Source organism: Cervus elaphus, chromosome 20 (assembly GCF_910594005.1).
Source record: "Cervus elaphus chromosome 20, mCerEla1.1, whole genome shotgun sequence".
In the NCBI taxonomy this organism is placed as follows: Eukaryota; Metazoa; Chordata; class Mammalia; order Artiodactyla; family Cervidae; genus Cervus; species Cervus elaphus.
This window is the reverse complement of record NC_057834.1, coordinates 127,977,667-128,037,128: the sequence shown is the minus strand read 5'-3', so window position 1 is coordinate 128,037,128 and position 59,462 is coordinate 127,977,667. Positions and strand designations below refer to the sequence as shown.

The window sequence follows — 59,462 nt, the reverse complement described above, 5'->3', positions numbered from 1 at the left end:
GTCTGTCTGTCTCACTGGCCTCAGCCACTATGCCCATTGCTGACTCCACCACCCGGAGCAGGCAGGTGTGGGCAGACACTCACATTTTTGGGGGGAGTTGGAGGGGTGATGGTCACCAGGAGTGGAGTGGGAAGCGGTTGTCCTCTGGGATGGTCAGGTGGCCCAGGTCTGGGAGCAGAGCAGGGCTGCCTAGGGAAGTGCGGTGACACATCTGCTGGGGGACAGGTCCTCTTCGAAGTCCCCACCCCTGCCCCAAGGGGAAAGCATCCTGTGTGTGGATGTCACGACCTGAAACTGTCACATCTCTGCCACCTGGAGAGGCACAGGAACTGCTTTACAGTGGGATGGGGTGGGCCAGGGAGTTAGGGTTATGGGAAATCCTGAAGGGGAGGGTCATGAGGGAGGAGGGTAGACCTCAAAGCTAAAGGTCAGCCTGACAAGGTTGAGGGTTGGGGTGTTGATAGAGGTCGGGAAGGTTGGTGAAAACAGCTCAGCTTTGGAGGCCTGTCAAAGGGTGGGACTCAGAGCTGGGCATTAGTGAGTGGGCAAGGCTCAGGGCTAGGGGGCAGGTGGGACAGGGCTCTGAACTTATGGGGCCAACAGGAGGAAGGGCTCTGAGTTGAAGGAGCACAGAGGAGGGGTCCAGAGCTGCAGGTTGGGGGCCGCTGTCTCACCTGAGACGGACTGGCTGAGCGCCAGGCAGAGGGGCCACCGCTGCAGCCTTGCAGAGAGCAGGGTCGGGGCTGGAGTTTATTGGCCTGCAGGCAAGGGCTGGGACCAGTTTCATCTCTCCCCTCACAACAGGCTGTACTGAGTCATGTGGTGCAGTGTTGAGTAGGGTCAGTTGGGTGAAGAGAGAGCCTGCAAGTTCAGGAGCAGCCAGTTCAGGAGGGGCCAGCCGGTCCTGGACTGTAACTCAGCTTCTCAGGGCCATCCAAGCAGCGACTCCTCTCTCTCCGGCCTTTGTATCTCCCTCCCAGCACCTTACCGGAGGTACCTGGCTGTCAGCACCCCTCCAGCCCTGCAGCAGCTTCTCCTGGCAGCATCCTGCCTGGGCCCTATAGCAGCCCTGCCCCACACCTCACAGTAGTTCTCCCCTGGGCTGCACTCTTGCTGTTCCGTTGGAGAGCAATGCCTCCTGGTAGCATGCCTCTCGGAAGCAGTGGAAGCTATGGCATGTCTGTGGGAGGGTTTGAACGCTGTGGCCCTATTCCCGCAGGAGAAGGCATCCAGGAGGCTCTCTCCTCCTCTGTCCGCTGCTTTGTTGCTTACTTGGACAGAAGGCGGTGGGGTACGCGGGGTGGGGAGCTAGCTTCTCACCAGGTGGTGGTTCTGGGCTGCTAGTAAGACCTGCAGGAAGACTAGTGGGAAGAAAAGGAGAGAAGACCACTGCAGGAAGTAATCAACTCTAGAGTCAAGGTTAAGGGAGGGTCACTCCACGGTTAAGTCAAAAAGGTCATGACATAAGGGAAAAAAGAAGGGGCAGTGTCAGGGCACAAGAGTATTGACAGGTTAGGGTTGGTTACAGGGACCAAGAAAGGCTGGTGTCCCTGGGCTGTGGACAGTCACCTCTGAGCAAAGCAGCCTGATGGCTACTACTGGTCACAGACATCTCTGACTATGTACTCCAGGAGCCCGAGAGAGTGAAGAGTCCTGGGCAGCCCAGGGGAGGGCTGCAAACAGAGGTTCCCATATTGGACCATGCAGATGAGTAAACAAAGGCTGGGAGAGTGGGGGATTCTTATATGGAATAAAGGGTCCTGGGGGATGGGCTTTCACTTCCTGCAAGTCATATTATTGGTGATATTGAGGCTGGCACAAAGGGGCCTGCAGCCCAGTAACAGCCCCTCTGAGAGTGAATGTTGTTGTTGGCATGGCAACAGCAACATCCCAAGCCCAAGGGGACATAGAGCTGGAGCAGGTGCAGTGACAGGAAATAGACACCCAGTGCCTCTGATCTGGCCTCATTTGCCTCTGACATCAGAAGATGCTAGGGTGGGGAGTAGAGGGTGATAGGCTTCCTCAGAACCCAGGGCAGGAAAATGCTGGGTCACAGAGAGAGTTGAAAGTCAGGGTTCCTTTGTCCAGAATCTTCAGGGTTCTAATCAGAGCTGAGCCAAGGACAGGAGGTAGCTCTCAGACCCTGGGTAGCTGGATCCCAGCTCTGCCTCTCCCAGTATGAAGGGATCAGATCTGTAAGGGTCTGCTAAGCCCAGGTTCAAGTTTTTCCATGTGAGGCAGAGAACTGCTGGAGATGGTAGAGGAGGGCATTATTCTCATCTTCCCACCCAACCCTGGTAGGTGGAGTACAATCCTGCCCCCAAAGTTCCTGGAATTAACAGAGCATATTTCCCTGTCCTCATGGGTTGGTCCTCCATCAGCACTTGGGTCTCTTAGGTGATGGTTGCCATGGTGATGTGGTATGGAAGGGAGACTGGATCCTGTCTGGGCTAGGCCCCTTCTGGCAGTGGTCTTCAATGCATGAGTGGGGTGGTGCTCAGAATCCCAGAAACAAAGGTGAGGTAGGATAAGACCCCTTGGCAACAGGGGCCACTTCTTATCACCAGGAGCCTCAGCCTCTCTATGGCTCCCTCCCCTCCAAGGCTACACTCAAGAAGTGTTCTCATCTAGTCAACAGCTCTCAAGGGGAACTGCAGTCACCAAAGGCAGAGAGGTCAAGCGAAAGAAAGTGAAAGTGAAGTCGCTCAGTCGTGTCTGACTCTTTGCGACCCCGTGGACTGTAGCCCACCAGGCTCCTCGGTCCATGGGGATTCTCCAGGCAAGAGTACTGGAGTGGGTTGCCATTTCTTTCTCCAAGAGAGGTCAAGAGGGGATCCCAAAGTTCTCCCCAGCCCTTGTGTCCTTGTGAAAGGAAGGTGCTGTGGGCCTTCCTTCCTTCCTTCCCCTGTGGGCCCCAGGCCTCCCACACAGCCCCTTCCTTTGCCCCTCCTTGGTGGAAACAGCTGAGGCTGGAGGGACAGCTCAGGAGTGGGAGGGAAGCAGACCCCCGACCAAGATGGAAAGCTGGGCCAGGCCTAGATGGTTACAGCTGGTCTGTGTCAGTTCTGGCTCCTTGCCCATCTGCTTTAGTCTGTGCACTCCTTAATGACTGGAGTTCCAATATTCCCCGAGCCCCAGCTCATCCCAGCTGTAGATTTACCTGCGTGCCTGAACGTGTGGAGGGCAGCCAGCATGTGTCTCTGAGTCGGGAGGCTGCAAGTGCAGCCCTTGGAAGCTGGTGGCTGCCCCGCATCCCCTCCTGTCATCTGTCAGCTCTGGGAGTTCCCGCTGACACTGCTGCCACCACTGGGGACACAAGCGAAAGAAGGAAGCTGATGTTCAGACGGGAAGCAGAAGGAGAAAATAAAGCCAGTTGGCAGACAGACGGGCCCCACTGGACGTGTCTTATTTGTGTAGATGAGAAAGCTGGCAGGTGGAGCAGGCTCTCAGAAGGGAGGGGAGGTCAGGGCCCATTTGCAATGAAAGTCTGTCTGACTGATAGAGGGAAGGGGAGTGGGTGCGGAGAGGTCACAGGCCCATTCCTACCAAGAGAATTTTGAGGTGAGGCTGCTGCCAGGCAAGACTGGAAGAATGAAGGGAAAAGGATTTATCTCAAGGATAAAAAAAAATGTAAAAATAATGCAGAGGGAAGATGAAAAACTCACCTTTGTCTGCCCCTCACTTTCCCACACTTGGGTTACCTTTAGGGTGTTCTCTTCATGGAGCCTTCCAGCATAAGCTGACCCAGCGAGGGGACCAGAAGGGAAGTGGAAGAAAGAGATGATAGGTGAGGCTGGACATAGACTTTATTTATTGGCTTTCCTTTCAGAAGCAGGGACTTGCTTTCAGAAGTCCTCTTGCTTTTTCATCCCCAAGTCAGCCTCAGGGGTCAGCAGCGCCAATCCAGAGGTCAATCCTAGATTCCTGCCCAGGGCTGGAAGGGGCAGGTAGAGACCTGCAGCCTCTCTGATGGAGGAGCTTTCCTCCTTGAAGAGCAAGCTGAGTCATCTGTTCCTGGCAGGCAGTGCCCTGGCAGAGGCTCAGACTCCAGGTTTAAGGGAGAGATTCTCAAAAGACTCAGAAACCAAGGTTGCACTTACAGGGATTGACTATACAAGATGTTTATACAGGGACTTCCCTGGCGGTTCAGTTGTTAAGACTCCAAGCTTCCACTGCAGGGAGTGTGAGTTCAATCCCTGGTCAAGAAACTAAGATGCCATGTAACACACAGCATGGCAAAAAAAAAAAAAAAAAAAAGAAAAGAAAAACGTACATGCATGCGTAGTTTTCTAACGTTAACTTAAAAAAATGCGCAACATGTGAGTTGCAAGTTAAATTTTATTTGGGGCAAAATGAGGACTGTACCCTGGGAGACAGCACCTCAGATAGCTCTGAGAAACTGCTCCCAAGAGATTAGGGGTAAGGACAGTATATAGGTGATTTTGGTGAAGGGGGAATATATGCAATCAAGCACATATTTTTTTCAGGTTTCTGTTGGTCTCACGAGGCTTCTGCTAGTCATGAGAAACAATCGTCATCATGAAGGATTTTAGTGTTTTTCTAGATATGGGGAGATTGAAGAATTGGGCTCATAAAATCAGCCCCTGAAAACATCTTAAGACCTATTCTGCCAGTTTCCACCCCTCCTCTACCAAAGCATAAAGTGCCTCATTTCTGCAGGTGGTAGGGAAGGTCGGCAGCCACAGCAGCAGATGACTTAATCATTGTAGAGGTAGATAGGTAGATGACAAGTGCCCATGGCAAGTGCCAATTTGTAGTTGACACTACGGAGAAAGCTTCCCTGGTGGCTCAGATGGTAAAAAGTCTATCTGCAATGCAGGAGATCTGGGTTTGATCCCTGGGTTGGGAAGATCCCTGCAGGAGGGCATGGTAACCCACTCCAGTATTCTTGCCTGGAGAATCCCCACGGACAGAGGAGCCTGGCAGACTACAGCCCTTGGGGTCGCAGAGTCGGACACGACTGAGTGATAAGCGCAGCACAGCACTAAGGAGAACGTCTACAGGTGTCTTTATATTTCTGAAGAAACTATGATCCTAAAAAGGCTAAGAACGACTGATCTAAACCCAGAAAGAGCTCCTCTCCATTCTCCCCTGCCTGGTCAGGGGGTTCAGCTGAAACCCTGTTCTTCCTATAGCAAACCCCCAAGGACCAAAGAGGCAGACACGACTGAGCGACTGAACAACAAAAAAGACCAGGCTTCACAGAGTCACCCCTGGGGAGAATCACTTCTGATCCAAGTTTGCCGGTCCCACCCCAGTAGCTATGTGCCCACTCAGGGCTGGATAAGCTGGCCACACAGCAATTCCTGCTGGCCCAGGTGTGACTGGACCTCCTTACTTCTGGGCCTGCTCCCGCCCTCCCACCTCCACTCAATTCTCAAGATTTATAAACCTAGCTGTGCGTGGCACATGCAAGGCACTAACAGATAGATATTTGGATAAATGGAAGAGATAAACAAAAGAAACCTCTACCAAAAAAAAAAAAAAAAAAGGCAGTCTCTACAGTGGCAGAGAAGCCCTAGGTTTTCTAAGGCAGCTCATCAGATGCTCTCCTCAAAGTTCACAGGATCACTGCAGTCATCTGGGCAAGGCTGAGGGCAGGACTCCTTGGAATCTGGTCCCACTGCCCCTTCACACTGTAAAGCAAAAAAATGGGCTCTTGGGTTTGACCATGGAGTCCCATGTACCCACTCCTGAAGAGGGGGCTCGAGGACTCTGACAGCAGGAAAGCAGCAGGAGTGTTCCGGGGAGGCCCTGGCTGAAGGCTAGAGGGACATCTGTCCCCGTTTCCCATTTTCCAGGCTTTAAATGTCTTCCCAAATGGTTAACATCTCCTTGCACTTTAGGCCTGTTTTCAGTAATCAGTGCTTTTGGTTGGCTCAATTAGGTTTAATTATCCATTTTCTCTGCTTTAGAAGCTCAGCCTTGGAGAGGTTGTCCAACTGGGGTTTTAAGCAACTGGACGAGCCAAAGTGCACATGAAAGTGTGAAGAGTTGCCCAAGGGATAGGTTGAACCAGGAAGGAAAGTAATACAGAGGGAAGGACCACAGGGGCAAGCGTGTGGAAACCCTACTCATGGAGATGACTAGGGCAACAGATGAGTGTGAGGGAGAGGCCAGCTCTGGAGCTGGGATCTTCCCCAGTGGATATATGACAAGGGAACTTAAGATCTGGGTGCTAAGGGGCAAAAGGAGCCTCTGTGGGATCCTGTTGGACCAGGCCCTGCCATTCAGAGGACTGTGCCTGTGGGCAGATCAGGGACCCCTGACTACCCTAGTTCTCTCCACTTGGGATACCAGATTCAGATCCTGAGGCAGCTGCTCAAGTCCACCCAAACCATGGCTCTCGGGGCTTGGAGACCACTCTGGGCTTGGAGCCACTTCACCGTCAAGCAGGGATCTTGCAGAAGACAAAGGCCGATGGGATCACCAAACTCTCGTTCTGAAGCAGCAAACAGGTCACTGCTGCTCCTGGTTTCACTGTGTGCCAGGCTGCTGAGGTGTGGAGAGGGGCAGGGCTGCAGGCCCATTCCAAGCCCAAGTCCTCCCTTTATGCAAATTAAAAGGCAACCTTGGTGGCACGACTTTGTCCTCAGCAGAGGTCCTGGCTCACCCTCCCCATCTTTCCCTAGTACAGTATGTGCACGAATGGCTGACTCAACTAAGGGCAGGGCTTTCCTGGGATATTGCTCATTTGGGGAGGCGGCAGCAAATGGGGGTGGGGAACGAGGCCAGGTCAGAATCACCTAGCATAATATATGTAACATAATAGGTGCTCATCAATTTAGTTGCTTCTCAAGTCTGTGAGAAAGAAGTAAGGAGGTGTTATGAACTAGAGGACCGAATTGGTTCATGATTCTTGGCTTCACAAGACACATTCAGAACGAACATTATTTTCCAACAGAATCTTCTTTAATATAAAACAAAGATAAAACACATCTCAACCCTGCAATCTGCCAGCATGCCTTGTTTCTACAAGATGCATGCTAGTCCGTTAAGACTAAGTAGCAAAGAGTCTTTAGGAGCATTTGATTGGGAGAAATAGAAAAAGCAGATCTTAGGGAAGCCTGGGCAAGGCCCACAGCTGAGACACATCCCCAAACACTAGAGCAGTCCTTGTCTTTTCAGATCCTCGTATGTCTTCTTATTCACAACATTCCCACTGGAGTCTTCATACTCTTCCTAAAAGGGAAGAAGGATGCCATTAAGTACAACTCCTGGGAGAAATATTCAGACCAGCCTCTGGGTACCTGAGCTCATCCTGGCCTGATTCCATGCCATTCATCTAAAGCAGCCTTTCTCAACTGGGGTTCTGCTCTACTGCCCACAGCATCCACTAGACATCTAGAATGGTACCAATTATGACTGATCCTTGGGGATATCTGAGAAAATTGTGTATTCAATCACTTTCTGTGTGTAAGATGAGGAACTCTGGCTGAGAAAGGCTCATTTAAGACATGGTTTTCAAATGGGTCCCAAGAACCCTAGGTTTCTGCCTAAGAGGCCACTACAGTTGATAAAGGCCAAGAGGACTGAGCTTCTCCACATCCAGAGGAGTTCTGCTTTTTTCTATGAGAAGGGCTATGCTGCTAACAAAAGGAACACTGAACGCCACTGACCTAAGAGGAAGCAGCTATCATATCTCACATACCTACCACTCCTCATCTCTGAAATCTGCTGTTAGGGATGACCATCCTAAGGCCAACAAGACGCCTCCCCACCCCATGAGCAATCTCATCAGATGCTCTCCTCAAGGGAGATCTAACATATTACACAGATTTTCAACCTCTTAGCTTATGAATCCTGAGGGCAGGACAAGACACAGGGTACTCCTGCTTGCCACTTCAAAATTTCAATGGGAGAATATAACCTGTCTTAAGACACAGATTTGAAGTCTGACACATGTAATATCACAAATAAATTAGGCTTACAAGTCAAGAGCCGATTAGAGATATTGTCACACTACACTTCCTGCTACAGTGAACCAGGGGCTGTCTCTCACTCCCTTCTGCACCACAAGGGACTCTGTGGCTTGACGTTACACCCAATGCTACATAAGCACTCACCTCAGTGTCAGGCTGCCATCGTTCCGACGCCTTCTGCAGTTTCAGCTTGGCCCACACTGCAGGACGAGAAGTGATCAGCAATCAGATTCCACTGAGTATCCACTGGGTACAGGGTGTTACAACATATCCCTCATTAGGATCCCCCGAGTGCCTGTCCTCAAGACATCTGCCTACCCCAAATGGCAATTTTGGTTCTGGACTGCCTGTGGACAAACCTCTTTCATTGCAAAATTTACCATAATGTTTGCTTTGTTGTAAAATAAAAGTTGGATCATATATAACCAAACACCTCTTAGAATTGAGAACTGATACTCTCAAAGGAAAAGTTAGTATGGTACAAAATATAGGAATTACTGGAAAAAGTGACCTTACTGTTTTAAAGTTCATAATAGAAGAGAAAGAGAATGCTGTGCTTACTCACTTAGTCATGTCTGACTCCATGGACTGTAGCCTGCCAGGCTCCTCTATCCATGGGGATTTTCCAGGGAAGAATAATGGAGTGGGTTGTCATGCCCTCCTCCAGGGAAATGTCTCCTACCAGGAATGAAACCCAGGTCTCTCACATTGCAGGTGGATTCTTTACCATCTGAGCTACCAGGGAAACTCAACAATACTTGAGTGGGTAGCCTATCCCTTCTCCAGGGGAATCTTCCCAACCCAGGAATCGAACCAGGGTTTCCTGCATTGAAGGCGTATTCTTTACCAGCTGAGTTATCAGGAAGGTCCAAGAGAACACTAGACATTGTCAAATATGTCTACTTGGGGTCTGATGCATGTATTTCAAAAAATTCAGAGGAAAAAAAAACACTGAAATATCATGGCCAAAGAGTCTGAAAGATAAGATGGCTCAATAAACACTGAAGACATTAGAAGAATAATTCTGACAGTTCAAGTCTAATGAACACGAAGAGGGAAAGACATCTACAGACACTACCATAGCTCCAGAGGAAGGGATTAGACATGTGCAAAGACAGGACAGATACAAAACTAGGGAAAGAACAACTTAAACTTCTAAGAATGTTGTTTAGAAGGTGCACCCTTAGAACAAAGGGCGATGTATGACAGATGGGACAGGTCGCTGCTACGAAGGTTAAGATGACAGTGAAACGGAACAACCACTTGAGTCTTTTTTTTTTTTTTTTACAAGACCAAAATCCATGTTTAATGTACATATCATATCCTCCTCCCTGCCCACTTGAGTCTTATAAGCTTTCACATTTCTCATCAAGTAGAAGAATCTCTAAACGTGACAAGATTAGAAGAAATATCATAGAGAAAGCTGAAGTCTAAGATGGGTGAAGAAATATTAATAGTAAATCAGACAATATATAAGTGCTTAACTTTGCCTGGTGTACAGGCACTCAACTAATCATCTTTTCCTTCCTGGCTAATTGCCTTAAATTAGCTGAAATCTTTTTTTTTTTTTTTAAAGCATATTCATGTGGCATTGGGTCTTAGTTGTGCCACATGGGGTCTCAGACCTTCACTACACTGTGAGGAATCTTCAGTTGTAGCATGTGGGATCTAGTTCCCTGACCAGGGATCAAACCTGGGCCCCCTGCATTGGGAGCACAGATTCTGAGACAATGGATCACCAGGGAAGTCCCTGAATTTCCTATTCTTGATGGAATAGCCAATACGATACAAGCTATAGACACAGGATATCATGGTTTTAGAAAAGTGATTGCTCTCACAGGCAATGTCCCTTGAATCCATGAAAATGTATCTCTCATGATATTGTCATAAACAAGATGATGATATCTGAAGCTGAGGCCATTAGTTCATTAAGTTTAATAGACTTATACCTAGTGGTCAATTGTGACCAACCACCTAAATGAGAAATCTCTTGTGAGAAGTTCCACAGGGCTCTTTCTTAGCTGTCTTTTGTTCAACTTATGATTCATAAGTCTGGAACAATGGAATGATTAAAATAATGAATTGATACGTCAAATCCTTAAGTTAAAAAAAAAACAAAAATAAAAAACTACTGTACTGAATCCCTCCTGCTAAAAATGCCACAGAAAAACTTCAACAGAATGACCTAAAACAAAGCCAAGGACACCCGGTGTGACAGCTGTACCCATGGCCCGCTCCCTGCCACTCCCACTAGGGCACCTGTCTTCCCAAGGCGCTCTGGGAGCAGCGATCCTGATCTAACAAGGAGCCACTTCTGCTGCCAGTTACTGAAGTGACAGCTGACTGTGCAACAGATGGAACCTAACCCAGCTACATCTTCCTTCTGTCCTTCCCTGATATTAGAAATCGAGACATGAGAGAATGAACTGCATGAAGGCAGGCTCTGAACATTGAAAAAGGTCACCCAGCGCAAGGGCTAGAGTCGCCTTCGCTGTGAGCTAAGGCTTAGAGAGAAGACACAACGAAGTGGGGAAGGCGCACACGCAGACGAAAGCACAGCTGGAAAAGCACGCTCTCCCTCACAGGATGGAAGGGCACGGGGTTAGGTTTTTTTTTTTTTTTTTCCTCTACGGGGTTAGGTTTTAAGGGGCTCTCTTCCTCACAGCCAAAAATCCTTATGATGTCTAGTTTAGATGCTTAAAAAAAAACCCAAATCCAAAAACCACACATGAAATTTTAATAAAAAATAATTATTCTACCAATGGGAAATGAAGAAAAATTGCACACACTCTACAGAATAATAGAATTAAATTCAATTTAATAATTAATTGATTATACCCATAGCTGATTCATGTTCATGTGTGGCAGAAACCAATACAATATCGTAAAGTCATTATCCTTAAATTAAAAATAAATTTAATTTAAAAAATAATTAATTGATGCCTATTAGTAGTGAGATACCTGAGATAAAAATCTGTCATGATCCTGTGGGAGTCAAGATGTATGTAACTACCTGTTACTGAAAGTCTGAAAGGAAGCCAGAGAGTTAATCTAGATACTTAAAAAGGAGTAATCCCTGGGGAAAAAAAGGAGAGGGGAGGTGATGAAAAAAGAAAGTGATACTGAGATAGAAGTGAAACTATAAATGCTACACAAATGACCTACAAGTATCAAGGGAGGTCATTATGGGTGGAAACGATATACCGTATCAAAGATGTGGCAATAATAATATGAGAGAAACTGATAAACCTAGACATCTGAACAAGGAGATAAATATGGATAACATTTTGAATGGTGAGGCTGCCAATAATATTCTGGAAAAAAATTTTTTTTCTTTTCTAAAAATTTGTATCACTAAAGCGACAATTTATAAAGTTTCTTTATGAAATGCCCTTAATGATCAACTCAAAAACATCTACAGGGGTAATTTAAAAGAAGGCAGTATAGGATTATGGGAAGAGAAAAGACTGTGGTAAAACAGACATGCGATTGATCCCTGGCTTTCTTTTCTTATGCTACATGACCTTGAAAGACTGACCTCATTTTTCCTCCTCTGAAAATGTGCGTGATCTTCTACCTCACTGATTGCTCTGAAGATTAAATGAGTGTAAAAATCTCCCATTTGCCTGGCATATACCAAGCATCTGGCATATGGTAGCTAGCAATAGGAAGATTAAACTCCACATGAAAGATAAAGGTCACTTGATACCATGCCTCGGACTCTGTAGAGGAGCCCACAAGGGAAGCTGCTGATGATGGCAGCTCATGCTTTCTCACTGAATACATTCCACATTGTGGTCAGGCATGCTGTAGCACTTCACCTATATTATTTCATTTAATCTATATATTATTTCATTTGAGACAACTCTCTGAAGTAGGTATACTGTTAACAACTATAATTGATAGATAAAGGAAACCAAGGCACTAAAAGACGTAACTTGCCCTGTGTCCCCTAGCCAGGAAGTGGTGGAGGTACAATTTGGACCCTAACAGGTGGCTTCTCCAGAGTCTTCACTACTAGGAATGTGGTTCTGAACCAACCTTACCCTTGAAGCAGAACAGAATGAAACATAAAGAACTTGAGGGAACCCATCAACAAAGTCCTTGGGTAAAAACAACATGACAAGACATAATGGGGGTGAAAGCTACCATGTATAAAATGAGTAAGCTACAAGGAAACAACACAGGGAATTGAGCCAATATTTTAAAGTAACTATAAATGGAGTATAATCTTTAAAAATTTTGAGTCACTACATTGTATGCATGAAAATTATATAATATTTTAAGTCAACTACAATTTTTTAAAAGTGAAAAAAAGGAGATAATGGGAATCTGAAAGCAGAAAAACCACTTTTTGTAAACAAGGTGATAAGAATATTCATATAAGAATAAACACTTAGTCTACTGAATCATTATGAGTAAGATGTATAGAATTTACTGTTTCAGATCACCAATATAATCACCTCCTATAAATAACTCAACAGAATGACACATACTAATAATAGATAACAGAAATCAGTAGCAGAAATAAACTGTTAGATGAAACATTAAAGTTAGAAATGTTAGGAAAACACCTGTATGAAAGGAATAGATTCCAATTTACTATATAATCTTTGTGAGAAATCTAACAAGAAAACAAGGAGTTAAATAGAAATAGATAGATCAATTAATACACTGCGTGTAAAGAGCTTACCCCATACAAGGATGAATATTGACAACTAGGGTAAAAAAGAGCCCACATTTGCTGCCAATATTTTGATAACTGGGTAAATGGTCTATTACAGTAGAACAAACAAGCTATCAGATAACAGGAATTTCAGAAAGAAAATGGGAGTGATAAATAAGGTTACAATATAATATTGAGTTTATGTGGCTCAAATAACACAAAACTGGCAGAAATGCAAGACACAAAGTTTAATTACAACTGGAATCAACATGTCCATACCAGAATTCAAAACAAATAGACATTAAGTATGAAACCTACTGAATAGGAGAAAATATTTATAAATGATATAACAGATAAAGGGTTACTATTCAAAATACGTAAACAACTCATACAGCTTAATAGGGGAAAAAAAAAAAAAACTAAACAACAACAACAAAAAACACAACCTGGTTAAAAAGTGGGCAGATAATCTGAATAGGTATTTTTCCAAAGAAGACATACAGATGGCTAACAGGCACATGAAAAGATGCTCAATATCACTAACCGTCAGAGAAATGCAAATCAAAACCACAAAGAGGTGTTACCTCACACTTGTCAGAATAGCTGTCATCAAAAACACCACAGATAACAAATACTGATGAAAATGTAGAAAAATGGTACCCTTGCACTGTTAGTGGGAATGTAAACTGGTGCAGCCACTATGGAAAATAGTATGGAGGTTCCTCAAAAAGCTAAAAACAGAACTACCATATGATCCATCAATTCCACTCCTGGGTATATAACAGAAGAAAACGAAAACACTCATTTGAAAAGATACATGTACTCCCAACATTCATAGCAGCATTCTTTACGATAGCCAAGACAGGGAAGCAACCTTAATGTCCACCAACGAATGAACAGAGGAGATGGAGCGTGTGTTAGCTGCTCAGTCAGGTGCAACTCTTTGCGACCCCGTGGACTATAGCTGCCAGGCGCCTCTGTCCGTGGGATTCTCCAGGCAAGAATAGTGGAGTGGGTTGCCATTACCTTCTCCAAAGGATCTTCCCAACCCAGACATCGAAGCCAGATCTCCTGCATTGCAGGCAGATTCTTTACCATCTGTGCTACCAGGGAAGCCCAAAAGAGGATGTGCTGTATACAGATAGATACATAGATATACATGTGCACACACACACACACACACACACACACACACACACAATGGAATACTACTCAGGCATAAAAAAAGAATGAAATTGTGCTACATGCAACAACATGATGGACCTGGAGGGCATTAAGCTTAATGAAATAAGTGAGGCAGAAAAAGACAAATACTAAATATTATCCCTTATATGTGGAACCTAAAAAATAAAACCAACAAATGAATATAACAAAACAGAAACAGATTCACAGATAGAGAGAACTTGTGGTTACCAGCGGGGAAAGGCAAGGGCGGGGGAGATGGGAGTGGCAAGATAAGGGCAGGGGATTAAGAGATACAAACTACAATGTATAAAATAAATAAGCTACAAGGATATGTTGTACAGTACAAGCAATATTGCCAATATTTTATAAGTACACCCCCCCCCCCCCCCCGCCGCCGTGTGACTTGCAGGATCTTAGTTCCCAGACTAGGGGTCAAACCTGGGCCCTTCTGCAGTGAAAGCAGGGAGCCCCAGCCACTGGACCGCTAGGGAATTTCCTAGTATTTTATAACTTTAAATGGAGCACAATCTATAAAATTTTGAATCACTATTATACATCTGAAACTAATAGGATATCAATGTAGCTCCAAAAAAAGTAAGTTTTTGACTAAAGACTTAAAAAAAGGAACAAAATAACAGGATCAAAGAAAGTATTAATAGGAAAAAGGAAATAGTAAAATGCAGAATAAAAATATTGAGTTTTCTACTTTGTCATACTAACTCAAGGAATCATATGGGCTATTAACTAAAGAGTCTTCTCAGAGTACAGTCCCTTTCTATGAGGAAGTAATCTCCATCTAAAGTTTCAAATGACAGAAGAGAATGTAGCACGTAATCAGATCAACTTCATGACATAAATATGGTTTTGATTCCTAAATCTGACAAGCGTCTGAAAGCAAAGCAAAAAGCACACCTTTTATTTATGAATGTAAAAACAAAACTTCTAAACAGAATTCTAACAGGATAAATAACTACATTAAAAAAAACTACCACTCAGTATGAAATAATTCAGAAATGCTGTTTTATCCAAGGCCTGATCAAAAGTAGTAAAAATGTTGCCACCTTTCTTTCGTGGAATATGATAATAAAATCATACTGCTACTGCTAAGTCACTTCAGTCATGTCCGACTCTGTGCGACCCCATCCCTGGGATTCTCCAGGCAAGAACACTGGAGTGGGTTGCCATTTCCTTCTCCAATGCTGAAAAGTGAAAGTGAAGTCGCTCAGTCATGTCCGACTCTTCGCGACCCCATGGACTGCAGCCTACCAGGCTCCTCCGTCCATGGGATTTTCCAGGCAAGAGTACTAGAGTGGGGTGCCATTGCCTTCTCTGAATAAAATCATAAGTCAACCTTAAAATTTGTGAGGCTGCATTACATGGTCTTTAAAAACAGCATTCAGGCAAGGAAGACTTATTGCCTGCTTCTATTTAACATTTAATATTTGGGGGTAACACTTAGGAAAAATAAATACATGGAACAAAATTAATTAAATATGTTTTGCAGTTGAACTGGATTGCAAGCCTAAAATAACATTACATTACAACTTCAAGGTATCAAGTAATAAATCAACTCGGGCAATTTGCAGGATGTATTTAAGAAAATACACCCCCCACCCCAATCATGTTCTACTTATTAGCTATATGCAGCTAGAAAACGACAGCATTCAAAATGCAGCATTATGATTCTACGAAATTTCATTACTATTTTAATTTCCTCCGAACAGAGTGAAGGTCAAAAATGAAAAGAGGCTAACTGGATAATGATAATGGGATACATATTAATTCTGATCAGAGGAACTGTATGACCCTGACTTGTAAATGCGTACACAGACAAAACAGCAAAAAGGAGTCCCCAAAGCTTGCCGTGCACAAGAAACTCAATGGAAGAGTCCCTGGAACTCACGGGTTAAGTCAGGGATTGGGGAACTCATTAGAAGGTCACTTCTACTCGGCTTTACCATGGAGGATATGAACCCCAGAGGTGGAAGCCAAATCAGTTAGCTGACCAGGCAACAGCGTCGTGTGATATGCTAAGAGGCAGTGCATGCAACTTAGCAGAGCGGAGTGGTAAAATTCTTTTCCTAACAGTCTAACCCACTGACGGTGAAAACATGACCAAAAAAAAAAAAGAAAGAAAACTGTGAGGAAGATGGAAAAATCTATCCTGGCCAAGTAGCCAGGAAGCCTGAGGTTCCTGGGAGCTTCAACAACACATTTCTGGACACACGTTGAACTTGGCTTTTTCTCTGAGAGGTACTTTGCTGACATGTTGCTGTCACCTCAGAAATAAGCTTACCGAGATCACTTCTATTTCCTCCTTTGTATCTGCAGTTCTTAACACAGTAAAATCAACTCAGAAAATACACATACACTCATGCACTCAAAATCTCGCATATCCGGGAGTTCACAGGCCCCAGTTAAAAGCAGTTTTATACTCAGCACAGAGCTTTTCTCAAGGGGGAAAGAATCAGTACTCCTGGCTAATCCATCCCCTGAAAAAGCAACAAATCTAGGACTGTAGTAGTCTGTATGTACCCACAACCTGCTGCCCTTAGGCCTGGACACATGACAATACTGGACAGTGAACTGTAGCTCTGGCCTCGGGAACAATAAATAATTACTTACAGGAGACAGCGTCTTCAATCTGTGTCACATTAGCAAAGTGGGCAGTATTTGGGATGCCCAAACACCTCATGCCGTGAGCATGACGCCATTCCTGGGAGAAAAGCAGCAAGAAGACAACATGAAATAGGACTGACTGAACATTCAGCACTAATCCCATTTCCTAATCCTTTGCAAAAGGCTCCACCTAAAGACAGTGTTCCTTCTGACGCTCCTGTCTGCAGACAGCTGGCTATGACTGACAAGAGGCGGTCACTTCAAAGCAGCACTGTACTGTTTGCCTCACTGGCAGGTTTATAAAACTCAGATCCAGACAAAATCTGAGTCAAGGCCACAACTCTTAACTCATCACTTACCTCCTATGCAACCCCCACCACCAGCATGCGTAAGCATTACTGATGGCAAGTCAGTGTCATCTTTAGAAGTAAAGGAGAAGTGTTTCTCAGGTACAAGCAAGGATATGACAGAGACCAGGGAGGGATGCTGATGCAATGACAGTATGGCTCAGGAATGGCAGATGGCACGGGCCCTGGATGCCAATTCCAATTCACTGGAGGGGGTACTGAGAAAGATTTAGAGACTACTGGAGTTTGGCAGAAAGACCCCAGAATCAATAACACGCACATCTGAGGAAGAGAAAGAGGAATTCACATACATTCTCCATTCTTGGCTACATCTAGCATGCCTTCTATTCTGTAAAATTTCCCTCCAAGTACTAAGAACTGAAGGCAGAAACAAAACAAGCGTGAATTCACTTACTGGAATACCACCCAGATAATGCCTTCTCTCAAGAATAGCTTGATAAATGTCATCCTCTTCTTTTTTTTTTTTTTCAAGAGGCAAAGGCCCATTTAAGACCCAAAGAAGAAGGCGGTCAGCCCTTTCTTTGGTATTGAGTACTAGCAACAGGAGAAATGACCAAGGAGTCAGAAAGGCAGAGAGAAAAAGCAAGCAAGAGAAAACGGAAACGAGGTTCAAATAGTAGTGGTGGAATGCCTCCAGAAACTGTCTCAGGTGCTACCCGAGGCTGGCACCACTGCCAGAGGCCAAATGCCACATGCTGGACTTTATGTCCACTCCTCTGATTCTCTTTAGCTCTGGACACTAGTGATCCTCTCAGGCTGCTCCTATCCTCTTCTCTAAAAGACTCATGTTTCAAGCTTCCACGTCCAGGAGAAGCACCGAATTTCTTACAGCAAAGTGCCGCTGGAAGGCCTTAGGACCTCGGTAGGTATAGTTTCCACAAATCTCACAGTTATAGTTGATATTTAGGCCATGAAGCTTATACAACCAGTAAGGAATAGGCTAGAAGAAATCAGACAAAAAAACAGTATTAGACCAGTGTCTGCATCTGCTGCCAAAATGAGAAGGGGGAAAGATGGCAGTGGGAGACTTACTTTGCCGTCCCAGCCAAGGGGCAGGTTTTTGGGGTTGTAAATGATCTCGTTCTCTTCATCTTCACTTTCACTCTCACTGATCTGCTCTTCCTCTTCCTCTTCTCGCTCTTCTCCAGTTCTTGCCTGCTTGCGTTGTACGTTTTCATGGGTGAGATGTCGCTGTTCCTATGGCAGGTCCATGAATGAAAAGGGAGGTGAGAGAATAGTGCAGAAGAAGGGAAATTTCCTATTTTCCTATAACCCTTGTTGATCCCTCCCTTTTAAGGATCAAGTTTTCCTTCTTGCAGAACAAAAGGAAAGTCTTGCTTTCAAATAGAATTCCTCTTCAGCATACCTTTCCTGAAAAGAAAAAGTCAAAAAAAAAAGGAAAAGCTAAACCTAGCACTCGCCTAGGTTCCTCACTGAGGCCAGAGACAATCGCAGAACAGAAGTCTTCTCTCTTCTGCCCCTAAACCGTTCCCTGATCCAGTCTTCCTTTCTCTTTCCTACTGTTATCACCCTCACCAAGAGGACAACGTTCTAACTTGTCCGGAGTCTGTCCTCACTCCAGTCCAGCTTCCATGTTGTCCCCAGATTTATCAGCTGGAGAAAACCAATCCAAGGGCACACTTTGCTTAAAAAAACCTTACTCTGCTTTCTGCTACTTAAAGGACAAGGTCCAACCTCCCAACATATAATAACTTCCCAAATTTTTCTCTGATTACACCATCCCTCACCAGACACACCCAAGGACAACAGTTTGTTTTCTCATTATTTCCTTTGACAGTAATTTTACCTTCATGCTCGCTGTTTCCTCTACCTGGAACATCTTAATCTCCCTCTCTCTACTTAGACCACCCAATCTCAATGTATTATAGTAAACATCACATTATACTGCAGTTATCTGTAGCCCTCAATCACAAACTGGGCTTTTCAAGGGTAAGAGGCTGTCACATTCACGACTGTACTCAAAGATTTAGCATAATATCTGGAAACCAACAGGTGTCAGTAAATGGTGAAGAAACGGTAAAAATAATACCAATTCATGACAACATCAACTTTTGGAAATCACTTTGGCTGGAACTGGCTGGAATTCCAAGGAGAATACTGCCACCTCCTGGCAGGGAAAGCAAAATGCTCTCCAAGTTAGAAGTCGTGGGCACACTTCATGTCAGGGGCACAGAGAGCCTTGCGTTCGTTTCAAAGGACTGGCAACTCAGGCTGCTGCCCACACTAACACAGTCCTAGTTCACTGTGGAGAGTATAAGTATCCCATGTATCCAATGTCTGGCTAACCCCTTTTATCCAAAGTAGTTGTAACAGCGGGAGCCCATAATGACTCTAGTTTTATGAGTTATTATAAGCATGGTCATCAAACAAGGGCAAGAGACAAAGACATGTGGACCAGCTATCTGAACCAGAGCCACCTACTCACTCAAAGAACCATGTGGGCATCTGTAAGGAAAAGGCTCTGAGAGCAGTTGAAAACTACACAAAGCAGACACTCAGAAAGGCTGGTCCTCTCTGCAGGACTCCCAGAGACACTGACCATCTTCCATTTTCTCTTCCCTGAAAGAGAATCATTTTCTCCTGCTCCTCCCACTGCTTTCTCTAAGATAAGCATCTTGATAAGGTATGCCTTTTTCTACCTGTAACCCCCTTCAGCTTCTTCTTGAAAGAATACTCAAGGAGCAGCTCACAGCCAGTTCTGTACCACTAACCTCCAAACCTAATAAGTTCTGCACAACTTTGTCAACATGTAAGTTACGCCTTTTTAGAGTAAGTCATTCATGAAGAGTTGCTGTTGTGGGCACACCTTACATCAGGGGCAAAGGTTAGCCTCTCAGTTGTCCTCAGAGGACTGGCAACTCAGACTGCTGCCCACACTGGCACAGTCCTAGTTCACTGCGGAGAGTATATGTAACCCATGTACCCAACGTCTGGCTAACCTCCTTTTATCCAAAGCAGCTGTAACACAGGGAGCCAACGGATGACTCTTGTCACATCTTACTTGCCTTTTGAGTGTCCGTTTCCTAGGTTACCCCTGGCTATATTCTGGAGCTCAGGGAAAGAACCTGGATTCTATACTGAGAGGGGAGTCTACTCTCCCACCTAGCCTCAGGGGATTGGGCAAACTTAGGAACGTCACCTAACAACAGACCCCTAACAACAGAACAGGACCTCAGTGAAGGGCTAAGTACCCTGGGAGAACACCAATTTTCTGCTGAAGTAGTTTGATATGTACCTCTTTTCTTGCAATCCTAAAAAATATCCTACAAGTTCATATTTCTCTTACTTCCACAACTTGGAGCATTTATAACCCTCAGCAGAGTCACTTACCCCAAGAATCTCTACATATTCGTAGATCTGGGCTTCAAGGAAAGCAATGTCTTTGTTCCTCTCAGTGTCTCTGGAAATAAGAAACAAACCGTATCACTCAAGGGTTCTTTCACCCAACGCCATGTTCTCTATATCTGGGAACATTTATTCCATAGGTGCATTTAAAATTACAAGCACAAGAGAAATACCACGTTGTGAAAGCAAATGTTCTGGTCAGGACTTGCTGATATTTCCTTTTTTTTTTAATTTAAAAAATATTTTTGGCCATGCCATGTGGCTTGCAGGATCTTAGTTTCCCAAGCAAGGATCAAACCCAGGCCCCCTGTAGTGGAAGTGAGGAGTCTAAACTACTGGACTGTCAGGTAATTCCCCTGAGATTATTTCTTAGAATGCACAGAAGCTTCCTCTTCAATCTCATTCTAGAGAGTGAAAAGCATATCTGTGTATTTAAATTCCTATCAATTTTCTATACAAAGGAAATGTGGTACAGAAGGGGAAGCTCTGGAACGGGCAGACTTAGGCCCAAATCCTGACCTTGCTACTTAGTAACTGTGAGATAACAGGTATAACTTTTCTAAGTCCTTATCTGTCAAAGATGAGGATAACAAATACTTTTCAAGGTTGTTTTGAGAATTAGCAAAACCACATATAAAAAAAAATACACTGTACAAGCATGTCAGAGAAGGCAATGGCACTCCACTCCAGTTCTCTTGCCTGGAAAATCCCATGGATGGAGGAGCCTGGTAGGCTGCAGTCCATGGGGTCGCTAAGAGTCGGACACGACTGAGTGACTTCACTTTCACTTTTCACTTTCATGCATTGGAGAAGGAAATGGCAACCTACTCCAGCATTCTTGCCTGGAGAATCCCAGGGATGGGGGAGCCTGGTGGGCTGCCAGCTATGGGGTCGCAGAGTTGGACACGACTGAAGTGACTTAGCAGCAGCAGTACGAGCAAGTGGCTCAGGAAAAGATTCAACTGTTATTAGCAAAAATGCACTTAGATGAACATTTTTGAACCAACCTACCCTCTATAACCTACAGAGGTAACAAAAGGTAGCTGAGGCACAGTTCCAACTTTATGGAGATGTCACCTACTCTCAGACACCTGAGTACAGACTGCCCTTGGTTTATAATAACAATGAGAGAACTGTCTGCCATTAGCAGAGAAAAAGAGCAGACTGGAGCTTGATGGATCAATAGTGGTGATAAAATAGGCTTTAAAATTTCTGATGTGGTACGAATTCTGCACGAGAATAAAAAGTTTAAAGTGTAAGCAGTGTAACCCCTTCCCCCCACTCACCGCTTGGTGCCCTTTGTCTTGGGATTTTTGGCAAACAGGGAGGTGTCCAGTGACTCGAGGGACTTTCCTTTGGTGCTGAATAGCCTCTGGGCTCGCTCTTCTAGGGTCCTAAGGAGACACATGGGGAAAAGGATTTCAGGATTACTTTACCATCTAGGCTTGCTTCTCTTTGCAGTGTGCAGTGACAGAAAGAACTGGAGCCACTTAGATCGTGAAACACAAAGTACACGAGACAGTCCTGATAGAAAAAGCCTCTTACCCGCCACACTTCAGGCCTAAAGCCAGGAGGGCAGATTTCAATCTGTCCAGACCCAGGGAGGCCAATTCCTATATGAAAGAAACAAATTACAATTTTATATAAATAGACTTGGAGAAACAACAAATGCTCAAACTTAGGTTTGCAAGCTGGTGTGTGGGTGTTTCTAAAATAGCGGCAAGACCGCGCATTCCATAGCCAGTCTCCTAGCAGGATGCTCCAACTCTCCAAAGGACCGACTCTGCGGTTAAGTTCATACGTAACCATATTCACTGTGTTCCACTACTTCCACTGTAGCTTAAGATGGTTAATTTTTAGTTAACAGTTTTCAAAGAAATTGGATAAGCTTTTTTTTTTTCCCCTTTTCATCTTTCTACATTCTTCGTAGATGCTTGCCTCAAGGATTGATGTCTTACCATAATAAGTCTGTAGTGTTAGGAGATCAAGTGACCCCTCTGAGGCGTGAACAGGCAAGACCAGCACAGGCTAAAGAAAACATACCTCCCAGGAGGAGAATGCAGAGAGGTCAAGATGGGCTCCAGCATGGGTCAGGGCACTGCTTGTTTCTTTCTGGAAAAACAATATGATGTTTATTAAGACCCAAGATTAGAACAAAGGCAAGGGAGTCATCTAAATTACAGGCATACCTCAGAAATATTGCAGGTTCAGTTCCAGACCATTGCAGTAAAACAATTATCACAATGAAGTGAGTCCCATGATTCTTCCTGGTTTCCCAGTGCATACAAAAGTTATGTTTACACTATACTGTAGTCTATTAACTGCACAATCCCATTATGTCCAAAAAGAAATGTACATGTCTTAGTTAAAAAAAATTTTATTGCGAAAAAATGCTAACCCACTATCTGAGTCTTGGTAGTAATAAAAATCAAAGACCACCATAACAAAATGAAAAGTGGCAATAATAGACTTGTCTGATGGAGGGGGTTGCTGCATTTGTAAAAAAAAAAAATGCACCATCTGAGAAGTGTAAGAAAGCTAAGTGCAGTAAGATGAGGTGTGTGTGTACCAGGTGCTGGCTGGCCCCTTATAAACATGTATGAGTGAAAATCAAATGCCTATAAGAGCGGAGCAAAAAGAAGAAGAAGAAGAAAAAAAAAACCAACTAAAACTAGATGGTCCAACTCTCCCAGAGATTTCAGAAAAAATTCATGTTTGTCCCCAGGAATGAAAATATGTAGTAAAGATTTCTAGCACATAATTATATCAGCCTTTGGTCAGTAGGAACCACAGAGCAGTAATGATACGGTTGGTGAAAATGTTGGACCCAACCAATGGCAAGTGGGCCCTGACAAATCTCTTTCCAAAGTACACAGGGAAAACCCAGCATACTTGGCAGAGAATACCTCCTGGCTACAACTGATCCCAAGGGACCAGCATCCGAAGGCCTAAAGCAGAGGCTCAAGATTAAAGTAAAATAGTTCACTTCCCTGAAATGTCCTCCACCCAAACCCCCCACTGAAGCTCACCGGCCATCCAGGAAAAGTACCATTCTCCCACTTCTTCTCAAACTCATTTTGAATTTTCCCAAAAAGTTCATTCTGATCTTGAAGAGGCTTCACTCTATCTGTGTAATCCTGAAGGTATTCAAGCAGCATCTCCAGATATCTATAGAGGAATAAGTAATAGAGACAGCAAGGTTTCTATTTCTGATATACTGTTATGCCCTACAAAATATACTTATAACTCCAGTGGTACTAGTCTTTTAAAGTAATAAAAATGAGCTTACAATTGGCTTTCTTCTAATATGTCATCTTTTTTTTTTTTTTTTTTAGTTCTACCGCTTTATTGCTACCAACCCATTTCCCTCCACCCTTGTGCACACATGCTCAGTCATGTAATCCCATGGACTTCAGCCCGCCAGACTCCTCTGTCCATGGACTTTTCCAGGCAAGAATACTGGAGTGGGTTGCCATTTCCTTCTCCATAATATGTCATCTTGATTCTGACCTTTCCTATCTTCTTTCATCCTCAAGATACAATTCCAAATACTACAGTCTTAACTCACACATAAGAAAGATTTCAGGTAAAAAGAAAACGAGAAAAAGAGAGGAAGGCAGAGTACAGATTACTAACTAGGGGCAAAACAACACAAATAAAACGTAACATCTATACATCAGACCTAGGCACCTCTGAGAAAGTTTAATTTTTCCCCCACTCTGCTCAATTCCAAAGACAGAGGCACCTGGGTGGGAGACTTCCTTCTACACTGAGACAAAATTAAGAACAGTATGGGCCTAAGATCACAGATGTGCCCATAGACACATATTCTTCCAGAGCCAAAGTATTATGATTTTAATTTTATTTTTAAATTAATTAATCATTTATTGTTTTGGTTGCACTGGGTCTTCACTGCCGCGAGGGCTTTCTCTAGCTACGGCAAGCGGGGGCTACTGTTCGTTGCAGTGCACAGGCTTCTCATTGTGGGGGCTTCTCTTGTTGCAAAGCATAAGCTCTAAGCACATATGCTTCAGCAGTTGCAGCACACAGACTCAACAGTCTCGGTGTGTGGCCTCTAGGGTGCCCAGACTCACTAGTTGCGGCACTTGGGCTCTAGAGGGTGGACTCGATACTTGTGGTACAGGGGCTGCTCCATGTGGAATCTTCCAGGAACAAGGATCAAACCCGTGTTCCCTGCATTGGCAAGCAGATTCTTATCCACTCTACCACCAAGAAAGTCCCAAAGTGTTATGATTTTAAAACCATCTTTAAAATTCATATTCTCCCATAAACCTGGAAGTCATTCACATATGCCTTTCGTGAAACAAGATTCAAAACTGCCCTCAAATCTTCTTGTTAAAATAATCTCCTAGTCACATTCAGTAGAGGCCTGGAAGCTAGTGATGCCTACCTCTTGTACTCGGCATTCTTCCTTTCTTTAGGAATGTCAAACAACTGGTCAAAGATGGACAGGTAAGTGATATAATCCAGCTTCTGAAAAGAGAAATGACAAGAGATTCAGTTAGGTGTTTGCACCAAGTTACAACATAATCCCAATAAATGAGGTCAAAATTGAGCCTAACAATATAATCTCCGATAAATGAGATCAAAATTGAGCCCAACTCACTTTACCCTTTTTTTCCCCTATCATTTAATTCCTATATTAACTGCGTGTTAATTCCACTGGACTAAGTAGAATATGAGACACAAAATTAACCTGGAAAAATAAAGATCAAATCAATAAACCATAGGCTAAAAGAAATATCTCTTCAACATTACTACATACCAGGCACTTGTTTAAAGACTGACATCCACTGCATCTTAAAATAAGGTCCCGGAAGGTGCCCCTTTGTTCCCCTTATTTAATCACTTATTGAATATCTTTGGACCAAGTGCATGGATACACATGAGAACAAGACCAATGCAGCAGGATTGGACTCACGGAGTTTATATAGCTCAGACAACTTTTGGGACATGTCCTTACAACTCCAAGAGGAATTTCATCACATACTTCCTTGCGACTTTCCTGAGGCTGTCACATTAAATCTCATCTCTTATGGTAAGTTATTTTTAGGCATCTTTTTAAAGATATTAAATAGCCATTCCTGGAAGAAATTATGTTTTTGTATCTTTATGTACCTACTACTATGTGTACCTCACACAGATGCTTGATGTATATTTGGGAGTTTTAAAAATTTATTTTTACAAAAGCAAAATAGGCTTGTTGTAATAATAAAACAAAATTTATTAGTAAGTAGAACAGATTTATTTGTTCACTGCAGAAACCTGATTTTCACTTTGAAAATGGTTTCCTTCCAAGAAAGCACATCGCCACTTTAATATTTATGCAACAGTTCCAGAACACAAGGAAGACACTCTGTTTCATGTCTAGTAGCCCCGGCCCAGTGTCTTGACTCACCCTGGAGTCAGAGCCACCCTCCCCTATCCTGGGTCTTACCTCAGAGGCCTTCAGGTTAATGTATTTGAGGTAACAGTCATGAAGATCCAGGTAACGACCATATCCCTCTTCATCTGTGAACTCCACCAAGTCTGAAGCAATCAGAGGTACCAATGATTCAGATACTGAAGACCACTTTCTTGGACTTGGCTTTTCAGGTGGACTGCACTGTTTCATCATGCAGCCCTTTACCCAAACACCCTCTCTCTGCTCGCAGACTGAAAAGGGACTCAGCCAATGCATTTACGTTGGATGAGCACAAAATGAATACTGTGTCCAATGCCAGTTTAGGATGACAATCTAGTCCAGGCTTTTCTTTAGTCTAACAGAACATCAGTAGGAGAACCCAGCTATACATTTCTGTGGGGCCATTTCCCAGGGCTCTGAGGGCAAATCTGAGCTCTGTTATTTGCCTAAACTTCTGTCAGTGCTGGAGAGAAGCATTAAACCCTACTTACTTTGTGCTTCTTCACTTGGATTCTCTCGTGCCTTTAGGAGCTCCTCAAATTCCACTGACATTGGAACACAGATCTGATGCAAAAAAGACAAAAGCTCAGGTGGATTTTTCAACATAAAAGTTGCAATACCCCTGGAGCAGGAAATGGCAACCCACTCCAGTATTCTTGCCTGGGAAACCCCACGGACAGAGGAGCCTGGTGGGCTACAGTCTGTGGGGCTGCAAAGAGTCGGACACGACTGAGCCCGCAGGCAGGGAGAAGTCCAGGCTATGGAGGGAGCAATAGGAGCCACCGTGTGGCTAGTACTGCTTCTGTGGGCACCTGAAGGCAGCAGTGCGCAAACCTGCTGTCCCTGGAGAAGGAAGGAAAACGGGAAGGCCCACAGCACCCTGGGAGATGCCATGCATAATTGCTAATAAGCAGGCGTGACGGAGTCTTAACAATAATTAAAGTTACCAACTGAAAAGAAAAAAAAAAAAAAAGTTGCAATACCACAGAATGGGCTATAGAGAAAGTTGGATTTCTAATGCTTTACTTGGCTTGGATTTTTCATTAGGAGTTTACTTCTGTTTTCCAATTACCCTGCTTTTTCCTTTGCATTCTGCCATTGTTTAACTAAAATTTGCTAAAATAACATTCACAAAAGTTCAAATAACATAAAAAGACAGAATGAAAAACAAAAATCAAGGTCCCCCTTTAATAGTTCTCCTGCGAAGGAATTCTCTGGTGCTCCAGTGTTTAAGATTCGGCGCTTACAATGCAGGGGGCACGAGTTCGATCCCTGATCGGGGAACTAAGATCCCACGTGTCTTGAAGAACACTCCCACCCCCAACCTTCCTCCACCAAAAAAAAAATTGTACTGCAAGTAGATAACCACTGTGTACAGACCATTTAAAAAATTTTAGATGTCAGCCATTCTCAAACTTTGCTGCATATTAGAATCACCTGAGAGAGCACTAAAAAAGTCCTGACATACTTGATACCAATTAAATGAGAAGTGGGGGGAGGTACCAGCGCTTTTTAGAGACCCTCAGATTCAAATGCACAGCAAAATTTGGAAACCATTGCTCTGTGCATTTATATATATGTATTTGTGCAACCATAACACTGACAAGTACCAAGATTATTACTTTGCTTCTCACATAATTGGATTTAAATTTTTTTCCCCTTAAGTGTATCCTGAGCATCCTTCTAATCATTTATTTAACCATTTATCCCTTATCACTTTTCCACCAAAGCTGGGATAAGGTTAACACACCAAAATGGTACTCACGTCTTCTCTCTTGGTTAGCAAAAGACTGAATACTCTACCTTCCAAAGGGAGTGAGGAGACATTTATGTACCTCCACTAAGTAACCTCTCCTGCCTAATATTTTCAGTCTCTTATTTTTCTACCCATTCCTTTACATATGGACACCTTCCTATCTGCCCTATGATCCTACTTCTACTTCTCCTCTCCTTTTTCCTGCCAGTCTCTCAAATGCATGTTAAAACACCACACACTACCGTTTCCCCACTATTCACAAGTGCTCCCTGTGACCAGATTTCCCAAATTTCCACTCCCGCCACTTCCACCGAGCAGCAGTCCTGGCAGTTACCAAGCAGTAACAGTTGATACCAGTCACTTCCTTTCTGAGGCTCATTTGCTGAGCTTCCATAAGACATTACCTGGAGCTGCCAACTGACCTGTGCTGTAAGGCTTCCCAGGCCCCCTTTCCATGAAGTGCCTTACTGTGAGTGTGCCCCAGGGCACAGAAGCTGACCGTCTCCCTTCACAATCTCCCTCCCAGAACTCCATGATTCACAGCTTCAACCATCAAGTCCATGTGATGACTCTCAAGCCCCAGTCACTAACTTCAGTCGCTCATAGGACACTTCTACCTAGGTGTATCATCACCTGAAAATCTACATACATAAAAATCCACTTCCAGTGCATATGGGTTCTTTCTTCCTTATTTCTATCAAGGGAAAAAACAACTTTTCAGGTACAGAGTCATAAAAGCAATTACTGACCCATCTCTCCACTTCTATAGTCATGCCTCACTCCCACTTTCCCCTAGAACTCCTTTGGTCAGTTGTGCAAGATGTTTAATGAGTTCTCAACAACTGAGATGTAATCCCTGCTCCTCATAATCTTACAATACAGTGGGGCAGACATTCACTGTCACAGAGCGTGACAGGATCATAAAGGAAGGATTAACTGGGATTAACTAGGGGAGTGAGACAGACTAGGAAGCAATTTCCATGAAAGAGCTGGTCTCTGGGCTGAATCATGAAGGGGTAATGATCAATGGAAGTGAGTAAAGCCTCTTTGTGTTAGTTCCTCTAGGTAGCAGATTTCAAGATAGGAACACAAGTGGTTTATTGGCCCGTGGGGTGGGGAGGAGGGATTACCCATGAAAGATAAAAAGAAAAGGGGCACTTCCCTGGCAATTCAGTGGTTAAGACTCCATGCTTCCAATGCAGGGGACACAGGTTTGATCCCTGTTCGGGGAACTAAGATCCCATGTACTACGAGGTGCGGCCACAAAAAAAAAAAAAAAAAGAAGAGAGAGAGCAGGATGGAACAATGGAACAGGAGAGCCTAGACCATGATGCAGATAAGACAAAATCTTGACCAATTCAGTGAGGAGCAAAGATTACTCACTCAAAGTCTCACATTGGGCAGAAATACCAAGCCGTGGTACACCCCCTCCCGCCGGGCTCAGCCACTGGCTACAGGCTTCCCAAGAAGAGAACATGCACGTTCAGTCGCTTCAGTCGAGTCCGATTCTTTGTGACTCCATGGACTTAGCCTGCCAAGCTCCTCTGTCCATGGGACTTCCCAGGCAAGAATACTGGAGTGGGTTGCCGTTTCCTCCCCCGGGGGATCTTCCTGACCCAAGGATTGAACCTGTGGCTCCTGCAGTGCAGGCAGAGTCTTTACCACTGGGCCACCAGGGAATTAGCAGGCAGCTTCTTTACCACCAGAGCCACCTGGGAAGCCCAAAGAGAATGGCTTTAGCTTAAAGCTGAGGGAGATTCTAAAAGAACTTGGGAGTTGCAGGATGTCACCTAACTATACTGCTTATAGCTAACTGGTAAGTTCTTTTTTGAAAGGACATCTAAGTGGCAGTCTCCATTTTCCGTACACATGTCCTTTGTATGCTCTTTGGACAGGTCTGGAGAAAAAACTTTCCAAGGTCATACCTCATTTGGGTGCTTCCGGTGGAATTCCTTTATTTGTTTGAGTCTATTATAGAATTCAGCAAACTCATTGGGTCCTGAAATGGCATTGAGCTCCTCTTTTCGTAACCTGCAATTTCAGAAAAAAATCCAGAAAACATGGAGCACAGAGTCAGTCCTTTAACCATGGGCCCTCAAAAGCAATAATTCCTGTCACTGAAGGTGACTGTCACTTACCCATCCTTGTCATCATACAAATCCCTCAGATTCCCACTGACTTCCATATACCTCTGAAAGGCAAACACAAATCCATCAGAATGAAGCAATCCGTACAACTGAGACCCAAGCAACCAGCAAGGGCTCTCTAGTCAAATCCCAGGAAAATATCAAGAGATGTGGTATTAAAAGTTCTTATGCTTTCTGGTACCCTTAAACAGAGCACTGGCTCCTAGCTAATTTTTAAAATAGGTCACTCTGAAGATTACCTAAGTGATGTGTTTTGAGGGGTGACAGAGAGTTCCTATATTTAACTTTCCCTAGAAAAGTCACAGGCTTCCCTGGTGGGTCAGTGGTAAAGAGTCCGTCTGCCATTGCACAAGAGGTAGGTTGGATCCCTGGGTCGGGAAAAGGAAATGGCAATCCACTCTAGTACTCTTGACTGGGAAATCCCATGGACAGAGGAGCCTGATGGGCTACAGTCTGTTGGGCTGCAAGAGTCTGATAGAGTTATCAACTAAAAATAGAAGTACTGTAAAAGAGAATCATGTAAGAGAGTCACTCTTTGGAAAACAGCAGTTCCCATCAAAGACCCTCAAAGATAAAAGGGTAGTTCAAGATGACTTTCACTATTGCAAAGGCTTGACTAAGGAGTGCTCAGGCTAAGTAAAACATCACACAGCTTCCTTTGGGTTCAAATTCAGGATGGCACAAGTACATAGCCCATTCTCCAAAACTTTTGGGACCAGGTTTGCTTCAGAATTTGGAATTTTTAAGTTCAGGAAGGTACTACATGAAATATCCCTAGCGAGGTCTGGAAAACACGTTAATTAGTTCTGCACTGAAAGTTATGTTATTTATTAAATGGAATAAAGGCCATAAAAAACCTCTCATCTGATCAGATCAAGTCAGATTTTTGCCAACAAGTAATTTCCAAAACAAAATTAAAAAATCTTTTGTTTTCAGAGTACTTTGGATAGTAATGCTCATTTATCTACCCTAAATCAGAAACTCTGATTAGGGTCTTTTATTCTTTTCTATGGGGGAGGAGAGTACCTTCTAAGCCCGAGGCATTGACACCTCATAACCACTCTTTGCACAGCCATGGGACACAGGATGCTATAAAGCGGATCTCTAGTAATTAAAAATGAGTGAGTTCTCCATTCGGAGAAGCGAGTAAGGGTGGTTGAGCATCCTCAGGTTTGGCAGCGCGTGGACATTTGGCAGGCATACAAACCCCTCGACTGGCCAATCGGCTACCTTTGTCCCTGCACCCACTCCCTCCTCTTCCAGTCCATCGCGCCTAAAGAAAAGCGGACAGCGGGACACTCACATCTTGCATGGCCCGTGTGCGGTGGTCAGAATTGATCTGGTCCCGGAGCTGAAGAAAGGCAAAAGGTGACATAGACGTCGTTAGTCGGAATTCTGGAGTTGGGGAAGGCCGCCCGAGGGCGGAGCTTACCCGCTAGGGTCTTAGCGGCCCAAGCAGAGAGGCCTCTGGGCGCTGGGCCCGGGGAATGGTTACCTAGGCCTGAGTTCGGGGAGGGAATCTCCCGAAGGGCTCGGAGCGGGGCAGGGCTGAAAAAAGCTCTGAGGTTAAACCCGGGCAGGGGGTCCGGCCTTAGGGTAGCCCTTGCCCAGGCCCACTCACCGTGGACTTCTTAGTGAGCATCTCTTTGGCCATGACATCCATAAGCCGTTCCTTCTCCTCATGATAGCGCCGCTGCTGCTCCAGAATCGTTTCCATCTTCCCTCCTCCTCCTCCCCCGCCGCCGCCGTCGCTGCCGCCGCAAGCCAAGCCAGACCACCGACACGACCGGAAACAACCCGTGCCGCCTTGCGCGCCCGCGTCCGCAAGCTACGAGTCCGGCGGCGGCAAAGTTCCGCGGTTGCCGGAAGTTCCTCGGGGACTCGAGGAAAAGTGAGCACCGCTAGAGACCCAGTCCATACTATGGAGACGGCTGCAGTGCCCCCTGCCGGCCGAGGGTGTGTGGCGCGATACCGAACGATTTGCAGGTGCCTCTAGGGGGCACACAGAAATCCACCAGCCTGGCGGTGAGAAATCTGACCTGGCTTGCGGTGACTTGCCTAGCTGTGCGGCCGGGCTGGACTGAGTAGCTGAGGAGCACGGATGGGAGCTGGAGAACCGGAACTTGAGTCTCCAGTTCAGTGTGACCTGTGACAACGTTTTTCCCTCAGTAAAATGAGGATGATCGCGGGGTTTTTTCCTTTCTTCTTTTCTTTCTCCTTCCCTTCCTTTCTTTTGATATTGTCTATCAGCAGTGCTGCGTGCATGCTAAGTCGCTTCAGTCATGTTCGACTCCTTGCGACCCTATGGACCATAACCCGCCAGGCTCCTCTGTCCAAGGGTTTCTCCAGGCAAGAATACTGGAGTGAGTCTCCACCCCCTCCTCCAGGGGGTCTTCCCCGTCCAGGGATTAAACCCACATCTCTTATTTCTCTTGCATTGGCAGACAGGTTCTTTACCACTACTGCCACCTGGGAAACCCAAGGGACTGGTTAAATAAAATATAGTGCATTCAAGCAGTAAAATACTATATAACTGGAGGGGGGAGAAAAAAAAGAAACAAGTCTACATGCCCACATCTAGGTGGAGAAATGAAAACCTATGTCCATATGTGCAGACATTCATAGCAGCACTACTCATTATCAACAAAGCTGCAACCCCCAAAGTCATTAACTGGTAAATATACAGACCACATATGATGTATCCATACAATGGGACATTATTCAGCAATGAAGGAATATTACAATACGGATGAACCATGAAAGCATCATGTTATGTGAAAGAAGGCAAACACGCAAAGAAAAACACATTAGTGTGTGTTCAGATGGCATATCTATACAGATAGAAAGTAGGTGAGTGGTTGCCTGCTGCTAGTGTCTAAAAATTTAAGCAAGACCTCCAACTTAGGGATAGGACCCCCAGACACAACAAATCCCCAGAAATTTTTCCTGCACCTCCGGGAGAGAGGTAAGAAATTCCTCTTCTGGATTGCAGACTCAGTGTGTGTATCTTTTGAGGGGTGGGGGTGGGGGTGGAAGGGTAAAGATTTGGGATTCACCATGTTTCAACACGTATGAGACACTATCAAGTGTTAACCCCACCATTGTTTTATGGTCCATTAAGAAAGAAAAAAAATTTTTTTTTTCAATTCAGCTACGTCACATGGTCGATTATATGGTTGCATCTGGTTTCTGAGGTCATAAATCTGAAAAATGTTTATCTTGAAATCAATGATCCATTACCGTACTTGCACATCCCTTTCCTCTTAGGTGGATGGGTCACCTGAGCACCATTCACCTGATGCCTTCCTTCCCCTTAAACCTTCTCCTTCCTCATTCCTTCAGACCGGTCACCAAGTCCTGTCTTTTCCACTCCAGCTGCCACCTGTTTCATTCTCTCTCACCTGCACCACTGCACCAGCCTCCTCCCCAGCCTACTCATCTTACCCCTCCAATCCATTATTCACTATGCAGCGAAGTGATCATCTCTCGCCCCTGCTTAAAGATTTCCACTGCCTGGTTTACCCACAGGGTGAGGTCTGTTTCACTTGGCTTTCGGCGTTTCATGACCTGGCTGCTGCCTACTGTTTTAGTCTTTCGGCACTTCCTCCAAATGAAATTACTTGCTGCTTCCTCAAAATACACCATATGTTTTTTCAGGCCTCCAGGTCTTTGCATTAGCTGTTTTCTATACTTGGACTACACTTCCTCGGTAAGTTCTTTATTGAACATGTAGTTAAGTGCCCGAGGCTGAGTGTGGACGGGTGAGCAAGGCAGGCGTGAATCCAACCCTCAGAGGCTGGTGGAAGAAAGAGACGAAAATGTCAACATGCAGTCATTAATGATAAGCACACATGGTGGGCATTCATCAAGGTTTGTTGAAAATGTCAAAGTTGAGGATTCAAATTGGGCCGGGAAGGCAGTGTGGAAAGGAGTAGAACCCCGGATCTACCTATTTCGGGAACTTGACAAGTAGAGTCTCCACCTCTGTGAAACGGAAAAACGCCCGCCCCATAGAATTTCGGGGAGGATTTCATTTCAGATACATATAATCACGCGGTTCTGCCGGCCCGGAGGGCCCCTCCCCCACCGGGCGCCGAAGGTCCGCCTGCCCGGCCGGGGGCCCCCACCCAGGGGAGGCCGCGGGCAGGACGTCAGCGGCTCAGCCCGCGCCGGCCGCCAGGGCGCACGAGTCGGGCTCCGCCAGTCTAGACCGCGGAGCCCACACCGCAGGACGCCGAGAGCGCAGGGGCAGGGGCGTCGGACGCCGGGAGAGGGGAGCAGCGCTCCGCCCCATCGCCTCATTTTGGGGGACAGCCCCCCCACCCCCGGGCTCATTCCCGCCCCCGCCCTTGAATCACGGTGGGGCGGGGCCATGACCCATTCATGCCGGGAATCGGATCCAGATGTTCCCGCGGCGCGTGCAGCTGCATCCTTGCCTTTTTTGGCAAAAAACGTGCGGCCGCGAGCGGATCCCGGGCCGCCTCCGTTAATCCTAGGGAAGAGGGGGAAGGGGGCTGAGGGTCTGGGCCCAGACTGGGGATTCGCATTGGATGCTTCGTGGGGTTCGGGGGGGGGTGGTTATTAAGGGAGGGGAGAGACTTGTACCTGGCGGGGAAGCCAACACCAGCCGCCCCCGCCCAGGCTCGGATCCGCAACCTCCCTAAATCCCTCTCTTCCTCACCGGAGGAAAAAGTCCTTTGCCAGAAGGCGGGGGAGGTGGAAGGGAGGCCGACTAAGCCAAAGACGGACGGTAGCGGCGGCGGGGATCCCCTTTCTCGGGAGAGGTTTCCCACCCCGCCTGGAAGCTTCCTCCTGCCCTGCAGGGAGGAGGTGGGACGAGCCTCCGAGTCCCTGGGTGCGAAGGACCCTTCCTTGCCCCTCCACCCACCTCCGCCTGCTCCCCCAACCCCCAGCCAAACAGAGGCCTTCACTTTCTCATACTGCTTTATTGCAGAATCTGAAAGAGGGGGGCGAGCCAAACCCACCCCTCTGCCCATCTCTGGGCAAAATAGAGCTGAAATGAAAAGAGAAAACACTCACAACACGGGATGGGCAAAAACCTGTACCCTAGGACCCCCTAACCAGTGCTGCCCAGACAGCCCCATCCTTGGGGATCCCAGTGGGACAGGGGTGGGGAGCGTCAAGCCTGAGTATATTCGACTTCTGAGGACCTCTCAGGCACCCATAGGAGACCTAAAGTCTTTGGAGACAAGTCTAGATTGAAGGGGGATTGGGTCCCAGAGCCCTGACTTGGGGAAAGGGCTTGGTCTGGGAAGCAAGCCCGACCTGAAGCGGGGAGGAGAGAGTTCTGGAGTTCAGGTTTGGGGAGGGGATTTGAATGATGATGAAGGCTCCGGGAGAGCCCAGGTTTGGGGGCCCTGGGTCAGGAAGTACCAGATTGAGGACGCTGGAGTGGGGAGGCTGAATCCTGGAGCCCAAGGGGAGCCCCAAATTGGGGAGAGGCTGGGTCCCAGAGGCGGTCTGGAGAAGGGCCTTAGTCCGGGAGCCCTGGCTCAGGGCCCAGCCTGGCTGCAGCCCTGGCAGAGCACTTGGTCTCCGTCCGGCACGAAGCCCTGACCCACCAGGGAGGTGGAGCAGCGGGCGCAGGAGAAGCAGCCGTGATGCCAGTGGCGGTCTTCGAAGGACACATACTTGCCTCCGCCGAGTCCTGGAGGGAGGCTGAGGATTAGTGCTGCCATCTGGAGGGTGGGTCTTGTCCCTTGGCCTCACCGAGACCAGGCTCCCCGTCCCCCCACCCCAGTCTACACCCGCCCCACGCAGTCTTTGGACCCTCTGACCCACCTGTGATGGGGCGTTTGCAGCTGCTGCACTTGGGTGCAAAGAGTTCTCCGAAACAGGTCACACAGTACGGATCGTCCTCTCGGGAGGTGAACTGCTGCCCTGCCAGGGGCGTCTGGCACCCAGTGCAGACCAGGCATTCTCGATGCCAGGGCTGGTCACGGTATGTCACGCCACCCTGCGTCAGTGTCTGTGGGGGCAGCCTCTATCAGCCGGGGGAGGGGGGGGTGTGGGGATTTCCACCCCGCAACAACAGAGCCTTGCTCACCCCCTCCCCTGAGTGCAGTGGAGCGCCACGCCCCGCCCCCACCTTGCTGCAGCGGGCGCAGCGAGGAGCAAACTTGTTCTCATAGCAGGGCACGCAGTAGTGGGCACCCTTGTCGGGCACGAAGGAACGGGAGCCCAGTGGCTGCTCACAGCCGCTGCAGAGGAAGCAGTGCTCATGCCACGTCTGGCCTCCGTACTCCAGCTTCCGGGACCCTGCGGGGAACAGGGGTCCCACTCAGAGGCTGTGTCCCAAGCTCCTGAGTGCCACCCTCTGCTACCCTCCAGGAGGGTCCCTGCTGCTCCCGCAGCCTTGAAGGTGGTGTTCATGCATTTTCATCGGGGTCCCCACCTCGTATGTTGCACATGCTAACTTTCCCCCAACACCAGACATGCTGGCTGAGCACGTGACCTGAGGGTTTGGCCTAAGTGAAGTCCCCACCTGTCCCAGAATATGACGACCTCAGCTGCTACCAGGCCTCCAGGTGATGGGCGCGATGACTCAGTATATGCTAAGCAAGCCCTTATACACCAGATGTGATAGTGTGAGCACACACACAAAGACCCCCATCTACGAGGCAAGCGAGTCCAATGTCTTGGACATGACAGATTCAGTACATATCCTCATCGTGCCAATCTCCATGTGTTCTAAATCGTCACATTCTGAGCCATGCAGGTCACCATAAGTGTTAAGTCCTATGTATCTGTCTTTTCTGTCTTTGCACACAACAAGCCCCAATGCAACAAACACTGACAGTCTCAGTACCCTACGTGTGCCAAACGTGTTAAGCCTCCAGGTGTGTATCACGCGTGTCAGTCCCTGCACATGCTAAGCTCCAAAGAGCAAACAGGCACAACAGATCCTGCACAGAATTTCCAGGAATGTGTGGCATGGGCAGGTCTTTATCAAGCCTCCCTGTGTGTATCAGACAGGCATGCCACTCCCATGCACGTGCACGGATCCTACGTAGATGCCAGGCATGCCAGTCCCACGCACAGTGAGCCCCTGGGAGCCCCCGGGAACATACCGGGCATGACGGTCTCCCCGCAGGCAGAGCACTGCGAGGAGAAGGCACTGCAGTAGCAGTCGTTACAGAGCAGCTCGCTGTCTTGGCAGGTGAAGGGCTCGTCGGCTAAGGAGCGCTGGCAGCGGCAGCAGCGGAAGCAGCCCTCGTGGAAGTGGCGGTCTTCGTAGAACAGCTCCTGGGGGGAGCGCGGCAAGGGTGCTGGCACATTTGCCCCCTCCTGCCAGCCTCCACCCACTCCCTGCCCTGCGTGGTCCAGTCCTTACCCGTGAGTCGTGCCCGATCAGCTGCTGGCACTCAGCACACGTGTTGGCGAAGGTGTTGTCGTAGCAGGGCACGCAGTAGGGGCCATCGTCTGTCTGGATGTATTTGCGCCCGTATAGGGACTCGCTGCATTTGGCACAGTCAAAGGCTTCGCTCATGGTGGCTGTGAGTGAGCCCTGCGAGGGGCACACGGTGGGGCAGGGGTCACCCCGAGGGGCTGTGGCTTAGCCACACTGCATTAAAAAAAAAAAAGAACAAGAGACTGGGCATAGGAAATGCCAGGTCAGAGCAGACGGTGATGGGGAATGGGTGCTTCTGGGAACACAAGAGTCCTGCATGTTTATTTCTGTATTTAACGTTGGGGGTGAAGGGGTCAGGAAAAAATCAGGAAGCAGTTCTTTTCTTATCTGGGCCCTGGCAGAACTGGGGGGAGGGGGCTTTTCCTGGGTCAGTGACTCATTTCCTGCCCCTACATTTAGCCTGAGTTTAGCCTCCACTGTCTTTACTGTCTCCAGAAGGGTGTAAGAGCAGGGGCAAGGAGTCACCCCACCCTCTCCCCTCTGAACAGTACTCTCACCGTCTCCTGACTCCCAGGAAGGGACATAGCCAGAGGCCTGGAGTGAGGTGCTTTGGGATGACTATGGGGCTATTTGCACCACCCCCCTCTCCCTGCCTCAACCCCATTCAGGAAACAGCAGAGTGTAAGAAGGATGCTGGGCCAGTGAATGGTAGAGGTGGAGGAGGCTGATGGGAGAAATAACACTGGGCCTCCCTTCCCAGGAGAATCCAACAACAAGGACTTCAGAGGCTCAGCCCAGGTTTAACCAGGAAGGAAATCCTGCAAGCTGGTCACAGCCAAGCTTCCCCAGCTGGACCCTCTGCCCTCACCCCACACCACTTCCCTCTGCATCTTTGACCACATCAGCCTGGGCAGCCTTGGCCTGCAACATCTGCAGCAGCTGTGACAGCACAGATGGCCAGCTGTCAGGTTTTGCCAGCAACAGGGGAGGAAAAAAGGGAAACGAGATGCTTGGGGACAGAGAGGGGAACAGGCGATGATGCAGTGTGCCCTCTGCCCTCTCTCCTGCTGGGCATCACTCCTGGCAGAGCCCCAGAATCTTTCCATCCCCTGGGTCATTCTTTCCTTCCCCCTGCCTCTGGGAGAAGACAGCCTCTCTCCAGCTTTTCTAAGGGTCTGGGGCTGGGGGAGTGAAGGGTGAGCGAGTGGGAGCCACTGAAGACATTTACTCGCCAGTCAGGCCCCCTCTAGGGTGGGGAGTCAGGCAAGGGGGAGCACGGAGAGCTGCTGCTGCAGACACCCAGCCCCCCACCAAACCTCAGACACTTTCCATTTTCTCAGGAACAAAGCATGTTTGTGGGATGAGGTCATCCACACAGCTGCCTCTGCAGCAGGAGCTTGGGGAGTAGGGAGGGTTAGGAAGTGGGGTTCCCGGTCCCTTCTGCTGCCCCTGGTTCCCATCTTGAGCCCAAATTCAGAGCTCCCCACCCCAGCCTCCTCCATCAAGAAGCCCGCTCTCTGAGGACTGGGATCCTGGGTGGAGAGGAACCACCAGGACCCTGGGAAGGGGATCTTCTCACAGATGCAGATGAGTCTGAGCAGCAAAAAGGGACCCACCAACCCACTCCTCCCATTAGACCCCAGGAACTGGCAGTCCCCAGAGCCTGGCCTGGCTCAAGTTGGAGGAAAAGCCCTCCTTTTCTCAGCCACCCCCAGCAGGAAATTCTAGCAACAAGCGTTAACTCAGACACCAGGCACCAGCGGATGCCCCAGGCCTGGAGGGCCTGGCTCTTCTGAAGGGGTGGCTTGAGCTCACAGCTACCCTTCTGTCACGGGAGGACACTCAGTTCATACTCCAGGCCAGGAGACACCAGGGGCTGGGGTCTTCAGATTGGAGACTCCTGGGCTGGGGGCTTTGCTAGAGGGTGGAGTCCACTCCCCACCATTCAGGCCTGGGTTTCTTCTGGCCCAACATCTGAGGGTTGCCTGGGCTGTCGGCCACTGGGCAGCAGGGGGCTGCACAGGTGGAGAGTGGCCATGCCTCGCTCCAGGAGAGCCCTGGGCCTTCCCTTCCTTCCTGGCTTGGCCCCCGGCAACCACCTTCCCAGGCCCAGACTAGTCCTAGGTCCGCCCCCTGGGAGGCAGTCACCACTCTGAGACAGGGGCACCCCAAATAGGGTATGGGCGTGGCTTCGGCTTCTCTCCCAGAATTCCCTGGTCCCCTAGTCTGTCCAGCTGGGCTCCGATGAGGACAGAGTGAAGGGCACTCTCAAGGCCCACCTGTCTCTGCCCTTTTTCTGCCCATCCCCCCGCCCCCTTTCCCTGGCAGGGCTGGGGAGCTAAAGGGAGCCCATCTTGTATTCCTCCATGGCTGGGAGGGGTTTGCGGGGGAGACTCCTCAGTCTGCCAGATGGCACTCAGCCGCTGCCCCCACCAACACACATACACCCCTACACCTGACTCAGACACACACATTTGACACACCTCCCCGCGAACCTGCATCTCAGAATGGCTGGTTAAATGGCTGCAGCATGTGGTATGGAAAGGCCTGAACTGTGAAATATAAACTTAGGTGATTTCGAGCAAGTCACTTAAGCTCCCTCAGCTTGTTTTCCCATCTAATACTACCTCCTACCTCCTAGGGTTGTTGCCAGACTCAGATGTGATGAAAACAAAATAAATGTGATGGTACCTGGAAAGCACATGGGAGATACTAAGTAGTCAGTAAATGGTAGTTCTTACTGTTTTTATTGATATTATTAGCCCCTTACTCAAAGTGGGGTTAGACTACAGTTTCTCAGCCAGGCCTGGGTCAGGGGGCCTGGCTGGGCCTTGACCTTGACCTTCTCAGGGTGGGCCCAGAGAGAGAACTAAAAGGGAACCCCCTAGTTCTGCTGGGGAAACTGAGGAGGCCCAGGCTACGGGGCTCACTGAGACCAGTGGGGGCAAGCCTGACTTCAGTGAGCATAACTCTGAAAGCTCCAACATAGGTGTGCAGGTATACATGCCTGCATGTTGTTTTGCCTCTCACAAAGCCCACCCACCATCTATGCGTACACACTAAGTCATTTCAGTCGTGTCCGACTCTTTGCATCCTTATGTACTGTAGCCTGCCAGGCTCCTCTGTCCATGGGATTCTCCAGGCAAGAATACTGGAGTGGTTTGCCATTCCCTTCTCAAGGGGATCTTCCCGACCCCAGGATTGAACCCGTATCTCCTGCAGCTCCCACATTACAGGCGGATTCTTTATGGCTGAGCCACAGGGAAGCCCCTACCATCTATCAGATCACACATAAGGCAGGCAAGATTGGGTATCACTCTCACTTTACAGCTGAGTACAGAGGCCAGGGATAAGGCAGAAGCATGCCCCAAATCACTCAGGTATCCGAGAGCCCAGGTCCCCTGCCTCCCAGCCAGGAGCCTTTTCCGATTTCCCCAGAAACGGTGGGGGAGGGGGTGGTCAACATTTAAGAGCAGGGGGACAGGAGATGCTGGGTGGTGTCACTTGTACAAGAGCCTGGCTCTTCTCCCCAGCTGCCGGCCCTGAGACTGGAAGACATCCAGAAGTCTTTCCAAGTACCCATGCCAACCGCTCAACCCCTTTGCCCCCCTCTACCCCCCACTGTCCAGGAGGACCCTGGCCAGGTCCCACAGCTGTGACTCACAATCAGAACTGATCCCTCCTCCCCCAGTTTTCAGGAGTTGACAGGGCACTTGAGGGGAGAAATTAAACTCCCCCCACTTCATCCTTGCTACCAGGCATCAACCCCAAACTCTTCACTCTCTTCTCCCCCCTCTCCCTCCACCATGGGGCCTGGGAGTCAGAGCAGTTTGGGAGAAGGGGGGGGGGTGGGAAGCAGGATCCAGCAGCTGCTCTGGGGACAGAAGAGGAACAGTTCATTCACCCCAGGTCCCCCAGGGCTGAAGCAGAGCGTCCAAGATTGGAGTTTAAAAATAAGTTGGGGCTGTCTCCACCAGTGTGTGAGGCTCCTTCTTGATGCCTTACTGTCTCAGGTCTGCTGCCCCCCTAGTTCTGTTTCCTATGTCCTTCCCTCCCAATCTTTCGGGGCCTGAGTCCCTCGGGGTCTGTCTTGGAAACTGTCACCGTCCCTCCGTGACATCTGTCTCTCGGCATCTAACTCTGCTCCACTCCGGACGTCTGTGTCTGTACTTCAGCAGCTGTCTGTATGTTTCGTGTCTGTACCTCTCTTGTCTGTATCTCTGACCGGCTATCTCCCAAATTCAGCCTCTGTGAATTTCTACCTCCGCTCAAGTCTTGGCAACTCAGTGTCTCCAAAGGGTGGAATGTCTCGGATCTTACCTACGGCCCTTCTCTATCTCTTAGCATCTCAGTATGTCTGAGTGTCTCTGCCTCCAGTCTCTGGATGTCTCTCTAGGCTTCTCTGAGGCTGCCTGACAACAAGACTAATGAAGTTTAAGCTCCGGGGCCCTTCATTTGCGCGGAACCCTCCAAGGCCCTAGACCGGGCCGACAACACGTCTGGGGTCACTGCATACTTTTTTCCTAAAGTGCTCCGCTCCGCAAACCCTGGGTCCGTCCCAAAGCCTCGGGTCTGCCTCCTGGTGACCTACGCCCCGGTCTCTGTCCCTGTTTCGGGTATCTCTGCACCCTCCGGTCTAAGCTCGCCGCCGCTCCTGTCCAGTCTCGGTCTCCTGCTCCCACCGGGCTTTCTGGAAGCCGGTTTCTCTCACCCTCTCTCTCGGGTCTCTCTCGATTCTCGCTTTTCCATTTCAAACTTGGACCCCTCCCCCGCCTAACTCGCGTAGCAGCCCCCGCCCCGGCCAGGCGGCCCGGGGCGGTGCGGTCCGGGGGGGGCGCCCCCGGGGCTCGGCGTCCGCGCGCCACCAGCGAGCCCAGCGTGTTCCCGGCGCCCGCGGCCGGACCCAGGCGGGGCCCCGGGGCAGAGGGCGGGGGCTGCGGCTACCCTTAACCCCCGGCTGACCATCTCTCTCCTCCCGGGCAGGGAGCGGGGATGAGGAGCCAGGTTCGGCGGGGAGCTCACCTCGAAGCGGGCGGCGGGAGCGGGGCGCGGCGCTCACGCGCGGGGGCGGGAAGGTGGGCAGCTGGGGCCGCGTCCCTCGGCGGCTCCTACCAGCGGGCCGGGCCGAGCCGGGGCCGAGCGAGCAGCCGGCGAGTCTGCCGGCGGCACACGGACTGTGTGGGCGAGTGGGAGCGCGGCCCCAATCCCTCCCCGAGGAAGTGAGCGCGGGGGCCCGCCCCGCCCGGACCCCGCCCCCGGCCGCCCCTGCCCGCGGGGTGCGGACCCCGCCCCCGGCCCTCGTCCCGGAGGCTGGGGGCCAGACCCCGCCCCCACCTCCCTTTTAGACTGGAGCCGGCCCTAGCCCGCTCGGCCTAACCTGGCTCTCCCAACCTTCCAGGGCCTCCAGGACCCCGCCCCAGTCCCCTCCCTTCAGCTTTTGCTGGCCTCCCTCCCTTCCCCCCATGTTCCTTCCCGCCCCCCTCATCTCCTTTCCCCCCGCCGCCCCCAGCGGCTAGCTGTATTCAATCTCAGGCAAGGGATACCCGGAGGCAGCAGACCAAGGTCCATTTGGGGACCGAGAGAGTCCTCCTTCGTGTCCACTTCGTGTTCCCGCCCCCTCCCAGTTTACCCCCAGGGATCACACTCAGCCCGAATTTGTAAAAGAAGACTTAGGCCATCCTGGAGGAGGGGGTGGTTTTTACCCTGCTGTCAGTGGGAACCAAGGTGTTCTCTGGAAACGAATGATGTAAGGACCCCCTCTCTAGGGCCTTGACCTTCAAAGGGCTTTATTTCACAACTCTTAAAGTGGCGAAAACAGAAGTAACCGCCGCCTCGTCTCCAGCTCATCGCGGAGCAGAGAAGACCTCCCTTGGTCTCCACAGTGCCCAGGAATAGTTTTGACCTTTGAGGCCCAGGGGAGACTCATATCCTAGGCCCCATGACTTTGGAGCTTCTCAAGAAGGGGTGTGAGGAGTGTGCATGGATGGGGCGCTTGCAAGGGGCAGTGGAGGGAAGTCCTTCTCCCCGACCTCTGCAGTTCCCAACCTTCCGACTTCCTCCCCGTGCCCTGCCTGGGAGGGAGCACCGGCGCCTGCCAGGGACACAGGCCCCTCCAGGTCCTTGAGGCCACCCCCCCTGGGATCCTCAGGCTTGTCACTAGGAATAAATAGCCTCCATCTGAAGGGGAGGGGAGGGAGGAGGCGGCTCTGCCGCGCTGTTTGCAAAACAGGAGACAACAAACCAACCCTGGAAATGACCTCAGGGTCTAAAGTAAAAATTCGGGTGCCCACAGAGGCGCTCCCATCCCCCAGCCTTGGTCTGGCCAAACACTCAGAGACTCATTCCCTCCCAAACTGGTGCTCCTGAGTACCCTGCTCTCCCACTTCTGAGTCACATATCTGCCTTCCTGGTCCCAAGTCACCCTTGAGGCCACGTTTCCTTTCAAGATTAACTAATGGCTTATTAATTATTGTTGTTCTGACACCTACTCTGTGCGCAGGGACTGCATTATTCTGGTTCACCACAGCATTCCCAGTATCTACTCCAATGTTTAGCACTCAACAAATATCTGAGGAATGAATGAATCACAGACACTGCCTCTGTTTGGACCCCCCAAGCTGCAGATTGCTCCATAGGCACGTACTACCTGGAGTCCAGGGAGGGAGTAGCCAGTCCAGACTTTGGAATTTGCCTTGCAGGTATAGGAGACTCAGCCCTGGCGAATAGAGGGAAGACTGCCTGGTTGGAGGAGATGGTAAGAAAGGGTTTGCTCTGGGTTGAGGGGAAGGTAAAGGTGAGCAGCCTTCAGAAATGAAGTGGTTATGAGTGAGTAAGGAAGGTGCTGGATCAACGGTAGTGTTGTGGGTCTTTTTTCTTTTTAATTGAAGTTGGACCATAAAGAAGGCTGAGCACTGAAGAATTGATGCTTTTGAATCATGGTGTTGGAGAAGACTCTTGAGATTCACTTGGACTGCAAGGAGATCAAACCAGTCAACCCTAAAAGAAATCAGTCCTGAATATTCTTTGGAAGGACTGATGCTGAAGCTCCAATACTTTGGCCACCTGATGCGAAGAACTGACTCATTAGAAAAGCCCCTGATGCTGGGAAAGATTGAAGCCAGGAGGAGAAGGGGACGACAGAGGATGAGATGGTTGGATGGCATCATTGACTTGATGGACACGAGTTTGAGCAAACTTTGGGGGATGGTGAAGGACAGGGGGCCTGGCATGCTGCAGTCCATGGGGTCGCAAAGAGTCAAAAAGTCGGACTTGACTGAGCTACTGAATAACAGTAAATGATTTACAATGTTGCATTAATTTTTGCTGTACAGGAAAGTGATTTGGGGTCTCTGGTTTTACTCAGTTTGAATTCTGATGAGCAGTCTGAATAAGAGTCAGTATCTTCTGAGTTCTTACTTTGCACCAGTCCCCGCCTAAGCATTTTACATATATTAATGCACTTGACTATCCAACAGCTTTGTGAAATATGTAATTTTATCTTTAAGGATGAGAACATGGAGGCACAGAGAGAGTAAGTAACCTGCCAAGGGTAACACAGATAATAACAGCAAAGCCTGGATTCAAAGCCAGACAATCAAATGTCAAAGCTCTTTATGCCAAAAAAAAAAACCCAAAAAACAAAAAAAACCCCAGCCAAACAAAGGGAGCTAGCTTAATCATTAGGCTCTATAGCCTCTGTAGTCATTTAACCTCTTGAACCGTCCAAGTCTCATCTGTTCAGAGTGGTGGACTCCCAGTCTCATCACATAATTGTGAGGAATGGGTGAGAACACACAGTAGTTATTCAACATGGGGGACACTCCCTCAACCCCCTGCCCACCCCCAGTCACCCCCCAACTCCCCCAACACTCTCTTTCCTTGTCAAGTGGTAAGATTCTGCTTCTTGGAATCTGGAAGCCCTGGAAAGTTAGGAGATTTTTGACTTGGCCCAGCCTAAGGGAGGGAGACTGGTGTAGAGCAGGCCTGTATCCTTTCCCCTCTCCATTGCCAGCAGGCTCACATTTCCCTGCTTGCTCTAATTTCCCTTGACACAGGTGGATATGCCCCAGGGAGGTCTAGGGATCAGCCTCATGGACTCCCTGTTCCTGTTCCCTATCAGTCTTCCCCATCCCCCACCCCTCCTCCCGGGAACAGGTGTGTCTGAGCTGGGGCTGGAAGCAGAGCCTGAACGCTGGCCACGCCGACTGGCTTTGGGAAAGTGGGATCTGGTTGTCCCTCCCCCCAACCCTAGAGGTCCCCACCTTCCTTATTCTGGGGTGGAGGGCGGCTTATTCAGTGTCTCCCAGCTGTTCTCTCACCTTGAAAGAGTTTACAAAAGGAGGCCCTGGGTGCCTGGTGACTGGCAGGCCTCTCATGGTTTCCTCTGGCTGCTGAATCATTCTCTGATGCCTGTAACCACAAGCCCTCCTCCCCCCTAGTGAGAAAACTCCCTTCCTTCTCTGCTGTATTGCTCATTCTTGCCCACTGGACTGCCTGCAGCCCCTGCAGGCCTCTTATCTGAGCAGATACCCTCTTTCAGATTGCCCAGAAACATCTTCCTCATGACCTCAAGCCTTGCAATGGGTCTGTGGGTGCGGAGGGTGAAATGACTGACTTCTACAGAGCACAGGAAGAACTAACCAATGCTTAAATGCCAAATATATGCAGGGTACCATGCTAAGTGCCAGTGTTACTTCCTTTGGCTCTCACAAAAGCCATGTCTGCGTGCATGCCAAGTCGCTTTGATTGTGTCTGACTCTTTGCAACCTATGAATTGTAGCCCACCAGGCTCATCTGTCCACGGGATTCTCCAGGCAAGAATACTGGAGTGGGTGGTCATGCCCTCCAGGGGATCTTCCCGACCCAGGGTTAGAACCCATGTCTCATGTCTCCTGGGTTGACAGGCAGGTTCTTTACCACTAGCGCCACCTGGGAAGCCCCACCAAAGCCATATGAGGTGGTTATTATTGTTATCACTATTTTACAGAGTAGTACACAGGGCTCAGAAAGTTTGACAAGGTGGCCCCAGATCACAAGCTGATAGGTTGTGGATGTGCAATTCAAATCGAGTGTGCAGAGCTGCCTTCTTCTCAATGTCTCTGCCACTAAATGCCTTCTTCAGGGAAAGGGGCTGCCACCTGGTCACTCTCCCTGATGGCTGGGCTTCTTAATTGAGGTGAGGCTTGTTCAGGCCAGATCATGAAGGTCCTTGTCTTTCGATGGTCACCGATTAATAACAAGTGAGACTGAATTTTGTTGACGCGCGTAGCCTTAGTTTGGCAAGGCTCAGACTCAGAGGCAGGAAAAAATTTTTCACACAGCAAATCTCAGCTACTTTCAGCTTTTACATGCTCACTGGCTTACTGGCTTCACATTTCTGGGGATTGAGCAGAGGTTTTCTCCAGAGCTCCACAGCTGGAGGGGTGAGCCCTATCATGAAAATGGGTGCAATTACAGAACTCACTGAAGGTTAGCTTTATGTGGTGGAAAAGAAGCCAAATGCCTTTGGAATGTCCTACTGTGCCCAACCTTTTCTCTATTCTTACAAGTACGTTCAGTTATAACAATAATAGCTCCAATTGACTGTGAATTTGCCAATGAGTGAACACAATATTAAGGACTTTAAACATATTATTTCATTTAAACCTCATAATAATCCTGTAGATATAGTATTATTACCTCCATTTCAAGGATGGAAGACTAAGGTTCAATGAAGCTAACTGTGTGTTGACTGGTAACAGGATCAGAACACACGTCCGTGGTTTATGGTCCCAATCATTACATTGTACTGCCTCTGAGATTCTTTCAGCCACACCTTGAGGGTGTGAGGGACTTAGAACTTTGTAACTAGTGCCATAATATGACTCCTCTGTTAAACTATGAGCCCTTTGACAGCCCTATGAGGCAAGCAGTGCATGCTATTATTATCCTTGGCTTATGCATGAGAAAAATGATGCCATTAAAGTCAAATAACTCTGTGTGTGTGTGTGTGTGTGTGTGTGTGTCTGTGTGTGTAGTTGGGGCAAATTCTGGACCAAAAGATATAAAAAGACCAAAAAATCCAACTGTCCCTTCCTGGGTTGCAGCAGCAAAAATCGGGTGTTGAGAGCTAAGAAGGCAGAGTACCCACTGCACACAACACCATAAAGGGGTGGGCAGAACACACCTAAGCCACTCCTCTGGCCTGAACCCTGGACACACCTTGCCCTCACCCCAAATAAGGCACCAGCCTCTCCTCCCAGCTCTTCCCCAGAAAAGGAACCTGTTACTTTTTTTGCTCCCACTTGGTGCAACAGGAGCCGTGGTAAAGTCCTCCCTGAATTTCTTGTCTAGCTTCTTGTTGTTCAGTCGTTCTGACTCTTTGTGACCCCATGGGCTGCAGCACGCCAGGCTTCCCTGTCCTTCAACATCTCCAGGAGCTCGCTCAAACTCATGTCCAGTCGGTGATGCCATCCAACCATTTCGTCTTCTGTCATTCCCTTCTCCCGCCTTCAATCTTTCCCAGTATCAGGGTCTTTTCTAATGAGTCAGCTCTTCACATTAGGTGGCCAAAGTACTGGAGCTTCAGCCTCAGCATCAGTTCAGCTCAGTCGCTTGGTCCTGTCTGACTCTTTGCAAACCCATGGACTGCAGCACTCCAGGCTTCACTGTCCATCACCAACTCCCCGGCATCAACCCTTCCCATGAATATTGAGGATTGATTTCCTTTAGAATTGACTGGTCTGATCTCCTTGCAGTCCAAGGGGCTCTCAAGAGTCTTCTCCAACACTACAGTTTAAAAGCATCAATTCTTCAGCGCTCAGCCTTCTTTATGATCCAACTCTCACATCCATACCTCTAGTCAATTTCTGTTGAATTGGGGAAGGTCAGTATCAGAGTAACCTGTCCGAAGTTATGTAGCCAACAAGTGGCAGAACAACAGGTGGTTTTAAGGACGCTTGTCTCTCTTTAGAGCGGTCTTCCCGATACACCGGGAAATTCACAAGGCTCCTAGCTTTAAACGTACCGCTTAAATACAGCAAGTGGAGCAGAGCTGTAGGAGACCGCGCATGCGCACCCTCCAGGCCCAGTTCAGCCCGAGGGCTGTGCCAGCCACGTGTTCCCAGGCGCCAACGCGGAGCGGAGCGCGAAGGCGAGGTTTCGGTACACGTGGACAAGCTCTGGCGAATAAGAACGGGAGGTTGTAGAGTCACGAGACTAGACCTAGAGAACTACACTTCCCAGAAGTAGCCTGTGGTGGACGCCTTTACTAGATGACGTATTTCCGGAAAGACAGGCGCTGGATAGGCTGCGGGGAGGAAGTGGGCGGTTCTAAGTCGCTGGTGTCTTGGCTTATTTCCGGTAGGATCGGTGGTCCGGCGGCTGAAGCGGTGCGAAACCGGCGTTGTTGTAGAGAGCTTTTCCAGGAGTGAGCAGACATGGCGGCGGCATTTCGGAAGGCGGCTAAGTCCCGGCAGCGGGAACACCGAGAGCGAAGCCAGGTAGGGTCCCACAGGCCCCACTGAGCGCTGGCTGATGGGCCCATGTGCTATTCTCGCCCCAGCCCTCCCCACCCCACCACCTGCGGATCTTGTCCTTTTCCGTGAGGGGAATGGTATAAGTAAATACATGTAAATATATGTTAGCGACGCCGGCGTGGCTGGGGCGGAGCCTCGCCTTTGGGGAGGAGGGGATGGTCGTTCTCTCTAGGAAAAGAACGGCTGTCCTTATTCTTGGGAGATAAAGCTATCTTGAAAGGTTTCGGTGAGGTGGTTAAATAAGATACTGTGTGTAAAGTGATTTTCTTACGGGAAGTTGAGGTCAAAGTTCACACAGCCATTAAGTGTCCTGACTGAAACTGGAATCCGCATTTAAAGATGCTCAGCTCTGTCCACTGCGTCTGTCGGCTGAGCCCGAAGAGATTGATGTTATTAATGCAATATCATCATCATGCCTGAAATTTGAGGTCCCTGAAGATCTGCTACATACGCTTTTTGTTATGTCTTCCCCTTAACGTTCATGTTTTCCAAGCCCATTTTATCAGTTCAGTCGCTCAGTCGTGTCCGGCACTTCGTGACCCCATGGACTACAGCAGGCCAGGCCTCCCTGTGCATTCCCGGAGTTTACTCAAACACATGTCCATTGAGTTCGTGATGCCATCCAACCATCTCATCCTCTGTCGTCCCCTTCTTCTGCCTTCAATCTTTCCCAGCATCAGGGTCTTTTCTAATGAGTCAGTTCTTCGCATCAGGTGGCCAGAGTATTGGAGTTTCAGGTTCACCATCAGTCCTTCCAATGAATACTCAGGACTGATTTCCTTTAGGATGGACTGGTTGGATCTCTTACTGTCCAAGTGACTCTCAAGAGTCTTCTCCAACACCACAGTTCAAAAGCATCAATTCTTTGGTGTTCAGCTTTCTTGATAGCCCATTATGTAGGTGGGGAAAATGAGGTTCAAGAACAGAGTTGGCTTGCCTGGTCACAAACACCAAATTGGGGCCAGGTAAACAGTTGTAGGACTTTTGTGGGGGTTGTCTCTGTGTGAGGAACTTGAGTGGGAATTCATTTAATCAGGAATCACACAATATTCGATCCAGAAAGGCCCCTAGGGATGTCTGGTCCAACTTCGTTTTACAGATGGGAAAGAGAGAAGGATGTATCTAAAGTTGTGTCACTGATGGGATGGAACTAAGGCCTCCCAACCACAGTTTAGTCTTCCGGCTTAATAGCATTTATCAGACATTTATTGTGCACTTGCTGTGTGCTCAGTGGTGTGTTGGGACTAGTGTAATTTGCCACCTTGTTTGGACCTACAAACAAGATAGATATGAAAGATAGATAGATAGATAGATAGATCTACATATATCTATCTAAAAGTAATAACAGCTAGAAGTGCTTATTGTGTGCCAGAGCCAGACAAAGTGCAGAATGCTTTATTATCTCATTTAGCTGTCAGTGGTATGTGAAAGTAGGCACTACTGTTATGTTACATTTGCAGATGGAGAAGCTAAGGCTCATTATTAACCTATGTTAAATAATTTGCCCCAAGACAGACATCTATAGCTGGCAGTTGACAAAGTCAGGGATCAGATCTCTGAATCCAAAAGCCACCAAAGGTTGAGCAAAGAAGTAGCTTTGTAAGAGATGTGTAAAAAATGCCCAATGAGAGGGGGAGAAAAAAAAGGAAAAAAAAAATTCTTAAAAAAAGGAAAAGCAAAAATTCCCAATAAGAAACATGAGTGGGAAGAGGAGAGATGATGAGAGAAAGCATCACCATGAGATCTGTTGGACTTGGAAGGCAATGATAATAGCTGTCTCTTTGAGCACTGACCATATGCTAGGTCCAGCCTAATGTGCTGTATAAGGATTATCTCTTGTAATCCTACTACATCCCTGTGAGGAGGATGTTATCCTCATTTTACAAATGAGGAATCTGATGCTTAAAGAGCCTGACTAGTGTGATGTGACCAAAGGCACAATTTTGAGTAGTTGATTTAGACTCAGAGAGAAGACAGAGGCCATGTGTGAGTGGGAGTAGAGGGTCTTTGTGGGAGAGGTGAGAAGGCCATACTGGAAAAGGTGGTAAGCACATTGAGGAGAGCAGTCCCTGTTTGGGTAAAGTTTGGACCCTTTCCTGTCGGTCCTCACTGCGGCAGTGGGGGAGCACTGGAAGATAGTTGGTATGGAGGGGGTAATTATGTGAACTATTTCAGATTCAGTGCCACACTTCCTCCTGTAACGCAGGTGTACATTTAAGTGGACATGACAGATTTCAAGATCTCTGCCTCACTTTGTTGCTCTTTTGACGCTTGGGTTTTCTCTTTCCACTCTCTGTCAGCCTCCCTTTGCTGTAATTAAAATAATGATCACAAGAGGGCTTGGGTATTATTTTAAATACTGAGTTATTTCTTGCAACACTTCAGGGATAGAGGATGAGAAAGTAGACTTAAAAATCTCGTCCAAGTTATTACAGAAGTTTAAACAGTGAGTTTATGTACTTTCTCAAAGATCAAGATCATTCAGGGTGGAAGAGGATGCAGTGTAGGAGAGTGGGGAAGAGCAGACTGTGGCCCCAGATAGAATGGGTCTAGTTCTAGCTTTGCCACTTAGTAGTTCTGTCTGTGTTCTTGGGCAAGCTGTTCGTTAAACTGCCTTCCCTTTTTGGAAAAATGGGATAACAGTGTGCCTGCTTTATTTGCTTTCCTTGATTGGGGATAAATGAGATTGTGTTTAATGAGCCTAGCAGATTGCTTTGTAGTAGTGATTCTTTTTTTTTTTCCACATTGATAAAAATTTTATTTACTCATGTTATATACTCATCCTTATAGGAGAATAGGCATTTTTTTTTTAAACCTTCTAGGAATGTCAAAGCTCCTAGATGTTACAAACTAAGGTAAAGTAAAAGTACATGCAAATTCTTTATAATGATTTTTTTCTTTCCTTTAATTTTATGTTTTCAAAATTGCCTAAGATGTAATAGTAATTTTTAGCAAATGTGGCCTGTTATGATGATGTAGGCAAAAGTTGCTAGCACTGACCTTGCCATAGGTTAAGTGCTGAGCAAGTGATAGCTTGTAGAAAGATAATACCAAGGTTTAATCCTCATACCTACCATGCTATCCAAGTTCTCTATTAGAGAAAGTATTTTCTGTCATTCTTGGTTTTCTCTCATGCTTTGTACCAAAATTAGAATTATAACAGTACACATATGCTGGGCACCTGCTATGTGCAGGTAGCTACCACTTTAAAGTCTCATTTAATTCTCAGGGTAATCATGAGAAGTAGGTCCTGTTATTCTCACTTTAGAGTTGTTTAGTTGCTTAATCATGTCCGACTCTTTGCGACCCCATGGACTGCAGCACGCCAGGCTTCCCTGTCCTCTACTATCTCCCAGAGTTTGCTTAAGTTCATGTCCTTTGAGTCGGTGATACTATCTAACCATCTCATTCTCTGCCACCCTCTTTTCCTTTGTCTTCAATCTTTTGAAGCACTTTATAGTTACGAAACAGCAACTCAGAGAAGTGAAGTGACTTGCGCAAGGTCACAGATTGTTAAGAGGTGCAGCTTGGATTTGAACCCAGTTCTTCAGACTCTAAATTTAGCTCTCTTAACCACAGTTGCTTCCCTGTTACTATGTTTTCCCTTCATAGTATTTTATAAACCCTTGGATTAAGTCCGTAGTAATTTTAGTACAACTGGCAACTGCTCGCTTAGTGCCGAGTCATTGTTGCCTTTCTCTGTCCTTAATAGGCCAAGAAACCTACTATGGCCGTACTTGTGACCTCTCTGACGGCTGCATGGCCTCTCATCCTTGGGCAGAGCCCAGTCGGGGGAGGGAGGGAACAGGGTAGCACATTGGCCGCCGGGACAGGGATTTACTGAGCGCTCCAGAGACTCTTGTTCCTGGCAGGTGTCATGTTGATTCGGATATGTGCTTGCTGAGGAAACTAAGCATTTTTTTTTTCCTTTTGTTTTCTAGCCTGGCTTTCGAAAACATCTGGGCCTGCTGGAGAAAAAGAAAGATTACAAGCTTCGTGCAGAGTGAGTGTAGTCCTTCTAGCAGAGGTGCTGCCAAAAAAGCTTACAACCTCCCTGTATTGCAGCTGAATTGCCTGAGTGTCCAACAAGGGATAATTTCCTGCCATTGATAAAATGGCCAAAAGCTCTGGCAGCCTGTCAGATACTTTTCTGGGACCCTAAACTTCTCTCTTTGTTTAGGCGGAGCATTATTTATTTAACTGTCCTTGCATTGTGAATTTTTTTTATAATGTTGTTCCAGATCGTTTTCTCATGATGGCTTTGATTTGCTTCTGCCTTGGTGTTTGAGCCAAAAGCTGAATCTTTTTTTCTCTCTCTCTTCTTGACGTTCAAGATAAAATCTAACATTCCAATTGTTGAGTCTCTTACATCACCATGTGTGGTGTGGAATGAAGAGATGTGAAAGATGGATTCATGGGACTGAGCGTGGGTGATAATGAACTCTGAAAACATCTTATAAAACAATTATCCCCATTCTTCTTTTTCTTTAGCACTTTATTTGCAAAGTATTTTATGATTATTTGTTAGCCATGCATGTCAGCTGAGGTCCTTTTTTATGCTCCCAGAGCAGATGGTGATGGATTCAGTGGGTTGCTCTGGATCCCAGAGTTTTTCAGGCAAATAATAATAATAACTGAGACAGTGTTCTACGAGAGTTATCATTTTTATACTCAGTTACTCCACCTAGCAATCTTGAGGGGGTACTATTATCACACCCATTTCCCAAATTAAATTGGGATGCAGAGTGGTTAACTAACTTATCTAAGATTACTCAGCCAGTAGTGGTGGAGTCAAGGTTTGAACACAGACTGTCTGGCTCCAGAGCCCGCGATTTTAGTTGCTGTGCTGTACTCCAATGTGTAGTTTCTGAAACTTATTTGGTTACTTGGTGCTCAGACTTGCCTCATAATCCTGTCTGAGTAGTTCTAATTTGTGCTTTGTTGGGTCTCTCCCTGTAATGATGTAAATGGCACTAAAACTTACATGAAAAAAGGACTGTTATTAGTTTCAGGTAGAACTGGGATAGGAGTGAAACCACAGAGAGATGAACAAGGTCTGCCACAGTGGAGTGTGGATTGAATCTAGTCACCTCTTCGGCTCTTTTGAGTTTCACTTTGTATATATCACTAAATGCTTGTAAAGTTTGCTTGTTGTGGTTATTTTCTTCTTTTTTGCTGTGAACTTGTTTAACCTGCTTTTTAGTGACTACCGGAAAAAGCAAGAATACCTCAGAGCTCTCCGGAAAAAGGCTCTGGAAAAAAATCCAGATGAATTCTACTATAAAATGACCCGGGTTAAACTCCAGGTGAGTGCTTAATGGATTAGTTGGTATTTTGAGCTCCAACTCAAGAAGGAAAATAGGGATGAGGGAGGAGATGGAGAGAGAGGATCTTGGGCTTTTATTTAGCTCTTCTCCAGTTGGTCAGGTGCTCCTGGTCAGTATCCAGGGTGAAGCTGCCGTTTCACGAGCAGCATGTGTTTCTGCCCCTGAGTCTCAGTTGTTTGATGCCTGGAACCATTCCCATTCTTTTTCCTTTTTTTTAATGTTAGAAAAGTAAAATCCAAACTTTATTGTTGCTTTTTGCCTTTGGAAGGATTTTACACACAGGCTTCAATCTTCAGAATACCCTGGATTCAGTAGAAAAACCATTTAAATGAAATTTTGTGCAGTAGAAACTTCTCAGCAATCAGAATTTAGACTGTAAAAAATATACATGCAGAACATGCTTTTCTGAAAACAATGAACAAAAGCACTGAGTGCAGAATGAAAATAACATTTCAATTCCACCAAAAGTAGCCATCATAGAAGGTGTAAAAGTCACTGTTCACTTTTTAAAAAATATTATCCAGAGACAACATCCTAACTCTAGGACTGGCTTTAGAAAGTCTTCCGCTTCTTGCTTTAGTAGCAGTGAGGTGGATATGATCCCGGTCTGGGATGTGATCTGTGTCCTCCACAACTACAGTAGGGAGAAGACGGTCACTGTCTTCTGTAGGCCTGATCCCTGTCTTGAGCAGTTCCCCATCCTCCGCCTTCACTTCCTTCGTATGATCCACTAGGACAGCCCTGAACCTCATAGCCTCACTCATATCCTCTGTTGTAGTAATCTTGACGGCATGAGCTCCCATAGGTAGATCTCCCCGTGTAGATTCCTGGTGTAGGATTATGTGTTTTTTTTTGCTATAGAGTAATCAGCTCTGATCCTATGTTCATCAAGCTCCATTCCATTGGCACACTCTTTTTGCTTCCTTGGCATCATCTACATTTTCAAAGTATACAAACTTGAACGTCTAGACTGCTGGTCATAGTGCAACAGACATGTCAGCCATTGGGCCATATTTAGAGAACACTTCTCTTAGACCTCTATCTGTAGTGTGCGGGTTCAATCCAAATACTGCTGGAGCTGTTCTGAGTTGGTGACAGGAGGTGCTGAGTTGAAAATGTCTTAGAGGCCTGGTGCATTGAGTGGCTGTCATATGTAGCCTTTGGTCCAGCCATGAACTGTGCCAACAACTTGTTAATGATTTTACTCTAATAGGAACTGTGTCTTCTCGATTTGTTGGATTTTTAGGATGGAGTTCATGTTATTAAGGAGACGAAGGAAGAAGTAACTCCAGAACAGCTGAAGCTAATGAGAACTCAGGATATCAAATATATAGAAATGAAAAGGGTTGCAGAAGCAAAGGTAACAGCTAAAAATGTTTATCCTGATATGTTTTTCTTGGTTAAGAAGAGAAATAGAAATCCATTGATCTCAAGTTATAAGTTGATTCCTTCTGGCATTTCTAATCTTAAAGTACACTTGATTATGATAACCTTTTAAAGGTATATTTAGCATGGTAGAGTAGAAAGAGGTCAAGTTTGAGAATGAGACAAACTTAGGTTTAAATTTGGGCTCTGCCTTTGATTAACCCCATGATTATGGACAAATGAACTTCCTGGGGATGTTTGCTTATTGCTGTCTCATAGAATTGTTGTAAGGATTAAATGAGTTTTGTGCAGTGCCTGGCTATGCCTGTAGCTGACATATGGTTGGTGCTTGATACATTTTAGTGGTCCTTTCTTTTGAAAGAATGAATTCTTTCAAATTCAAAATTCTTTGCTAGCTGGTAACAATGATGTGAAATGGTCTAAACTTTTGCAAACTCATTTCTGATATCCTAGAAGAACCCAACATAAAATGAGACTATATTCTGTGTTCCAGAAAATTGAAAGACTAAAAGCAGAGCTCCATCTGCTGGATTTCCAGGGGAAGCAACAGAATAAACATGTGTTTTTTTTTGACACCAAAAAGGAAGGTATGAAATGTATGAAGGTTTCTGGGACAGTCTAGCATGTTGGTCTTTGTTGTTTGGTGTTAGAGACAGCACCTTAAGGATTGTCTTGACTTTCAGTTGAACAGTTTGATATTGCCACTCACCTGCGAACAGCCCCAGAACTAGTTGACAGAGTCTTTAACAGACCCACGATAGAGACCTTGCAGAAGGAGAAAGTGAAAGGAGTTAACAATCAAACTCGACTTAAGGTAAGTTTCTCCATTTTTCTTCAGGTCGGAGTTTATGGGACTCTAGGTTCCTTTCCTCCCCCGCTACCCCCCCAGCATTCCGTAAGATTATTTGTGGAAAAAGTACTAAGTTCTCTTGGAGAACTAGGAGGAGAATTTGGTGATGGGAATGGAAGTGGAGGAAGTTTTCTTAGTTTCTAAGATTGGAGGATGTGTGGCATAGTGGCCAGGAGCATAGGTTCTGGTCTTTAGGTCTGCATTTGTTTTCTTCTTCTTCTTCTTCTATTTTTTTTTTTTTTTTTGGCCATGCTATGAAGTTTGTGAGATCTTGGTTCCCTGACTAGGAATTGAGTCTGGGCCACAGCAAAGCACGGAGTCCTAACCATTGCACCACCAGGGAATTCCCTAGGTCTGCATCTGACTCCACCTCTGACCCTGGGCTTGTGCTTTCAACGCTGTAACAGATGGTAACAGTTTTAAAATATAGAGAAGTGGGGAGGGGGACACTGCAGATGAAGGGATTTGGTGTACTTTGATAGTAAACCTTTAACAGTGCCTGTGCATATCCAAAGGTCTTTCATGTTCTGCATTTGTAGCCCAGATTTTGTATCAATTTGTCCTTATGGTGTTTTCCATTGCTATGACTGGGTTCATGTAGAAGACATGCTTTTTCTCCAAGTCTTCTGGAGTTGAACTCTCACTTCTGACTGATTCATTTAAAAAACTGCTGTCAATGTGTTTCAAGCAGACAGCTGTTCTGTTTTGATTTGAATCATTTACACCGCATCAGCTTTGCTTCCAATGTTTAATTTCACAGCAGCTTCTCTAGCTCAGAGGCAGCTAAACTTGCTTTAGTAATATAAATACCCCTAATTAGTTTGACTATATTGGGTAATCCCATAAATTTGACAGTCTGTGCAATGAAGTGAAAACAAAAGCTGTCTGAAACCACTGCTGTGAGACTATGCTAGATTCGGTGAATCGTTTAAGTCTGAGGCCCAGTAATACTCCCCTCTTTGTAGCTAACACTTCCAGCTGAAGAGCTGGCTGACCTAGTGTTCTAGTGCTGACTTTGTTTGTCCGGGAGTTGTGTTTTCACATAGCTGTCTTACTGACACGTCTCAAGTGTCGCGGTAGTCCCTAAAGAGACTGGTCCTGTGTAGGATAGTTCACCAACGTACCTTTGGAGAAGTTGGGAAAGTTTGAGTCTTGCCCTTCTGTCTGGTGGTTTTAAATCTCTTATTTAAAGCAAAATTATTTTGATTAAGAGACTGCTAGTGGTGGCTTACGAGGGAATTTTTAGTCTGTAACTTGGAGGGTTTGGGGAATCCGTGAATGGGCTGTAGGAAGTCTGTGAACATCCTCTTTCCATCTTAAAATTTTATGTGACTAGGTATGTATGTTTGTATGAATTTAATACAAACATATATGTATATTTATGTCAAGAAAGAATCTCCAAAAAAGGAAAGAATCCAAAGCTTTCTCAGAGGTCCATAATTCCCTCCTATTGAAGGACCATTTCTTTTTTTTTTTTTTTGGTTGCTCTGGGTCTTATTGCTGCATGGGGGTTTTCTCTAGTTGCGGTGATCAGGGGCTGCTGTCATGTTGTGGTGCAAGGGCTTCTCATCGTGGTGGTTTTTCTCGTTCCGGAGCGTGGGCGCGAGGGCTTGCCGGCTCAATAGTTGGGATGCATGGGCTTAGTTGCTCTGTGGTGCATGAAATCTTCCTGGACTAGGGTTCGAACCCATGTCCCCTACACTGGCAGGGGAGTTCCTGTCCATGGTGTCACCATGGAAGAGTGAAGGACCGTTGGACTGTGAGGGGTCATCAGCAGTGAGAATTTTACTGACAGAGTCCTTCTGCTCTCTTGAGTTCTGCGGTCACTGCCCAGGGACCCTTCTCTGCTTCTCTATATACTATGTCACGTTAGGTGACTGGGATGCTCACTCAAAGGGTGAAGCAGCTCCGAGTAGTAGTGGAAAGATTCCTGGGATCTGTGAGTCTCGAGGCGCAGTCCTGCCTCTGCTCCAGGTGAACCGTGTGTCCCTGGGGAAGTCTCCAAGGTTCCGTTGGCCTCTGGAATGTGGTGCTTTTAAAATGGACAACTTCAGAGTGTCTTGTTACATTGATTCTGAAGTAAGGAGGGAATTGATGAAACCATTTATGCATTTGGGCCTAAGTGGACTCAAAAACAGTTTGTTACTCATTTTTATCCTGTTAATTGTTTCACTGAAAATGTGTGCTTTCTCTGCAGCGGATAGCGAGAGAGAGGCAGAAGCAGTATGACTGCCTGACACAGCGGATTGAGCGTGAGAAAAAATTGTTCGTTATTGCACAGAAAATTCAGACTCGCAAAGATCTTTTGGTGAGGAGAGAGAGCCTTAGGCATTCATTTTATTTTTTCCTTGTAAAGGTCTTAACTGAAACTGGATTTCAGCTGTGTGTAAATCAACCCCAGTGAAAATGTCTGCTCCTCAGGGGCAGTGGTTTGAGCCAGTGTCTGTTACTCTGACAGTCTTGAAATGTTCCTTGATTAAGAAGGTAATAAGGGGCTTATTAGTCCGTGCTTTGGAACAGCTAAGGGTAGGATCGGGTGGCATGTGAACTTTATAGCTTATGAACAGCTATCTGTAACATTTAAACAGGTTAACAAAACAGTGCGTGTCATTCACTGGTATTTAAAAATAGACAACATTGTGTAGTTAAATAGCAGAGCTAAGGAATATAAGATGCCCCTTTCATATTATTATCATTCCTCTAAATGTCAAATTCTTTGGCTTTGCAGATCATTTTGGTCTGCCTTTCTCAACTGGGGTTCCGTAAGAGAAACCCTACCAAAAAAGAAAAAAAAATGATTTGAGGACCTTTCTTAGTTTTCACAAGAACTTATGCACAGCCAACATCATTACGGAAGCCTGGGGGAGGACTTGAGTCATCCAGTCAGGGATGCCTTAGAAAGAAGGGCTTTGTCTCTTTTGAATGTTGGGATGGGCTGAATTAGGGGCTTTAGTTATTAAACTTTCTATTTTACACAGCCCTCTCCTGTGCTTTACTGGTAACTTTTTTATTCTTTTGTAGGATAAAACTCGGAAGGTGAAAGTGAAGAAAGAAACAGTGAACTCCCCAGCTATTTACAAATTTGAGAGTCGTCGAAAACGTTGAGGTGTTATAAGCCTTGTCATTCCACATGGAAGAGAGTTTACATTTTCTTTTCCCAGTAACTTCAAATTCCATTGGTCGAAGTGACTTGGTTTTCCTGTTTGTAGCCATAATTTTTTTGCAGATTTGACATTTGATACGAACAACATTAAAGCCCCTCCCCCATCTGAATTGTGGGTTATTGAATTCAGTCTTTTTTTGGGCTGAGCCGTGCAGCTTCTGGGATCCCAGCTTGCCTACTAGGGATCAAACCCAGGCCCAGGGCAATGAAAGTGCCAAATTTCAATCACTGGACCACCATTGAACTCCCTGACGCCAGTCTTATTTTTATATACTTTCATTTTTTTCATTTTATAAGGAGTATAATCTTTTATATAGCAAATTTGGCAAACAAATGAGTTCATCCCTAAGCCCAATACTTATTCAAGGACAGC

At 46.9% G+C, this 59,462-nt stretch overlaps 3 protein-coding genes across 4 annotated transcripts in view; 1 reads left to right on the top strand and 2 right to left on the bottom strand.

Annotated features, from left to right (window-relative positions):
- Positions 1-6,911: 6,911 nt before the first annotated feature.
- SF3A3 (splicing factor 3a subunit 3) lies at positions 6,912-31,314 on the bottom strand. The gene is made up of 17 exons (XM_043875909.1): positions 31,097-31,314; positions 30,779-30,826; positions 29,467-29,519; positions 29,254-29,359; positions 26,064-26,136; positions 25,606-25,697; positions 24,559-24,641; positions 23,177-23,315; positions 22,191-22,259; positions 21,693-21,760; positions 21,434-21,541; positions 20,133-20,202; positions 17,814-17,978; positions 17,611-17,721; positions 16,420-16,510; positions 8,088-8,143; positions 6,912-7,203 (listed from the first exon to the last, which is right to left on the bottom strand). The coding sequence occupies exons 1-17, from the start codon at positions 31,190-31,192 to the stop codon at positions 7,126-7,128; spliced, it is 1,506 nt and encodes a 501-aa protein (XP_043731844.1). The 5' UTR covers positions 31,193-31,314; the 3' UTR covers positions 6,912-7,125.
- Positions 31,315-34,401: 3,087 nt separating this feature from the next.
- On the bottom strand, positions 34,402-42,071 carry FHL3 (four and a half LIM domains 3). Of its 2 annotated transcripts, none has more exons than XM_043875911.1 (6): positions 41,870-42,071; positions 36,830-37,003; positions 36,567-36,741; positions 35,585-35,754; positions 35,278-35,464; positions 34,402-35,143 (listed from the first exon to the last, which is right to left on the bottom strand). In XM_043875911.1, exons 2-6 carry the CDS (start codon positions 36,983-36,985, stop codon positions 34,989-34,991), a joined length of 843 nt encoding a protein of 280 aa, XP_043731846.1. In that variant the 5' UTR covers positions 36,986-37,003; positions 41,870-42,071; the 3' UTR covers positions 34,402-34,988. The 2 variants fall into 2 exon arrangements, with proteins under 2 accessions (XP_043731846.1, XP_043731845.1); XM_043875910.1 differs by having other exon boundaries at positions 36,830-37,060; positions 41,870-42,070.
- Positions 42,072-48,163: 6,092 nt separating this feature from the next.
- Positions 48,164-59,462, top strand: part of UTP11 (UTP11 small subunit processome component) — an 11,455-nt gene continuing 156 nt past the window's right edge. The window contains exons 1-8 of the mRNA XM_043875908.1: positions 48,164-48,327; positions 52,305-52,366; positions 53,567-53,669; positions 54,937-55,050; positions 55,570-55,663; positions 55,760-55,890; positions 58,124-58,234; positions 58,948-59,462. The exon at positions 58,948-59,462 is cut by the window's right edge and continues 156 nt beyond it. Coding sequence (XP_043731843.1) covers positions 48,265-48,327; positions 52,305-52,366; positions 53,567-53,669; positions 54,937-55,050; positions 55,570-55,663; positions 55,760-55,890; positions 58,124-58,234; positions 58,948-59,031 — 762 coding nt within the window. The 5' untranslated portion in view covers positions 48,164-48,264 and the 3' untranslated portion in view covers positions 59,032-59,462. The remainder of the gene's footprint in view (positions 48,328-52,304; positions 52,367-53,566; positions 53,670-54,936; positions 55,051-55,569; positions 55,664-55,759; positions 55,891-58,123; positions 58,235-58,947) is intronic.

Excerpts from the sequence above, each read along its gene's own strand:
- SF3A3 (XM_043875909.1), bottom strand. The coding sequence starts at position 31,192 with ATGGAAACGATTCTGGAGCAGCAGCGGCGCTATCATGAGGAGAAGGAA. Across the intron at positions 30,827-31,096 it reads TGCTCACTAAGAAGTCCACG|CTCCGGGACCAGATCAATTC; the intron begins GTGAGTGGGCCT and ends GCCTTTCTTCAG. Across the intron at positions 29,360-29,466 it reads TTGTATGATGACAAGGATGG|GTTACGAAAAGAGGAGCTCA; the intron begins GTAAGTGACAGT and ends CTGAAATTGCAG.
- FHL3 (XM_043875911.1), bottom strand. The coding sequence starts at position 36,985 with ATGAGCGAAGCCTTTGACTGTGCCAAATGCAGCGAGTCCCTATACGGG. Across the intron at positions 35,755-36,566 it reads CGGGGAGACCGTCATGCCCG|GGTCCCGGAAGCTGGAGTAC; the intron begins GTATGTTCCCGG and ends TGTTCCCCGCAG. Across the intron at positions 35,144-35,277 it reads CTGCAAACGCCCCATCACAG|GACTCGGCGGAGGCAAGTAT; the intron begins GTGGGTCAGAGG and ends GCCTCCCTCCAG.